Source organism: Triplophysa dalaica, chromosome 4 (assembly GCF_015846415.1).
Source record: "Triplophysa dalaica isolate WHDGS20190420 chromosome 4, ASM1584641v1, whole genome shotgun sequence".
Classification (NCBI taxonomy): Eukaryota; Metazoa; Chordata; class Actinopteri; order Cypriniformes; family Nemacheilidae; genus Triplophysa; species Triplophysa dalaica.
The window spans coordinates 20,491,299-20,552,246 of record NC_079545.1 but is presented as its reverse complement, the minus strand read 5'-3'; the positions used below and the strand labels follow the sequence as shown (position 1 = coordinate 20,552,246).

The window sequence follows — 60,948 nt, the reverse complement described above, 5'->3', positions numbered from 1 at the left end:
TAAAACATATTTATGCTAACTTAAAATAATATTTCTTCCTTAGTAAGCCCGATCAAGAATATTAATTGATTATTTCATCATTTAGTCAAGAAGCAGACGTTTTTATCCAAAGCGACTTACAAGTTGGGTAAACAATGGAAGCAATTGGGTCAAACATTAGGACAACAAAAAGCATAAGAGCAATAAAAAACATGTCTCACAAAGCATACTACAGTGAGTGTACACAGCCAAGTTTAGTTTATCTAAGCTTAAATGAGCATGCATTTTTTTTTTGACAATGTTAAAAAGATATAGAAATCAGAAATGATCAGTCAGGTGCAGACGGAAGAGATGTGTTTTCAGGTGATTCTTTAGATGGCGACAGAATCTGCTGATCTTGTAGCAGCAGGCAGATCATTCCACAATCCATGTGAAACCGATCCAGAAAAGGTTCGTGAGAGTGATTTTTTTCCTTTTTTGGATGGCACCACAAGACGTTGTTCGTTTTGTAGAGCGTAAAGAACTGGAGGGTACATAAGTCTGCATAAGTGAATGAAGATAAGGGGGTGCCAAACCAGTGGTGGTCTTGTATGCCAGGTATAGAGTCTTGAATTGGTTCCATTTGTATATTTTTGCCATTCCAACATTAAATTAATTGTCGTTTTTACAGTTAAATGTTTTAATTTAACATTATATTAATGCATAGGGTTTGATATATGAATATTGAGTGATATTAATTTACTTCTTTACATTGCTCTAAACAAACTTTGCTATAGAAATATGCAAGTGTATATGAAACTTTTTGGAGAAATATGCACATAAACTTACAATTATTGTCATTCTGAATATGTCTTTCAGCGTTTTATATGTCCACTTAAACAAGGCCTTATTTTTAATAATGTAGTTATAATTTTATATAGTTGTAGACTACTTATGCTCTCAAAATACATCTTTCAGAATATAGTTTAGAACAAATGTTGCAAATTACAAGCCTAGTCTCTTGCTTCATTTTGTTTGAGCAACACCGCTACACAAATAGGTGGTGGTAAAGCTCGTGTTCCAATACGCATGCACAAAATGACGTGTTAACATGTATTTTGCAGGTTAACACATCTTCATGGCGTTTGCTTTCCTGTAGCTAAGTAGTTAGAGCATGTCAGTTGCAACGCCAGAGTCACGAGTTCAATCCCAGGGATTGCACATCATCTACATTAAAATGTATAGTATAATGCACTGTAAATCGCTTTGGATAAAAGCGTTTTCCCAATGCATAAATTAAATGAAATGTAAATATTTAAAACTACGCTTTACCACGCAATTAAGGTGTTACCGCGTTAGTTTCATGCGTTTTGTTCCTGTTGGCCTTCCATAAGGCCTGTCATACTGTACTGATGCACCCTTTCAACATCCTTAAAGTTCGGACCGCCTCCTTTACAGTGACGTCAGAAACCAAAACAAAAAATTGGACCAATAGTAAGCTACATGCGTACACAAGAGCTCTGTGTGCAACTGAGCTGATACACGGGGGACGTCTCATTAAAACTGTTGCAGTTCGATTTGTGCGTTGGATTCTTTAAGCTTTGTTTAAACAATATTTAACACAACGTTAACAAACTACTGTTTTTATGTGATTTCAAATCAGCGGATTCATCTGTAAGGTAGGAAAAACCAAGAACTGTGGATTAAATAGTCTTAAGATGCTGCTGCACGTTTTGCCCTCGAGGCAGGAATCAAATTGAATTCGTTTGTTCAACTCGCAATGAGATTTTTCGAAGCAAACTTTTGTGTTAATCAAATGAGTAGTTTTGTCGCTCTATGGATATTCGAGGAATAAATATGTCCACACACCTAAAGTGGTCAACAAAACGGTGGGAAGAGAGCAAAAGCTGAAGAAACGTCGTGTGCCTCAAAGGAACAGCAATACATCATGCGTGTTATTGGACAGACCAACAAATGGAAAACGTTGACCTAAAAAGTTAACTCTTAATTTGTTCCATGTGGGCGCATCAAGGAATGGCAAACTCCACGGTCACTCAATGGCTGCATATGTTGATTTTGTACATAGGCTTTGCATCTGTGTGGTTTATTCGTTCATCCACTGCATCCCCAGCACACAACCAACGTTTGATATGTTGGCAGGCCATCATGAAGTGCCACGGAGAGGTGGAGTGCCACTTCGCGTACAGTCAATATCTACAATCGTGCGGTCCCGTGTTAAACGGCAACAAGAAGAAGTGTCCTAGTCACTGCATTCAGTCCATTATCCAACTTAACCTCACTGCGAACGGCCCAGCGCTGGAAGACTGCGACTGCGCCTCGGACAGTTTTTGCGAGATGACCAAGCGAGCCATCGAGCCGTGCATGCCCAGAACCAGCCACATGGGTTGCACCGAAGCCCGTATGCAGTGCGAGAAGGACACGGAGTGCAGCACCGCCATGCGCGACTATTTGTATCACTGCAGGAAACTGTTTGGAGAAGAGCGATGTTCCGACGATTGCCGGCGGGTCATCACCAACATGCGCTCTATTCCTAAAGCCCAGCTGCTGGATACTTGCGTTTGCGACGGCACGGAGAGAACTATATGCGAGTATATCAAAGTCAGTATGAAAAACCTTTGCTTTAGCGACGGCTATGCCACCGGGAGTGGATTTTCAGACACGGAGGAATATTTAGAGGAGGACTATGTGACTGATTATGACGAAGAGGAGAATGTTGCCGGAGATTTAAGAGCACGATACATTTTTACATTGTCGTTCACTATTTTTGCATTTCTTCTAGGATTGCATTAAAACGAAAGTGGTTTTATGTTGATCATTATATTTAAGGCCTATTACTTGAGAGAGTAAAATTTCCCATTGGAAAATGAAGAAAATTACAAGAATCACTTCGACATTAAAGATTGTGTCAAAAACTGTAGTAAGTTTCCAAAATCTGCACACCATGAAAGGACTATATGTTTGATATTGAGGTGAAATTGTGTCTTACACTATAGTTTAAGTTATTCATTAACTGTCGTAGAAAGTGCTATACTAGGAGAAATAAAAACTGGACGTTTATTTTTGTATAAGATTCGGTTTATGTGAATAATTACATGATTGGCAATCATTGTTAAAGGGATAGTTCACCCAAAAATATATATTCTGTTATCATTTACTGACCAAAATTTCCTCGGGCCATACAACAACAACATTCTAATACGGAACCATAAGTTATACCACATCATATCTAAACCAAACGTGTACATTAATCCACGAAACTGTATACGCTAACATGCACAAATACTTACAGATAACAAACGTTACCCTCATATCGTTTAAAATGTGCTTTTTAAAAGTCTGATTTTTGCAGTAAAAGGTAAACTACAAAAATATACTAGATAAGTATGCCATTATTACTCTGTGACGCTTCAAACCCACTGCCAGATGTTGTCATAACAACTACCAACTACAACGTTAATCGGGTGCGAGGCTAAAATATTGGCCAAATAAAAACATAAAATGAACAGTAAATAGGATTCAATATAAATTTTTTTATCTTGTAGCAGTGCAGTTCATTGCATAGTTGGCGGGGAGTTTGAAGAAGTGCAAAATCTGTGACAGCTTCATACAAAGGACGCACAGATATTTAGTGCATACTTGTGCATGTTTGTGTGTGAATGTCATTTTTACACTTACATTCTTCCGATGCCCATGCTAAAAATGTACAGCATTTAAAAATATTTTGATTATCCCAGTGAGCATCAATAAGCACACTTTGTTTCAACTTTTTTTGTCTGAACTATTTGGCAACGGCCACACTCTGCCATACGCAAACGCTGCCCCCAAATGTAGGACAGCAAACAGTTCTGAGGCACTTTTGAGCACCATTATCATTTTTTTCCTACTATGGTTGTCAATTGAATCCAACAAATGTTTTGTTACAAGCATTTCTCCAAATACCTTTCTCTGTGTTCAACCCAAATACATTTATACAGGTTTTGAACAACTACGAGTAAGTTATTCATGACAGAACTTTCATTTTGGGGTAAACTATCCCTGTGAACAACACTTTTATTGCCAAAGTGTTTATGTAATATAATGTGAACGTGTGAATAATATAAAGAAATACAGTGTAAAATGGTTGCTAAAGATTGTTGACTGGTTCCTTTCTTTTTGATTTGGCTTATTAAATAAACAAAACGTTTTCAGAAAGTGCTTTTTTGTTGCATTTGCAACATTTAGTTTTTTTTAATAACTTATCAGCTACAACTGATCCAGGCCTGTTATTACTTGCTTTTCCTAAATGCAGATTCATTAGGTTTTATACAAAAGTGAAAACATCAAAAAAAGTTAAACGCAGACGGGCATGTGGGCTTTCAAAAAGGCTTTACAAAGAATCCTAGTTACGCAATCACAGTTGACCATCTCTTTGCTGATATTTAATTTCTTAAAACAAGGGATAACACATAATGTGACTTGTTTATCATGATCATTTGTATTATAAACCATATAAGCCAATGTCATTAAGCCTAAATTTTGAACCAGATATTTTCATTATAGGCTACTAGTTACTATGCCCTTAAAAATATATGATACTTTCATAAATATGCTTTCCTGTGATGGAAACCTTTCCTTGCTGAAAGCATTAATTATCACAAATGTAATTCTCAGTAATTGTTTCTAGCTATTAACAACGATTCACTTGTCAAGGTCATCATCGCCAATCTGTGCTAGTTAAATGTTTTAGATCAGTGTGTTCCTGCACTTGACCTTAAATGTTTACAGAGGTGTACGTTTAGGTTCCTTAAGACTCTCAACATCAAAAGTAACAAATTAGGTTGTTTTAAGGGGATCAGACTTGAGGAGCGCCAAGCAAGGCCATGACTGGATTATTTGTTCAAAGCTGAAGTGTTTATTTGAAGTCTTCACTCGAGCTGACATGAAAGAAGCAATGTTACTGTGAATGAAGCATCAAGTAGGCTTCACAATTCACTCAATCTGCCACCGTGTGCGTGTTTAAGTGGGCTTGTCGATTCTTTAAAGTAAGTTTGCATCTCACTTTGAGCACCCAAGTGGTACAAATCTGCTTTTGGAATCATATAACACTTTGTTCTGGAAATTCTAATGACAAAATATAACAACACCAGTTCAGTTAGCATTTAGATTAAAACTTTGCAGAAAGATATTACTACATAAAATATATGGACTGTCCTAGAATGTGTAGAATATGTATTTTCCCCACACAAAAGTATTGTGGAGAAAATTATAATGGTTCTTTTACAGGAGGTCCAAGATGGCCGTGGTGCTTAGTTCATTTCGAGGTAGAAATGGGGTCTCCAGTCTTAATGAATGAAGAAGTCGAGTGGCACTTCTGTCATGCTAATACTAAACACACAAAAGAGACACCACACAATGACCAGGCACTTCATTCTGTCTTCTAGCTGACACCTCTAGAAAGAGGAGAGTGAGCGTTCTTGAGCGTCGAAAATTGCAATGAGTACAATGTAAATTATGTTAATCTGATTTAAATGAATATGTGAAGAAAGTGGCATTTTATTTCTTCATAATTCATAACTCCAAATGTAGAGTAGTAGAAAAATGAATGGACATGGTTTGTGGCAAAATATATATTTTTTGTTCATAGAAATTGTTAACCCATTAATATCTATGAAAATTAGGGGTCAAAGCACGGGTTTATGTACAAGGACTAAACTTAAAACTGGGCAATATGCGTTTGGTTGTCAGGCCATCGGATTGGGGGGATGGTTCCTAAAGAGGCTCCTTAAAGAAGGAATTTGGGGGAAGGGCAGTTATCGTAAAGCCTCTTCACCAAATGACCTACATGGACAATCGGAGGTCCCATTTCCACCACAGCTATACTTATTCTGAAATGGTGTGTAGATGGCTGCTTATGACTTGATTGCACTTCTATGTTTATTTGTAGTAGGTTTAAGGGGGGTAGTTGAAAGGAGTGAGAGAGTAGGAGAGACAATGCTGGAATGACACCATAACTTAATTTTCTCAGTGCTGAGACAGAGAGGAAAGGTTATGTGGACTGCGACCTCCTAGAAACTTCTATGGTTGACCCTTAGAATCTTCCTTTACTGGGACATTGTTTTAGAGACACCTGAAAACTGGGTGACATTGGTTGTGCACTGTTTGGACAGTGGTTTAGTGTTGGAAATATATTTTTGTTCTTTTAACAGATATTTTAAAAAGGCTGTATCAAAATGATTGATCATGTTACACGATTTGACAAGTACCATAAAAGCAGGTGATTTACATCTGAATGTATATTAATAAGGTATGAAATACTATTTTATATTATAGATCTAGGCGTATAGTCCAAAGCCACTGAAAATTACGAAAGCCTGACAGAGGTAGTAAAGCGGGAAGAAGCTTCTAAGAACCTCAATAAAGAGTGCAACTCTATTAACCTGACCTCTAGGCCTTAAGAAGAGTGAATAGTGAGCATTAAGAGTGAGTTTATTTTTTCCCAATAATTTTGTGCCATTATTTTATTTGATTTATATAAACCAAAACTTTCAAAGTTTTAATTTTAGTAAACTAAAATAACCTTGATATGTAACATTATTGAATGTGTATAATGCTCACAAATATTAATCCATTTTATACTTGGATGTTCTTCACTGCTGTTCAATAGTCAGAATGCCGGACAAAATCACTTTGACTTCATAAAAGTGTTTGTACAAAGCTAGGAAGAGAGCCATGTAATTTTGAATTAGTTTTGCACTACCTATATTGACCACAAGCTGGGGGTATTGTTTTAACTATAAGTTTCAACATCTAATGAAAAAAAATCTTTGTGGAATCACTTCCGAATTTACATGTTCCTTTAATGAGTTTATTTCTTTTACATTCATTTGCCCAAACATGTTTGTATAGAATTTTAGCAGTAGTCTTCACTGGCTGTATCTCCTTTGCAAATTGCATTAGTGACACCTTGTGTATTACAGGTACGTGTCCGACTGCGGCGTCCCACAGAGCATCCGGTCCAGGCGGACCAGCAGCCCCAGTTCCCCCGCTGTTGAAATTCTTTACCTAAAACAACAGATAATGGAAAATATATATATATATACAGCCAATCTTAATCCAACAGAAACAGCAAATATCGAAAAACAAACCTTTCGCAAGTTCTTTGTCAATCACCTGACATGCGACTCCCTCAGTCCCCAGTGGGCACAAGCATTTACACTCTCCATCGATCTGGATAACAGTACCGCCGTTCTGGCATGGGTTACACTTACACACACTGTACTCAGCCACATAGTCATCCAGGGCCTTTCTGAGATTGTCTCGTTTTGACTGACCATCGAGAAAATCCAAAGGAATGGAGTTGTAGATGGGTTCAGGCTATCAGTACAATGAAAACAGAGGTTTGTTAAAGCAGCAATCAAAAGTAGCATTAACGTGAAGATGGAGTGAGGTGCATTCTTACATCGCTGTGAATGAGAGCAGGAAGTTGAGAGAGGGTCTCTGCCCATGCTATATAGCGATTAATGTCCAGCACGTTATCTTTAGTGAGCTGTGTCTTCATGGCTATCGCTGTTACTGCACTGCCCCCTTTCACTGAGATCAGCACCTTTTCAACAATCCCCTTTTTAGATTTGTCATCTGGTAAAACAAGTTGTATGAGTTTTCAGAGATAAGCTTTTTTTATATTAGACAGCATGCCCTTAAAGTGTTGGTAAGGTAACACATGCACCTGTGTCCTTGGGTTTTAGGTCAGTACAGTATTTCGGTTTAACTCCCAGGTCTCCTTCCATGTTGGATGTTCCCAACGTTCCTTTAATGTTAACCTCGAAGCAATTCTTCAGCTGGGTTTCCATACTCTCTGTATTGAAATATGAATCATCCAATGAAGTTTGAATGATCAATTAAGTGGAAATTAAATGAAGTAGATTACTCCACATCATGGAGAGAACTTGAAATAGCCTGTAGCATACACATTCGAATTAACAAACTTAATTCAATTAAGGAAAACTTTTCCACGAAATTGAATTACATTTCTCAGACAAAATATAATTAGTGTGAAATGATTCATTATAATATTGTTGTATAACCTACATTTTTTTTTCAGTAGTCTTGATTAAATTAATTTGTGTCTTACTTGCACAAAAAAGTTATATGTTCAATATTTTTTAAATCATACGTATGAAATAACACTTAAGGATACAACTCTCAAAATGCAGTTATACGCAATGCATGCTGGGAAATATAAGTCCTCTGTCCAACTATAACTATTTTATGTTGAGGCAACTTTGTTGTCCCAACAAGAATGGATTCAGGTAAATGACATATCATGCATATGTTTATTTTTTGGTGAAAATATCTGTCTCTTTTAAAGCTACAGCTATTGCTTTCAGTATGGACAAAAAATGTTGATGACATGCCATATGATCCAATTTGTGAAATTAAAGGGATAAAAAATGAAAATTCTGTCATAACACAAATAAAGAGATTGTGAAAAATGTCCAAACAATGGCGGTACCCAATTAATTCTATTGTATGTGCCCAAAAGTCAATAGGTATCGCTATTGTTTGGTTACCAATATTCTTTAAAATATCTTCTTTTTGTGTTCTGCAGTAGAAAGAAAGTCATACAGGTTGAAATGACAAGAGAGTGAGTAAATGATAGCAGATTTTTTTTTTATTGTGAACTAACCCTGTCAGGTAGAATGGTTTATATTTTTGGTATTAACATAATTTGTATTAACTTTACCTTTGTTTTTGACCTCATCGTAATTTAAAATGTAAACAAGCTCATATTCTCCGCCGGACCTTCCATTTTTGGTGTAGTGTGTTCCATAATCCTCCAAGAAAGCGAAATATGGTCCCTTCTCATATTCAAGTGGCAGTGCATCCACATCATTCAGGTACAATTGATCAACCTCCAGTCCCCGCTGCTTCATCCTGTAGGTAGCCAGCTGTACTCTGCCTTTCACTCTCATGAAGACCTTTCTCTGAAAAAGAGCATGTGCTTAGTAGCAGAGGTTATTTTCGTCAGATCTATATTGCAGTAACAAGCTTTAATGCAAGAAGAATTAAAATGTTACTTACCTTGGTTTCTGTGTATTCTGAGATCTGTTTAATCATATTTGTTCTTGAATATCCAAAATCAATCCCTCCTGAGCCCCTGAGATTAAGGCCAGAGCCGGCAGCACTTGCCATGCCACTCCCAGCAGTAGCATTACCAGTAGCCTCACCATTGCTCTCACCAGATTTACTGGAGGACTCAGTGGGTGTATATTTTAAACTCAGCCCCAAATCAACACTTATGGTGGTCTCACTATTTAATTCTTTTATTAAAGAGTGAACATCTTCATACATCTCCTTAGAAGTTGTCTCTTCCACTTTTGTCTGAAGATGAAGAGAAATGCACAGGATTAGGGCTAAAAGCCCTTTTTCTGATTTACTGGTTTCTATATAAAATCATATTACTTAAGGAACATTCGGTGAACTAACTTGATATGTTGAATGTTAATCGAGTAAGGCCATGTCAAAGATTGAAATTATAGTGAAATAAATGATTTAACTCAATGCTTCAGTTCAGGATCACATTGTCTTTGTTATCATGCACTGTATGTTATTTTTTTTCTATTTTTTTGCAATAAACAATCAAACCATACTGTAGGTGAAACAGTAGTTTGCATGGCACATTAAAACCGACCTCATAGTTGAGAACTCCAAGGTTCCATGGTAGTCTGATCATTTCCGATGAGGTTGGTTCCCTGACCCGATTACATTGACCTTTGTAAACTTTGTTATTGAAGGGATTCATTCGAGGTCCAGATCCCAGAATATTTATTCTATTAAAATACAAATAATATCCTAAGACTTCTTACATGAATTAAAATATGCACCTCAGTAATAGTTCATGAATAAAAGAAGTACAGAGGAAACAATCTGATTCAAAAGACGTATCTTAAACAAAATCTTCAGGTGTATGGAACTATACGGGATTCAATATTTCTCAGTAGAAAGATTAAATGTGCTCACCCGTATCCTGCATGCAAGGCAATGTCGGATTCGACAGTTGGCTGTCTACAAGGTTCTTTTACGACATTGCAATCGTCCTCATCAGACCCATCGCCACAGTCGTCATCTCCGTTACACTTTAGATTCTTGTTTATACAGTTCTCTGTGAAGTAAGATTCGTAATCACTGATTATTGCTCCTTGTCTCACACTACGACTAGAAACCTATCAAACAAATAATAATACTGACGTGATTCACACTGCCATTGAGAACTTTTGCAGACAGGTGGAGGGTCCTCATCACATTTAGTAGATGGAACGCAGGGTTCGCGATCTCCAATAGGTTCTATGCACCTACTTCCTTGAAACTGCCCAAAAACCTCAATACCCCTTGAGCGATACTGTGTCACACATACACAAGCACAATATACTTACTTTTTGTACATTAGGAAAATGACAGACAAAGTGAGAGACAAAATATAGAGTCCAGTTGGCATACTTTAATTCTAGTGCATGGGTCACAAGAAGTCCACTGGGACCAAGGACTCATTTTGCATTCAATTGGTGCTGGGGCATTAGCGTCGCGTGTCTTCCGTGAAGACCTTTGCCTTGGAGAGACCAATACCGATCAACTCAATGATAACTTCACTGTAGTAAAAACTGTTGGATTAACACATATTACAAATTTCATGATTTGAGAATGTGGATACATACATGTTATCCTGTACACTCATTCCATCAGCTTGATAAAGAGTGCATGTCAATACAAGCAGAGCAGTAAGAGTCCTCATGGTGAAACACTAATGAAACTGGAACGACTGTTGTGTCTGATGGTCTACCTTTGTATTTAAGCATTGATTCAGTATTAATAATTAACATCAAGCTTGTTGACAGGAGGTCTCGAAAGATTTGAAATATTCTGTTAGTTTGTTTATATCTACGTGCTTTCCCGGACTTCGTCATGTGATGCAACAGTATTTACCATAACTGACTGTCTTATGTTAAACTGTCTGAGCTACCTGCTTCAAGATAGCTGACAGAATCTACAGTATATATATTGTGTAAAAGGGTTTTCTAAAATTGAACAATTCATTCCTGATGAATCCATTGTGCATTTAGGGACACTTACAAACCTTTGAAATAGCAAAACATGTTTAAAGGATGTCAGACAGAGTGCGTAGATACATTTTTCAAGAAGATCATATATTATCTGACCTTCACTTATCATTCACTTGTCCTTTTTGTCAAAAAATATATGACTTTTCCTAATTTTGAACAAAGTTTTTATGAATTTTATATGAGAGATAATGAAAACACAGTTTTATTCTGGCAATTTTATGTTTAGAGTTTTAAACATATTTGGATATTTGCAAGGTAAATAAATACAAAATAAAGCATGAACACTCTTTATTGAACATTTTTTAACATTTTTTAACATGAACACTTTTTAACATTCTTTAAAAAAACAAAGCTTTGCTCATCTTGGTCTGTTTATTAAGAACAAACTCATGCACTGTACTGCTTTTTGTCTGACCCAGCGGGTGTTGACATCACATGTATCTTCCTAAGTTCTTAAACAAATATTATTTTAGAGTCCAAAACTTTTTCCTGACTACAGACTGTTGAGAATACATGTTTATTGGTGATTCCTAAAAAGGATTAATCAAAAAACGAAAATTCTTTCATGATTTACTCACCCTCTTGTCATATCAAACTTGTCTGACTTTCTTCTGCAGTAAGGAAGAAGATATTCTGAAGAAGGTTATGACCTTCTTTTGTGATCTAGAGAAGAAAGAGTCATATACAGGTTTGGAATGACATGAGGGAGAATAAATGATTACAGATTTTTTTAAATCTCTTTATTCAAAGCATGTAAGAATATACACATTTTAACCCCCCTTCCCCCTTCTAGATGTGTATTCTCAAAGTGAATGACCTTTCATCAAAAGCCAACATCCTCTATGCCAAGTCAGCTGAAATTCCCACTTCAAGCCAAAAAAAAAACTTATCAAATTCAACCATGTCCCAGAACAATACAGCTCTGATAGTTTTCTTTGTGCGGGGTCAAAGAGGAATGTTGGCCTGGCAATGTGGGGCTCCGTGGACATAGAACTTTGTACTACAGTTATTTGCTGAGAACACAACTTTTTAATGTTTCAGACACTTCCCTTGACTCGCTCAGGAAGGTGGAGAGGATGTGAACTGCACAAAATACAATCTTCAGTCATTTTCCTGTTGTTAAGACAATATTACTTGTTGAAATGTACTGTCGTGGAAATTTCTCTATAAAACAGTCTTAAATTAAAACAAAACATTGAAGTCTTTACTCATTTTCTCTGCAAATTTGGTAAAACTTTGAAAAGGGGTGTGTGTCTACTTTTGGACTTTAAACTCAAAGGAACGAAACTATTGATTTTTTAAACTATTTAATTATATATACTTTGTATATAGTGAATTTAAGATTTAGAACTTTGCAGTATAAGTTCTCAGGTCTCAAGTTCCCAAATGTGAAGGCGAAATCACATAATTCTTATGAACTGATGCCCAGTACGAAAGAAAAAGGTTTTAAATTAAAATTAGAAATTATTCCGTCTAACTTATGCATAGAGTTTCCATCAGTTCTGTTGTAGTGTTACATACTGTAAAAGCTCTAAAATTTACAGATTTTCCATATATGATATAGAAATTATGATTTTAAGGAATTTTTGTGTTTTTTTTTTACAGATTTTTTATGTATTTTGAAATCATGTAAAAAACGTATAATTAAAGAAAATACTGCAAAATCTACAAGAAAAATGGGGGAAATGTGTAATTTTATAGAAAAAAAATCATGTTACGGTTTATTTCTGTCGCCCCAGCCATAAGTTTGTTGTTGACTTTCTATCATGATAAAATTCCCTCTTTAGTTTCACAAGCATCTTTTTTCCTATCTTACTTTCTCATTACAGCAGTGTCAGCACACCAATGGCACAAAGGAAGGAAGGATGAACAAAAGGCAAATCATTTCTTTCCTGGTTTTCAAACATGTCCTATTGAACACCAGTTCTGTGTAATTATATATTTTTTATATAAAAAAATTATTTAGGAATGTATAATATATCTCTACTGAAAAAACGGACAATTTCTATTTCCTTTACAAATACATCATTAAACATCACCTAGTTACAGTTAAAACTATTCAAAAAAGTGTGTTATGTGTTTTGAGTCACTACGATTTATTGATGTTGTTTTACAAACCTTCAACAAAACCCAACACATTACCAGTTTGCCCCACAGAGTCTATTTTAGTTTCCAATAATTAAACCCAATACAATTCCCATTATAAATAAATGTTTATATATTTCTTAAGGGGTATAAACTCAAGTAGGTATAATGCTTTTCAGTTGTCAAAACTAGCCGCATTTCATCCCGATTAAAAACCCAAGTAGGTGACAACCCAGTCGGGTTTTAAGCCACCAGTTGGAGAGGTTATAAAGGTTGAGTTCAGGTGCGTTCAAGCCGGTACCTGTGGGAGGCGCTCGAGTCTCAGTCAGTTGCCGTTCTGAAGTTCGAGCAGCTCGAGGAGGCTGAGAAGCGCCTGTTTGGAAGCTTGATATCTGAGTTTTACGTTCATTCAAAGTGCTCAGAAGTCTCATCGGCACTTTTCTCAATTGTTATCAGTCTTCCAGACATGGACGTCAAGAATGCATAGTTGCGGTAAGCTTATATCTGGCAACTTACTCCACCAATAGGCAACTGTTTCTCAGGTGGCGACCTGCATGTGTCATATAATTAAACTAAATCATTTATTGTATCTAAGTTGTATCTAACTGCTCGGCATAACTTTGTGCTTGACCTGTTTGCAAAACGAAGTTATAGACGTTTTAAAATGATGAAAAGAGGGTTTTAATTGGCATATAAAACATTGCTGCTTGCATGTGTTGATTGGAATTTGAACTTGACCCCGTGGTTTATTTAAAATAAACATGCTACAAAAAAACGCTACAACCTGTTGATCGTTTCGAACGATTAAGTGGAGTGGAGTTTTATTTAGCCGAATAATGAAATAAATGAAATTCTGAAAGTTGTGCTTTTTAATAGGCTATCGTTTCTACGTGGTCAATTAAAAAAAAGGAACTGTGCCAAGTGTGTGTAAATCTGCCTGTGTAAATAAGACTTTTTAATAGGTTTAATAAGGAGAAGTGAGATTTCCTATCTACGATGTAGTGTATGCTTTGTGTTTAGTAATGAATGCATTCTTTATACCACTTTGTGCCATTCTGCAAGTGCTCATAAGAAATTAGTGATGTATTGAACCTTACAGCAGACTTTTGTTGGCAAATCACATTTTACTCCTAGTTATAATGTAACTTGACTTGCTTTACGTGCTTGAAAGATTGCTGATGTGAAATGACCTACTGAGTTTATGAACACCCTCAAATGTTGCTGAATCCTCTGTTTTAATGAAATTTAACTGGTGTGACTTTCGGCTCCATTTAAGTTACTGAACAGCCAAGATAGTCCGCATCTCAGTACAAACAAGCCATTTCATTGGACATTTTATTATACATATTCAGTTTTGTTTATCTCAAAAGATGAAATCTTTTAAAATAACATGTGTGATCTCAAAACAAACAAACTTAAAGATAGAATTGTACAAGCACCAATTCACCATCCCATGTCTTTTACCTTGTCACTATTGGTTTAATGTGTACTGATGATTGCTGGATGACTTTGTCTGAGAAATTTAGATTATCAAAAAAGGTTTTACAAAAATGTTCTAAAGTGTCTATGAGCGAAGTCCAAATTGAGAATATATTAACATTAGTCACATTATGCATGCTTTGGCGATTAAAAAATGTGAATGGTTTTATCAAGGCCCAGTTAAATATACTCATCCGATCAGCTGTGACTGTAGTATATTTCATCAAATCATATTGTTGTTTGTCGTTTTCTGCGGACAGAATGTATAAAATGTAGTGAGTTATTTCAACCTTCTAAATTCACATTTAAAGGTATTTTTATAAAACCTGCACCGAGCTGCAAAAAAGGGTTTTATGGTTTTGTGAACCTTTCTCAGCCTTTTATATTGTGTAGAAGTGAGCAAGCATGTAGATTACCTTCTTAGGTGCTTGTTAAAGAGAGAACGCAGATGGTTGTGCCAGTATATGTCATGCAGCTGTGTTGTATTGCACAAGAATCTTGTCCTAATCTGTCACCCTTGTTTTATTGATGATGCACTGCGGGTAATTTTGCACTATATGACCCTGGACACAACGTAATGATGACTGTTATCTTTGAGCAATCTTGCAACTGTTTTCCGCTCTTCATTGGTCTTGGTAATAAACATTTACCTGATAAGCCTTGTATATATCTTTGCTAGAATTGCTTAGCATCCGTATCTTTTACATACCGATGTCTCTGTCAGCTGATGAGTGCCATTAAACATTATTCTCCTGACTTCTGATACACTGATAAAATTATGAAATCATGCGTGTAAATAAGACTTTTAATGTCCCATTAATACATTTCTATTCAATTTTTCTGTTCAATTTCATTTCGGTGTTTGCTTTTTGTCATTATATATATAGTCCTTTCCTTGTATTGTCATAGTTTGTTATTGTGAAAGATTAAAAAGGCCTTTAGCTGTCATATGATCTTGCAGAACTGGGTTAATCATGAAACTTTAATGCTGCGAATAAATTGAAGTCTGTCATATAATTGGAATGTTGTATCTCTGTGTCACTGTGAACATTAATAAAAAAACTGATATATTGTAACCTCCACTTTCACTGCTTTTTTTGCAGTTACCCTTTTGTTAACTCATAAGTTGCCTATATATTTATAGGTTCACAAGATATGGCATTGATTTTGCTAGATTTAAATAGCCAGAGGTTCTGACAAAAGACTTACAGGAGTGCGATTGGGTAGGTTTGAGAATCATGGGATTGGATTTGTGTTTTGGGGCTTAATTGTTCAACCTTTGATCATCTCACCTTTGCTCTGTCGCTCTCACTTACTTTCCACTTCATACTGAGAAATGCAAAGCTAAACATCTTAAGGCTGCTGGTAAGCTATGTCTTTCTGACCATTTAAACAAATAATATTTTTTAATCATTCTTAAATTCATTACAGCCATATGTTTAAGTGACTAAAATGTACAAAAGTTATTCATCTGTTGGGTGATCTTGATCAAATTTTTGTTTGAAATTAAGCACTTATGTCATATTTCTTTTTCTTTTATGTATTTGATTACTGGTTTGTATAGAAATGTAAGTTGCGTATGGTTTGTTAGATAATGAATGTGAAAAATAGGCATATAGATTTTGGTATTTCTTCTGCAGAATCATGTTGTGGTTTTCCCTCTTAATGACATTTTCCTATAAATTTTGTGTTTTTGCATTTATGTCATTTGCCTACAAAGAAGGAAGTGTTTTTTTGCTGACACTTTTTCCTCTCCTTCCTCTGACACTGTGTATAACACGTCGGCAAAGTTTTGTGTTTTCCACACAGCAAAGGTCATTGTTAATATACTGTATATAGACATTGGTTGTTTTTGTAAGCCACAATATTTTCAGTATAAACTTACTGTATAAAGAGGTCTTACAATCATGAGTAAAAGATCATTGTCACATTTCTTAATGCTCTAAAGTACTTTTTGTCTCTTCTCTCCATTGTGTAGGCACAGTGCTGAGAATGTGCATTTGCTAAACATCCTACCTGCGTGCGTCACCTCGTCCCTAGTCTCTCTGGCTGGGTTTTGTCTCAAGTTTTGCTTTCATTTACCTGTAACAAAGCACCCACTATGTCACAACCATCTGAGGCCGAGCCTGCTCCCGCGGTACTTGCTACCCCAGCCGAATCTGAACCAACATTATCCATCTCCACATCTGACACCTCAACCGCTGCACCTGTGACTAAGACTTCATTCTGGAAGGATAGAAAAAAAGGTGTCTGTCATCTTCTCTTGTGTATTCTTTGTGTATTCTTTATATCATGCTGATGATGTCCACAGCAAACATTCAGAAATCTATTTGTAGTGTGACCTTGTCTTTTGTTCTCCACAGTCCCAGAGAAGACCGATGGCTTCCTGCTGGCCAGGTTTCAAGGTGATGGAGTGAGGTATAAAGCCAAGCTCATTGGTGTGGATGATGTTGCAGAAGCAAGAGGAGATCAAATGTGTCAGGATTCCATGATGAAGCTAAAGGTAGTGCAAAATGGCTACTTTCACTTGTGTGGTTTTATTTGAACCTTTAGGGGCAGTTTCCCGGACAGGGATTAAGGCTCGTCCTAGGCTAAAAGTAATGTTAGAGCTGTCTAAACTGATTTATTTGAAGGTATTTCAGTGAAGGAAGTTTTCAGTGTCATTGGTTTGTCTCAAAATGCACACAAGTTATGTTTGTTTATAAGGCTTATTCAACGAAGGCTTCGTCCTGGCTTAAAATATTCCCTTTACAGTAAATTAAGTTCTTTGACCTTTTGAACAACCACCCCTTTGTATTTTGGCGGATGAGATTTTTTTTATTGAAGCATTTATACATTTGCATACATATGTAGTTTATAAAAACGTTTACAGGGCATGGCAATAGCTGTTCGTTCTCAAGGCAAACACAAGCAAAGAATCTGGGTGAACATCTCTCTAACAGGAATCAAAATTGTGGATGAGAAAACTGGAGTGAGTACGAAGCAGTAAATGCTATTTTTGAATGTTTGTTAACACCATCATATTTGTAAAATCCATGTATTGTAAACATGGATTTTCATGTATGGAACTTTGTGTTGACGAAACTTCTCTTGACCCTCAGGTGATTGAGCATGAACATGTTGTGAATAAGATCTCGTTCATAGCACGTGATGTCACTGATAACCGGGCTTTTGGATACGTGTGTGGAGCAGAGGGCCAGCATCAGTTCTTTGCCATCAAGACAGCTCAACAGGTTAAAGTGACACAAATGCCAAATATTTCAAATAAAAATAATGTGACGTGGTATTAGAGGTTTAGTTTAGCAATTGAAAAAAAACGTTCAATATTTCGCAATGGTGTTTGTCGGCACTGAAAGTTCAATAGAACTTTGTCATGTACTCTGTTGCTTCTAATCCTCCTACAGGCTGAACCTCTGGTCACTGATTTGAAGGATTTGTTTCAGCTGATCTTTAACTTGCGGAAGAAAGAGCAAGAGGCTGCACAGAAGGTTCTGGACATAGTTTTTATGCATTCTGGCCATTTCTTATATAAAGTAAAGTATAGTCTTAAGTTACCGTTGCCTTTAAATGAAGGAATGGATTTGGTACTATGCACCACAAAAAATGAAATCCCAACTTTTTATTGGGGTTATTAAGTACTGTCTGTTGAAATTGAGTGTAAAATAAGATAAAGGATTAGCAAAAAGTCAATTTTGTCAAACTTAATGGCAGCTCCAATTATTAATTCATATTATTTTGGCTTTAATGATATAACATGTAATAAAAAGGATTTGATCCAAAATGCTTATCATGCAATTGGACTTGCTTCCTTTTATTGAATTTGGCATTAAAGCTTGCTATTGTTCCAGCAGTGATCTCAATCTAGAAAAGGTCCTGCATTTTTTATAATTTACTTTTATGTAGTTGGTATCTCTTAAGATAATATCACTGTGGCAAGATGCTAAATTTATTATCTTTATTTTTTTGCAGGGTGAAGCCAATAACCCATTGATTGAGGTGGGTAGTGCTTTAGTAGTCATTCAATTATTTTGTCTGTTCCTTAGTTCATTTCCGTAAAGTTTTCATTTTTGGTCAATAGAATGGTGGTGATGCTTTACTCACTTTGGATTGCAAAGACAATGCTGTAAAGGTAGGTGGACATAACTGTAAAATCATATTTATACACACATACTGTAGACATGCATATACACCCACACACACACACACACACCATCTCATCTCAAATACTGAACCCTTTTTTCAGACTGTGGAACAGATGGACCTGTTTGGAGATATGTCCACCCCACCTGACATTCACTCTCCTACGGTAACCTTGATTATTCAATGAAACCCAATTAAGAATGTTTAGGATAAAATGTACATTATATGCTAGTTTTTTATTTATTGGACTAACAATTATACTATTTTTTTTTGTTGAGGTTTTGGTTCTAAACATAACACTTGGTCTTCAATTAACATTTAGATAAAGCAGCCCTTGCTTCTAGTTTATGGGTCTCAAGTAGGATGTTGTTGTTGTTGCTAATCCTGCATTCATGACACCTCAGAAGTGGGATATTTCCCACCACAAACGTGGATGTAATGGTTAAAAAGTGTTGAAGTATTTAGTTACATTAATGTTACTGATTATTTAGTAGCATTAAAACATTACAAGTATGTTTACATTATAAGGGGAGTGTTCCATAATTTATTTCCGGGTTCAAGTGAATATTGTTGTTTATTGATTTTAACCATCTGGCCAGTAGATGGCCCCCAAACCTAAGGAATTAGAATTTAAGAACTCATTACATCCTATCACTTGTACTCTTCATGTCCTGCTTGCCTCTTAATTCCTTATTACAGAAAGTATTTTAAATTTTCTTTCTTTTGTTTCAATGTGATTAACAGATTCTGCGTCTCACCTCATCTGTCTTTTTCATCTAATATTTTTCTTTTTCTTTGAAAATCAGCCTGACAGTGTCCTGCTGCTTAGCTTTTCTGTTGCCGTGGATGACAATCATTTCATCTCGTACCCATCTACCCTCTCCAATACACCAGCAGATGGACCCCTCACACCAACATCTGATTTTTTCCTTACTACCAATCCAGATCCCATCTGTGATGATCCATTTACTGTCTTCAGTGATCAGTCAAATTCTTTGTTTTCCTTTGATAAAGATTCTGGTCTTTCTAGTTTCATTTTGAATGGACCAGAATCAATTTTCGCTAATGATTGCACTTCAGACACTAAGCACATTAATGGATTATGTGATGCCCAGTTGACACGTATTACTCTAAGTGCACAAGAACACAAAACCAATCCCAACTTTAACCTGAATCCTTTTTGCAGTACCTCATTAAACAACCCAACCATTTTAAATGGGTTATACAAATCCGATCCTTCGGTCCTTTACAGTCCCTTTTTGTGTAATGGAGAAAGCGAAGCCATACCGTTGTTTAAAACCTCGCCCATCAGTAAAGATGCTCAAAATGGAGGGTTGGTTATCCTTTGCCCTCCCCCTCAAAGCTTGAAGTGTGGAAGCATTCGAAGGAGAGAGAAGGTGAATATTTTAAAATGGAAACACCTAAGTAATACTGCAAAGCCAAACGTCAAGGGAGACTACAAGGACTGTCCTGTGCAACAAAAATGACTAAAACCAGAACTTGATCATTCTTCTGGGTTCGTATATTTAAATTCAATAATAAAAAAGACATTTAAAGTAAATCTTGTACTTCAGTGTGAAGCTGTTTCAGGAATATTAATTGTTTTATTGCATTGATAATATAAGAGAAGTACTTGAAGTAAAGATGGAGTGTAATGATGTGATTTAATCAACATTTTGATTCAAACGGACCTTGTAGTCTGTCTTCTCAGGCTGAATGTAGTTGGTTTTGGCATCAGGTGTTGGGTTTTTCATCACATAAGATAGAAACTCACATTGTATATGTGTGGTTAGGGCAGGGGTTTTCAAATTTTTCTGAAGAACCCCGTTGACCTAATTTATTTCCTTGAAGTACCCCCTGAGATGAGGTATGTTTTTAATAATTTACGAGCACATGTACGTGTTTAACTTTAATAGCATTTTTATCTGTTTTAAAGTTTGAGTAGTGTTTTTCACATGTATACTAATATATCGATGATAATAATAATAATAATAGTTATTATAATATATAATTATATTATAATATAACATTTGTATATATTATAAAATATATTTGCAATTGTACTTTTTCAAAGCAATGGAAACAACTTGTATATACGCTGGTAGACAATACATTCAGAACTTAAGAACCTATGCAATTCTGTCACGAACGTCGAGGGGATCGCAAACTCCAGTTTGGGAAAACCTGGTTAAGAGAAATGTTTTGCTCTTTTCGCTGCAAACACAAACTGCATCTTTATCTGCTTTATACTAAAAGGTCTGAATTTCTGTTTTTTTGTTTTAATATTTTATAGGAAATTCAATATATTTTTACTTTCATTGATTGGCATGAGTAACCGCATGCTGCCCTGTGTACAGTCACATTTTTCTTTGAACATTCACATCTTCATAATCCTTTTGAACTATTAACGTTCACACTATTACTATACTATATATCTTTTGTTGTCTTCATGTGCCTCCATTTTAATGTGAATGGCAAGTATTTAGTGAAGTAGCTTCTATTTATATATTATTTTTTCATGAGATTACTGAAAATCTAAAATAACACTGTGCCTCCGCAGTCACCTGGAAATGACCTGTTTGGAGCGGAGCTCTTTGCTCCGCCTACCCAAAATGAGTCTCTGCCCTCAAACAAAAACTCGCCTGTTCCACCTGACCTATTCAACTCTACATCGATCTCCAACATCTCTGGTCTTGGTAAAACCGACAAGCTCATTCAGTACAGTTACAAATTTTGATCTGCCCTCATGTCATTCAAACCTAAATATTACTCTTTATTCTGTGAAACACAAAAGATATGTTCATAGATGTCTCATTTGTTTTGTGTCCATACAGCAGATGTCAATGGCGCCCAATGTTGTTTGGTCACCGGTGTTCTTTAAAATACTTAGTTTTGTGTTCTTTAGGAGAATAAAAGTCTTATTGGTTAGAAATAACATGATGGTGTGTAAATAAATAAAAATTCTTTGTGAAATATCCCACTTCAAACTGGAGTTCAACTATTTTAGTTTTTGATGTGGTATTCATTTTTTGTGGTATTCTGTAGGTTCGTTGTCTCTCGGCCCTGCTTCTGTCACTCAGACTCGTGGACCAACCTCGTCTCCATGGGGTCAGACACCCATGATGTTTCCTCCTCAGGGGGGCGTTCCTCATACAACAGTTCCAGGGGCACAACCTTACTCCCAGCTGCCTGCCTTTGGGGGCCTGCCTGCACCAGCTTGGGGGCAACAGGCAGCTTCACCTTTTGGTGCACCAGCTGCCACACAAGCTTGGGGTCAACCAGGAACCACAGGACCAGCTGGAACATGGCCTAACTCTGGGCCTATGGTCAACCCATTCCCATCAAACCAGTTTCCTCCCATGATGCCTCCTAGTGCGATGATGAGCGGCCAGCAAGGTACACTTATTCCCCCTCGTCCTCCACCACGTCCTCCTGTGAAAGAAGAACCGGCACCAGTTAAAAGTGCCTTCATGGCTTTAGACCCTTTTGGGGAGAAGGAAAAGAAGACTGGGAAAGACATGTTCAAAGATTTCCTGATGGTCAAGCCCCATAAAATTGAACAAGGAAATGGAGCAAGCACCACCAATGGTTCCTTTGACCAGTACTTTTCCAGTAAGGTTGGCTTGGCTCAGGAGGTGGCAGACCATGATGACTTTGACATTAACCAAATCCCAGTTAGCTCAAATGGTAAACTTTTAATTCTAAAATGCAATGTATGCTGTGTGGCGTACAATTTTGATAACTACATTTAAAATCTATCATCTTGTCTCCAGGGCCCTCCAAACCGGTTCCTCTAGAGTCCTTTCCTTATGTTGCTGTAGTTTCAGGTCTAACGCCAGCTCCAGCAGTAGGTCTTTTGGATGCTGCCTTCACTCCTAATCTGGCCCCTGCACCCACAAACCCACCTCCTGCAGCAGGCTCAAACATTTTTGATGACACTTTTGGAAACGACCCATTTGGAGCACCACCCCCGAAGACAGTACGTGCAAATACCTTTTTTTAAACTCACTTGGTTAAGCGTTGGATCTGCATCACGAAGTGCATAGGTTCGTTTCGAGTGAACACCTATACCGATGAATTTTACTGATGTAAAAGAATAAAGTAAAACCAATTGTTTGATTGTCATCATTATTTTGTAAAATGTTATGCATTCCTATGCTTTTATCTGTCACAGAGCACTCCCGCCACTCAAGCTGGTGCCCCTGCAAGTGTTTTTGGAGACCCTTTTGGAGGAAATCCTTTCGCTTGAGAAACTTCGGCTCCTATGGTGAGAAATCACAGATACTTCTCTCTCGCTGTAGGGATGTATTCTATATGCCTTCTTTTATGCATTAAATTTTGTTAAAGTAATTCTTCTGTCCAATATTTCTCAGTTTCCAGTACACTCCCATTTATCTGATGCATCTGAGCCAGAGTACCACAGAAACGCTATGGAGATGTCAGCATTCCACTTCATAGAAAACAATGTGCACTCAAACCTTTTGCCTGTATACTTTGCTTTACGATTCTCATTCCCACTGTATATCTGCTGAAATCTCTCTGTGTGCTTTTATAACTGATCCCAAATCAGCCCTTCTTTTCCATTCATTGCATATCATCCTTTTAAACCAAAGTCATTTATCAAGATGCACAGTAAGGTGAAAGGTTCTGTTAAAGCGTCTCAAAGAAAGGAAAACAAAAGAATGTGGTATGATTTTTTTGTATATGAATATCCTAAGCATTTATGATGAAGTCAAATGTTTTGCCATAATGATTTGTCATTAAAAAAACTGACCGATTCTGTGACCCCTTGTGTGAGTTTGTATTTACAGAAACCTTCATATGGTTTTGTTGAATTTAGTAAATTTTGAAGTTGTTTTTAAGCAGATGAACTTTCTAAGCAGACATATAGGTTGTAAGTACATATTGTTCTTCAACAAAGTTTGTTACCATGGTAAACAAAAGAGTTCCAAGATGTGACCACACTACAGAGGCCACGAATGAAACGACACCGTTGCCAGTGTACCTATTGTCATTCAACAAGAATTTGCCATTACCCCTTCAGCTCTATACAGACCGGATGACGTCAGACTGTGTAACACTGTGGTGAAAATCTTCTGCAGTGTTTGTTGATGTTTGAGAAGAAGGCTAAATAGAGTCACAGTATAAAAGATAGTGAGTGATGTGTTTCTGTAGCTTTCCATGGGTTGGCAAATCCTGTTTCTGTTGCTGCATACAGGAGATACTTGTGATTTCTAAACCTAAAATCCCGAAATATTTGAGTTGGCTGTAATCATGCCTCGTCCTTTATTTTGCCGGAATGGTTGCTGGGACCCATTCGAGGAGAAGAGGCAAATTAATCTTTTTGACCAAAACACAGGTCTCCCGTGTTTTCTTGAACCAGATGAGGTTAGCTGGATAGATTCAGCCAGGAAAAGATTAACTGCATTCTCCTGGACTGCATCTTTGAGCTTGCCTCTCTTTAACTCTTTGCGCATGGAGATTCTACCTACATGCATTGGACCCCAAGAACATATTTCTGATGCTGCTTGTAAACGGACCGAACAAAACTGGAAAGTTTGTCTCAATGTCAATCCATATTCTCTAGAGGATATTAGCATGAAAACCAAGGAGGGATTTTTGGAGATAACGGGTAAGAGATCTTTTGATCAAGATTGCCAGAGATTACATAGATTTTTAATGCATTTCTTTTTTCTTTTTAAAGGTAATCGTGACGAAAGGCAAAAAAACAACAGCTTAATCTCCAGAAGCTTTTCAAGAAAATACAAGTAAGGGAAGCCTGTGTTCAATATTTTTGCAATAGCTTTTCATAAATTTAATGTAAATGTGAAATGGAAAATGAGCCAAACGACACAACTTTAACCTTCCAATTCACTTATATTGATTCGATACCACCAATTTTCTTGTATAATTTATTAGGCTTCCATTCGACTTGGACCTAAAACAGATCAACACTGTGCTGTCACCAGATGGTATTCTCTCAGTGGAGGCGCCATTAACCGGATCTGAAGTTGCTCTCGCTGACGAGACTGTCATCCCTATTCAAATGATGGACAAACCTGGGTTCCACTATTAACAACCATTTTCTAACCTTGTCGCATAGTCAGTTTTCTTAAATGACTCATGTTCATAGTAATGTGTTTTTAAGATGCAAGAACACATTTCTTACAATAACATCAAATGTGTGAATCAATACTGGCTTTGAGAGAATATTGTATATCATAAATAATAAATGTTTTGAAGTGAGCTCTGTTACTCTGGTTTCATTATTTTGCCTATTAAAAAATACATAACTTGTGGTTAAGATTTGTTTATGGTCTATTGTTTAACAAATGTTAGTTTTTCAAATCAATTAATCATTTCAGGAGTGAACGGGTGATAATGTCTTATGCAATAAAGCAAGAAAAAGAGAATTATTGGTTTCTGTGAGACTTTCAGTATTTTGTTTAAATTGCTGATATATAATTTCAATGAACATCAAATATCGAACACAAAGTGTGAAAAATAACTAAGTTTAAAAGTATTTTTAAAAATTCTTCTAAGAAAATCTAATCTAACAAAATGGAGAGCATCGGGTGACATCCTGTAGGTGGTGGTGCTGGTACACAGCAGTGGAGTGGATAGACGCTCTGTACTCTCAAAGTATACCAAAGCTGTTGTAAGGCAAATCTCCAATCACAGCAAAAAGGCATGAGGAAGTAAATTAATCGACAGCATGTTCGGTTCTCTTCAACATTTTACACTTAAGTACTTTTGTTGGAAACCTTATGTGGTTTTACTCTAATGAATTTACTTGATTTACTTCTTTACTACCACTAATTTAATATTATCTTTAAAGAACTGTAAAGAAACTGTACAAAGTTAGATTTTGAATCCACTGCCAATATTGATTTCTCCCATAACCATTAAACTTTCTTTAATGACAGATCCGAAGAACTAGGTTTCCTCTCATGATAGAACATTTCTTGCTTGTGTGGCAGGGTTTTTATCTTTGGTTTCATTCTTGGGGCGATCAAATGATACGTTTTCCCTTACATCCACAGTGACACCTTAACTATTTTTGAACATGTTCCATATTTCATCTTCACTTTCATCACCTCACTTAAGTACAGTCATCAGATAACAGACAGTTTCAGTTACACTATTCTTGGTAAAGATACGCTATTCCTGGAAAAGAAGAAGAAGAGCATGCTGTACAGTACTGTGATTAGCTCTTTGTCACTGCTTTTGCCATTGTATGCTTCAATTATAAAAGTCCTCTATTTCACAAAGACAATGTACTGTATGTAAAATGTATGATACTGTATATCTATATGTGTATTTTTAATTGATTCTTATAAATTCTTTAAAATGTAATCGCATGTGTTATCAGAAGGATGATTGAGGATCATCATGTGTCATTAGAAAACGAACTACATGAAGGGCATACAATTTTACATCTAGATGTAAATCTATTTGCTTTCTTAAAGTCAATTGGACCACGCTCTGGGGGTTCCACTAGAAATTATTAATAGTTGCACATAACAAAACAACAATCTGATACAGTTAAATAGTGCAAGCAGCTAAGCCATAACTATTTAAATTATTTTTATTTTAATATCAATGAGTTAGTCGTGGTAGGTATTTTCAGTCACCAGCGATGGCCTGACCAATGAGTAAAATGTATTTCCCAAAGCCAGATCTATAAAAACACTTTAATTATATCTGTCAGTTCATGCAAGATTAAGCTGGAACTGGATCGTTAAATTTACACCATATAGTGTTACACTGAGAAGCGCCACTTGTGCACACATGTCAGACATGACAAAATATGGCATGGGGGAATCTCTAATTACATTGCAACTCTGAAGCTGTTCAGGAAGAATGGGGCATGTTGAAATAGTGAGAATGCCTCAAAGCAGCAGGTGGGAAGGGGGGCCTCTCTCCACCATCTGTGGTATGAGCAAGTGAAATGAGCAATTAAATATTTACAGCACAGTAAAATTCAGTCCAGAGTTTTTCAACTGTCAACAAGTTCGATTCAATGTTAATTATGGAGAAGATAATGGGACAGTGTTGCTCTGGAATTCATATTATTCATATTTGGAATACCAATTAAGTGTAACACACGCACAAGGCATACATCTCAGTTGATTCTCAAGTTATTATCTTACAAACAGAGGCTTATAGCCTTGAATACATCCTTTTGAACTGCCATTAGGAGGTTTAATGAAGAACAGAAAATTTCAATACTGCAATCGTTAGAGCCATGAGTGTGTTTCATCTTGTTTTGGCTTTGAATTTTATGTAATGCACATGTTTACCAGGCTTTGCATTCAGTCAATGTAGGTCAAATGTCACTAATCAGTTCTCTTTTATGTTCATTATCCCCTGAACTTTTATAAATGAAATATATTGGATAGTTGTATTGTGTAAATTGATTTAAAAAATAGACCAATGTTAAGTGTCTTTTAGTTACTGTTTTTTTGTGAAGTTCCTTTTAATTTGAATAAGTCTAACTTCAACACCTTTATTATTTTTACAGCCCTTACCAACTAAAGGCTACGCGATGTCTGACTACTTATAGTATTTATGGCAAAAAAATCATGAAATATGGAGATATGAGGATTCAGAAGGACAGGAGTGATATGCATCTGCGGAAAAACAAAAGACATCAGTTTTTCAGAATGGTCATTTTTGTTTCAATCTGTGAACTGCTAACAATATTTCAAATAAAAATGTAGATTCTATTTGCATTTATTTGCAGAAAATGAACAAAGGAGAAACATGTCAAAATAACAGAAATTATGCTCTGTAAGACAATAAGGTCATATTCACTTATATGCAATACATAAGTTATATTTGTATATGTATTTAGGAAAAGTTCACAAATATTTGTATGTAATAACCTTGAAGATGTTTATCACAGTTTTCATCTTGTCATGCTGTCAGTCTTTTACATTGCTGTTGGATGACTTTGTCGCTCCTGAGGCTTGCTTTTGTTGATATTCATCAGACACTGGACTGAAATTGCAACAATACATTAGGAATGCTGATTTGGAATGGTCCCTTAATTTTTTCAGCAGCTTTGTTTACATTCAGGCATTTAGCAGATGCTTTTATCCAAAGTGACTTACATGAAAGAAGCAATATGATGTGATTTTGCAATACTGTTGACAGAATTTATTTGATTGTTTACCAGGGGAGCTGCTTAAGAATGAAAAACATTCTGAACAGTTGATGTTACATGGCCCAGGAATGTTGTCTGGCCTAATAAAATCTGTAGACCAAAATTTGACACCACCAATTGTTAACACACTGTCGTCACCATCTTCAGCTCTCTCCAAATCTAGGTCGACACAACATTGATTATTCATGTACTGTATTCTGTACGATTTATTTGTGTCAAAACAAATAGAAAGAAATGTATGAGTGTACCAGAAACCTGGTACTGGGGACTAATACCGGCTCTCCTGTTTTTGCCAAGTGGTTGATATCCTAATGTCAACATCATGTTGACCCTGGGACAACATTTAAATCAACCAATCAGATTTCAGAAATATGTTCACAGTTTAATTTAATCTTCCAACCAGGATTAGGTGCTTCTAGACCATTTTTTTTCAGTCATCATTTCCCTCTAATTTTAGTGGTAAGTCATGGTTAGGGATGGGGTTTGGTGTGGGTTTAGGTTTTATTTATAAAAAAATGTCCTTAGGTCAACAAAGTATGTTGTCCTGAGGACATCAACCACTTGGCAAAATCAGGTTGAGCACAAATATCTCCTTGACATTTAAAGGTTAGATTCAATCAGAACTAATCCTTGTGGGATCAATCCAGTGTCCGTTTCAGATTCGCTTTACAATATCAGAATACATCTGTTGACATGTTCAAAGAGAGTGTCAAGTCATCATAACGAATCAGCAAAACTCGAATTAAAACACTTCATCAATGACATTGAGATGGATGACATTGAGATTCAATGAACCGAAGAGTTCATTGATAGAACATGATCTTCTTTAAGATTCATTGGCTCACTATAGTCGCTCGCATCAATTTCAAGGCACTGCTCTTGGACTACAAGACCACCACTGGTGCGACACCCCCATACTTCACTCACTTACAGTATACAGTCTTATGTACCTGCCAGATTCCTACACTCTGTGATAGATAGGGCATCTTGTAGTGCCATCCCAAAAAGGGAAAAATCACTGACAAATACAGTAGATCCTTCTCTCAATCTGTTCCACATTTGTGGAATGATCTGCCCGCTGCATGCTACAAGATCAGCAGATACTGTAGCCATCTTGAAGAATTGGCTGAAAACACATCTCATCTGTCAATGCCTGACCGATTAGTTCTGGCTTCTATATATTTTCTACTCTTTCCATCCTTTCTATCCTTTGCTTTGTGTACAGTGGTAGGCTATATGAGACTTTTTAGTGCACTTATGCTTTTTGTTGTCCTTATGTTGTTCAAATTTCTTGCATTGTTTATCTCATTTGTATTTCGCTTTGGATAAAAGCATCTGCTAAATGACTAAATGTAAATGAGATAGATGTAAAAAGAAAAGTGTCTACATTGTAGCACCATGTCTTAGTAAAATAAAACACAAAGATACTGTGTCACCATCTTTAAATTGGCACATTTAATTAGATTATGTGTACCTTCATGTTTCCCTTTCAGACTAATTTTGGAGGAAAAGTACATCTTCCAAATGATTGCCAGCACCAAGTGTTACAAGTCAAGTGATCGATCCATGACTTACATTTGAGCTTTAAAGACAATATTTTGCCATTTTTTACTTTGTCAAAAATAAGCGAACAGCACTGGAGAAGTGCACAGCTAAGTCATTTTTGTGAGAATTTCGATTTTTTTTTAGATAATCTTTATTTCCTGGGAGGTTAAGAAAGGTAATATTTTATTGTTTACAACTGTGTATTGTTTAATATCTATTTAAGCATGTTGTGTTTACAATGAATTCATTAAACTAAATAAACAATTTGTAAAAAGAAGATACTCAATATGTGATCCTCTCATCGCCACAGTAAGCCTCCACCACGAGTACAGACGCAGAGATGGCCATTTATGGCAAACTGCCATTTACCTCCGTAAGCCTGAAAAGGATAGAATTGAGGTGCAGAGCAATGCTTTTGATGCTAAAAGTACCTGCTTTGATGAAATAGAGCTATACGTCACAGAAACAATCAAGAGCAAAGATGGTGGCAAAGTCACTATTATTGTGAATGATACTAAGGAGCTAAAATATCCACATTTCTCAAAGATTATCATTAAAATAAAGTATGAATCTAATGTTTGCTGAATCACTTTAATAGGAGAGAGTTGCTAAGAAAGGGGGATGTCCACCCAATGAATCCTCCCAAGTATGACAAGATTGAGGACATGGCCATGATGACCCATCTCAATGAGGCCTCTGTGCTGTATAACCTCAAAGAGCGTTACGCAGCATGGATGATCTATGTAAGGGAAGCATAAAGTAAAACATCATTCAAGTTCATTATAACTGTGATACTGCAATCGGATGGTTTCACTGTTCGTTTCAGACCTACTCAGGACTCTTCTGTGCTACTGTGAACCCCTACAAGTGCTCATAGAGGCAAAAAGCGTATGGCGGCCCCACCCCACATCTTCTCTGTCTCTGACAATGCCTCTCAGTCTAGTCTTTCAAGTAAGAGTTTAATTTTGATTTTGATTAGTAAAAGTATGTTTTAGGGATTAGTTGAAAACCTTTTATAAACAAAATCACCATTCAATTTACAGACAGATAGAACCAGTCTGTCCTGATCACGTATGTATTTACTTTTATAAAATGTTGAATACAGTTATATATTATTTTTACATGTCTTATCATGTTCTGTCGGATCATCTCTTATAAATCAGTGCAGAATCTGGTGCTGGAAAGACTGTGAACACCAAACGTGTCATTCATATTATCATCATTAACTTTAGCTAATTAGTCAATATATTAAAGTACTTTCTTAACTTAACAGGGATCTCTTGAGGAGCAGATCATTGCCCCTAACCCTCTGCTTGAGTCTTATGGTAATGGCAAGACCATTTTGTAAGTTTTTTTATTTTCAAAGTACAATTAGTTTAGTTTTATTATGAAGCACTTTGTGACTGCACAACAGAATCTTAAATGTTATTTTGTATTTTGAACAGGGAAAATTCATCAGAATTCACTTTGGCACAACTGGGAAACTGGCTAGAGCTGATATTGAGACATGTTGATGGACTGACATTTAATTCACACATCCTTTGCATTTGTCTTTGTATGTCACTTTTTAGAAGTTTGTGACTTACTATAAGTACTTTTTTAACAGATCTCCAAGTCTGACATTTCAACTTCCAGATGAGAAGGCCACCACATATTTTGCCAGATGATGACCAACCACAAATGAGCTGAGTGGTAGGTGCACATGTACAATATCACTTTGTATTGAAAAATAACTTTTTCTAAAATGCATTTTCAATTTTACAGAAATGAAGCTTAACACGACAAACCCCTATGACTTCCCCATGTGCAGTCAGGGTCACATAAAGAGGAACTGGTTGCCACTGATTTGAGTCATTATTATTGATTTTAGGCAGCAGTATTGTTCATACAGTAAATATGCCAGATTCTATGTTTCATCCCTCTCTGTAAACTTCCAGACTGCTATTGATATTCTGGGCTTCGGTGCTGCGTAGAAGGTTTGTGTTTACAAGTCTACTGGAGCTGTGCTGCATCATGGTAACATGAAGTTCAAGCAGAAGCAGCTCGAGGAACAGGCTGAGCCAGATGGCACAGGGTAAAACTTAGTTGTTTTAATTAGGGTTATCACATATAAGAAGTCCCTTAGTTAACTTTAACATGTATTCATATGCAAATGAAATGTACACTTTATTACATCTACAGGTGTAAGACTCTGTTAGTGCTCTGGCCAATTCTATTCACGAGATGATGTTCTTGTGGATGGTTGTTCGTATTAACCAGATGTCTTCATTGGTGTGCTGGATATCACTTGATTTGAGATCTTTGATATGAGAATAATTAACTAATGTCCATTCAATGTTGACTGATTCATAACACGTTTTCAGTAAATGTCTCTTTGTCTCCAGTACAACAGCATGGAGCATCTTTGTATCAACTTCACCAAAGAGAAACTGCAACAGTTTTTCAACCACACCATGTCTTTGCAAGAGGAGTACAAGAAGGAGGGCATATTTTGGGATTTCAATGACATTGGTATGGACTTGACTGCTTGCGTTGAGCTGAGAAGGTTTGTAAAGGTTTATAACTATCTTTAAGTGAATCATATTCAACTTGTTAACCCTGTGGTATTACTAATTCTCTGCATATATTATCAGCACCTTGGCAAGTTTCAAACTTTCCAGAAACCAAAGCCTGCCAGGCAAACCTGAGGCCAACTTCTCCCTGAGTCACTATGCTGGACCTGTGGACCACAACATCGCTGGCTGGCTGGACGACAAGAATAAGGATCCACTGAATGAGTCTGTTTTGCAGCTGTACCAGAAGTCTTCTGTCAAACTGCTGTCTACTCTCTTCCCACCTGTTGTTGAGGTTAATGAAAAAAATATTATTTTGTTAATAGAATTGTTCATACATATGTTCATAAGTTTAACTCAATTATAATTCAACTTTATGAAACTTGTTATTTTAACAAATGTTTACTTTCACAGAGAGTAGTGGTTGTGGCTGCTGCTGCAAGAAGGGAGGCAAGATGAAGAGTGGTTCCATGCAGACTGTGTCTTTTTAGTTCATTGTATGCACTGTTAAACCTTGCCGTAAATTACAGGGTATATAACTTTAAAATAGGCAGTGTTTAGCAGTAACATTGGGAAACAGTGTTTTACTGAAACATTAGATGCATTTCTGTAGAGCAAATAATATATTACAGTTAATTACTATATAAACACATTACAGATAACAGCTGTAAAATTCAGCTGTAAAATACAGCCTTTTTTACTATACTGCACTGACTGCTTAATTCTTAACGCAAAGGAGTTGCCCCTTTAAGGGCAACCAGGTGTGTGTGATCTCTGAGTTTGTGTTCTTTTGCTTGTGCTGTGTTAATTATCTTACTGACTGGATTAAAATTTAAAATGGAATCCCCAACAATGAGTGAGTAAACATTTCAAATATTTAGAAGTTTTTTTTAATATATACTGCAAATGTAGGTAAAGTTAATAATTTCTTATTATGTGCTCCGTATCTTTTGGTTCCAAAAAGCTACCTGTTAGCTAGCTTTTAGCATCTCACAACTTTCAGTATCCCATAGTGTTGAACTTTTTTGTTATTAGCAGCTGACCCCACTGCTTGTTTCTTTATTTTTCCTGTTTATTTTTTATCGTGTAGTCACATTACCCACAATGTAAGGTGCAAACTGTGCGATTTGCCTTTCCGCCAACTAGGCCTTGTTTATACAAATGTTGAAAAACTCCAACACAGAGCAAATTTTGCCTGTGGCAGGCAGCAGTGCCCTTGTATGTTTAAGGTTAGTTTTAAGACTAGGCATCGGGATTCGTTTGGATTCGCATCCCAAGTCGCTGTATGAGTAAACATGAATGTTGGCGCTAGACGGGTTATGTAATGTTAAACATTATGTTTAACGTTACATTTGTGCTAATTATATACACATAAACAGTGCAGTGCCAATACATTACACTATTTGCCTGTTTACTTAATCTAGGCTAACGTCAGCTACAGCCACCACCAGTGTTTAAATGTTAAGATAACTTTGAAATTCTTAAACTATTTATCTGGTCGTTGTCTTGTGATCAAATCATGAAGAGGCGTTTGATAGGTACTATAGTTTTATTAGACTCCTGGAACTCCGTTTCAGATATACAACATGAACTTTTCACCATCATGTCATGTTTATTCTTGGTCTGGTGGAGGCATGGCATTGCCTTGGGTTTTGAGTAAGAAAGTCATTGCTTGGTTGACGTGTCATGCTCTTTTTCGTGTCTCGTCAGTGTTTCCCGCCATCTCGTTTCCTTGTAACCTTCCCATTAGTGTTTCATTACCCAAACCTGTCCCTTGCCGATTATCCTGTGTTTGTTGCCCTTTAAAACAAGAAATTCTCAGATCTAACTGAAGACATCTCTACATTATACTCATTTAAGCTTTCATTCCAAGCTTGGTGGTGTACACACAAACCTGAAAGACGCCACCCACGTTCCATTTTTCATGGAACATAGCAAACATAAGACACCGCCGGAGATTTCAAAGGTGCAATTGAGTCCAAACCCGACAACAGAGCCCTGTTTAACAAGGAGACTTTGCAAAAGGTCCACTGTTGAAAAACATGACTTGAAATTAAAGAGGAGCCAACAAAGGCAGAGAAGTCAGAAAATCCATGGATTTTCCACTCCTATGTAGTAAGCAGGGGTTAAATTCCGTGGGGGGGAGGGGAACATGTCCCCCTCACTTTTTTAAATGTAATGCTTTATTTTTATAAGACACTCAGTGCAAATAATATGCATCAATCTCGAGTGCCTCTCCCAGCACCTTTCTTTCAAAAATTTATTTATTGTATTTTAAATGTATTTAAATGTATTATTAAGTGAATTGAAAAGCAAAACAAGATGGTATTATCAAAAAACTGTATTTGATTGAATCTTCAACATTAAAAGTTTCTGGAAAAATTCAAATACAACAAACATTAAATTATATTCACAATTTAAAAAATACATCCTTAAAAACACCCATATTAACAAATGATAGCTCTAAGATTAAATTATAACTAAGTAACTCGAGTTCATTATGTGCTATGAATCATCATAAACTTAAAATGTATAATCACATTTAGGTCAAAACTATAATGTGTGAACTTTAATTTTAATTTTTATATTTTATTAATTACATTTATTCAGTAATCTCAATAATGATAATATGATTATATTGTTGTAGTGCCTGAGACCAATCAGACAAAGCAATAACTAGTTATATTTCTTAAATATAACAACAACACCCCTCACCCAACCAGCAAGCTACCCACCTGCCCCCAATCTGCAACTAACAAAAAGGTGCAGGTCCAGATCTCTGGTGACCATAGCAACCCACACCAAACCATCAAGAGTATTTTACGACCGAATCATATGTAGGTAGATTAGATGAACCCTCTTAACTCACTTTGGGGACAAACATACAATCCTTAGAAAATCTATATAGAAATGCACATATATTCATTTATAACCTTTCCATGTATTGATGTTCTTGTTGTTATGTCTGTCTTAAACATTAATCCAAAATTGTTTTGTTGAATTGTTCTCTTTAAGGAGAGTTGTACATCTATCTTTCCAGGGCCATCAGGAGAGGAAATAATTTATGCTCTTCCGGACAGTGAGACTGCATAGAGAGCTTCCGGTCGGACGTCCTTCGGCGTTACTCTCTGTCCACTGTCCCAGCGGTCGCAAGCATTTGGAGTGCTCTGCTTTTTCTGTTATCCTTTTGTTTTGTTCTTATAATAAATTATTTTTTGCTCTATCCTGCGTCTGAGTCTTTCTGTCCCGTGACAGCCAGGCTGCGGCCTCGTCTTTCCAGATACAGATCCTCTCCATAAAACTGGTTCTCACTGATCCCTTCCAGCCAAGATCAACTGGAGCCTCAACAAACTGCATCAGGACACTTTTGATGGGCAAGACATGCAAGTATCAAACTTAGTCTTATTAATGGATGCATAGAGCATCAGTAATCCATTAACAAAGGTGCTTTACAAAAAGAAACTGATGTTTTGTTCAGGCTATTGATCTTCTGAATATCAAATACTTCCATAAATTAATGCTCTGTTATTTTCTCTGCTTCAACTTTAACCTTCTTCCAATGCTAAACTGTATGTGAGCGTATGTTAGATTAGTATGTGTCTAGTCTAGGAAATGAAGTCGTGTTTTATTTCACATTCGACATTGTTTGTTGTTCATCCTCATAATCCGGAATCCCTACACATGCAGATTCTTGCTACCTGCTCTTAATGGTAAGTGATTTCCCCAAATTTCATCCCAATGTAGGTTGATATTTGATTCTCTTACAAAGGGTGGTGGAGAATATATTGTTTATAATTGCGATCAAAGCTCATGGTAATTTTAGAAATTTTGTGAAGAATAGTGTTTAAATATTACTGTTCCTCATCGAATCCTCTACATAATATTATAATTATATTAACTGGTCATATTCTTAACTGGTTAAAACGTATATTAACTAAGATGGTTAGTAATTAATTATAATTATATTATACATAAAATTATATTATTATTATTATTATAGTGTATTTATAAGTCAATACAAAATATTATATTTGTACATCTTTTATAAGGTATCGTGTCCACATTTAAAAGTTACTTTTGTAATGCATTATAAATACATATTGTTACCAAAGATTTTTTTGTGATGCTATAAGAGCTGGATAGTATATGCTCTATGGGGATGCATTAAATCAACAATAACTTCATGTTGCATGGATTACTCTGAATAAACTAAACAGTTTGGCAAATGTTGTGATTTCTTACTCAACATTTAAGTAAAAATAAGATTAGAAAATGAGCTGAAATGGATAAGACCTCTAATAATTATTTACAGTATAAATTAGTATACTGAAGAGAAAATGATATGACTATTTGGGCATTTATACTGTAGTGAAAATACTATTACATAAAGTGTTATGATTAATTCCTCAAAATCCAAAAGAAGAAATTTCAAGAAATCCAAAGAAGAAAGTTTTATTTGAGGGTTCTTTTAAAGACACAACGTTTTAGGATGTGAAGGCTTTCACTCAGCTGCCTCTTTGCCCTGTAAAAAAAGGTGACAAACATGTTTAGAGTGAAAACTGAACATTTAATTGAATTTAGTATTTAATTAAAGTATAAACATGATTTATCCCTTATATATAGGCTAAAAATAAATACTTGTTTAATGGAAATGGCTTTTATGATATTGAAATTAATTTGTCTCATTATACTTAAACTTACCTTTCCAGCATCGCGGGTCTTGGCTCTGAGTTTGTTGACCTGAGACTCAGAAATGTCAGCACGCTCCTCAGCCTCCTCCAGCTCATGCTGCACCTTCCTTAACTTGGAAAGGTGAGTGTTTGCTTGTTCATCCTGCAGAGTCAAAAATCAATATTCAGGTTACAAAAATATTATCGAGGTCTTTATAATTCTCAAACGAAATACTTACAGCCTCCTCAGCCTGTCTCTTGTAAGCCTTGACCTTCAACTGAAGCTTATCAACTAGATCCTGCAGTCTGGTAATGTTCTTCTTATCCTCCTCAGTCTACAGGAAACACACACAAATTAGAATGAAATATAACCAAAATAAATTGAAATGAAATTTTAATCAACTGCATACCTGGTAGGTGAGCTCCTTTACTCTCCTCTCATATTTGCGGACACCTTTAACTGCATCAACTCCACGTCTCTGTTCAGCCTCAACTTCAGCCTCAAGCTCACGAACCTGAAGATGAGATATTATGTAAATAATTTCACTCAAAGGATATACGCTAATCCATGACATAATATACATGAATAAAATAGGATGACATTTACTTCAAAATGGCCTTATCATGACCGTGTATATTCAACTAAAATAAATCTTACTCTGGACTCCAGTTTCTGGAGTTGTTTTTTTCCTCCCTTCATGGCCAGATTCTCAGCCTCATCCAGACGGTGCTGCAGATCCTTCACTGTGACCTCCAGATTCTTCTTCATCCTCTCCAGATGAGAGCTGGTGTCCTGCTCCTTCTTGAGCTCTTCAGCCATCATTGCAGCCTTTTAGATGAATAAAGAAAAACATTAATTTATACGCTTGATTAAAACCCTTTGTGGTCAGCAGTTATTCTTCTCACATCTGTGATGGCTTTCTTGGCCTTCTCTTCTGCATTTCTTGCTTCCTGTACAGTGTCATCGACTTCACCCTGGACCTGAACAAAGTCTGCCTCAAGTTTCTTCTTGGTGTTCAGGAGACTTGTGTTCTACAGAATGGGAAAGATATTGAAATGTATAGCACTGTTCAAAATTAAATAATTAAATACGAGAAAATTTGTTGGTACCTGAGAGTGCAGCAGTCCAACACGCTCACTGATATCCACCAGCTCTTGTTCAGCCACTTTGCGGCCTCTCTCTGTCTGCTCCAGTGCAACTCTCAGCTCCTCAATCTCAGCCTGCATCAAAGTGTTTCTGCGCTCCACCATGGCCACCTGCTCCTTCATGTCTTCCTGTCCTCTCACGGCATCATCAAGGTGGAGTTGGGCATCCTAAACATATCAAAACTTTTCCTATAAATTTGTGTCTAAACATTTACCTAAGATACTTTAATAATATCCTTCAGAGTCTAAGAGCTTTGTATGTGATGAGGTCAAGTGGGAAGTCACATACCTTGAGTTGTCCCTGAACATTCCTCAGCTGTTTCTGGGCCTCAGCAGCCTGGCGATTGGCATGGCTCAGCTGAATCTCCATCTCATTAAGGTCTCCCTCCATCTTCTTCTTGATTCTCAGGGCATCATTTCGGCTCCTGACCTCAGAGTCCAGTGTGCTCTGCATGGACTCAGTGACTCTCTGGCTGTTTCTCTTGATCTGCTCCATCTCCTCATCCTTCTCTGCAAGCTTCCTGTCAATCTCACCCTTCACCTGATTCAGCTCAAGCTGGACACGGAGAATCTTGGACTCCTCATGCTCCAGGGTGCCCTGTAAAAAGTAAAAAAAAAACTTTAAGAACCCGTTATTGAAGAATTCAAGTAAAATGTTAATCTTGTGATACTCACTTCAGCCTCTTCCAGGGCGGTTTGAATCTCAGACTTCTCAGTCTCTACTGCTTTCTTGGCCTTTTCCAGCTCATGAATGCTCTTGCCGGTCTCACCCAACTGCTCAGTCAGATCTGAGATCTCCTCTACAGGTGAGAAAGAAAACATTATCAATATGAAGTGACGTACATGTCAAAACATTAAAACTAAACATTTATTCAAAATTTCATTCTTACGCTGCAGATTCTTGTTTTCTCTCTTGAGTGTCTCCAGCTGATCCAGAGACTCCTCATAGGAGTTCTTCATCTTGAAAAGTTCAGTGCTGAGCGAGCGAGCCTCTTTCTGGGCACCTTCCAGCTCTGCCTGACCCTCCTCATATTTCTGTTTCCATTCAGCCAGAATCTTTGGGACGGAGTAAATATTTTTTTGTTGTAGAGTGTTAAAAATATTGTTAGTTTAACAAAAAATGTAATTTCAAAAATGCTTTACCTTGTCGAAGTTCCTCTGTTTCTTGTCAAGGTTTGCAGCCAATCCATTTGCTCTCTCCACATCAATCATGAGGTCCTCCACTTCACCCTGTAGTCTCTGCTTGGTCTTCTCCAGAGAGGCACATTTGGAGTTCACTGCCTCAATTTGTTCTTCTGCCTCTTGCAGACGCTGAGCCAGCTTCTTCCTGTTGTGCATTTTGTTACCATCAGTCAGAACATATATGTCATTTAAAAAAACATATCATATTTTTCAGAAATTCGTACTTGGCCTCTTCAAGCTCCTCTGTGCGCTGGATGGCATCAGTTTCATATTTGCTTCTCCACTGAGCAACCTCACTGTTTGCTTTAGACATTCCCCTCTGGAGCTCAGCCTTTGCCTCCTGCTCTTCCTCAAACTGCTCACGGAGCAGGTCACAGTCATGACGGGCTGACTGCACTGCATGGGCCAGAGCATTCTTAGCCTAGAAGAACAAGTCAGATGCTACTATCCTTGTTTTGTTGTTATTGGCAAATGTGTAGGATCAATGCTTCTGTTATATTACCTTAACCTCTTCTTCAATCTGCCTCTTAATCTCTTCAATTTGTTGGGTGAAAGCTTGTTTGCCTCTGCTGAGCTGAGAAACAAGAGCTTCCTTCTCTTCCAGCTGACGGCCAAACTCACCTTGTGAGATTTAGATTCGTTATGTCACATTCTGCCAATGTTTATCCAGTTTAATTCACTACTGTAGCACTAATTTTAATACACAATTAAGTTACATTTCTCAAAACTAAATCTGGCAATTACAAATATGTGTTCATTAGATGAAATTTGTTAAATAAAATAAAGTAATATTGTTTAAATAGAAACAATTTGAATAGGATAAAAATATTTTGAAATCAATAACAAAATGAACAGTATTTTACCATTTTCAGTTTGAAGTCTTGCTCTTTGAGCACTGAAGTCATTCAGCTGGCGGAGGTTCTCATCATTCTTGGACTTGATTTCACTGAGTTGGTCCTCAAGTGTGCGGCACATCTTCTCAAGATTGCCCTGAAAACAGCAAAACCATTAATACTTTGAGCATCTAAATCACGTTTTATTTGTCCCTCAAGAAAATAAATTCTCAACCTTTGCTTTGGCGACAGCCTCCATGTTGCTGGAGAGATCATCAATCTCCATTTTGTATTCACTCTTCTCTTTCTCAAGCTTCTGCTTGACACGCTGGAGGTTGTCGATTTGCTCTCCCAACTCGGCCACACTGTCTGCTTGTTTCTTGCGTAGGGCAGCAGCGGTAGCTTCATGCTGAAGAGTGGACTCTTCCAGATCACGACGAAGCTTCTGAAATTCAGCTTCACGCTTCTTGTTCATCTCGATCTGAGCAGCAGTTGCTCCTCCAGCTTCCTCAAGCCTCTCACTGATCTCCTCAAGTTCCCTAGAGAGATCAGCTCTCTGCTTCTCAACCTTGGCACGAGCAGCACGCTCAGCCTCAATCTCTTCCTCCAGTTCCTCAATGCGTGCCTACAGGAGCAGGTAATTTGACACACTTTCGGAATCTTGGATTCACTTTTTAAAGTGTCGCAAAAAGTTCAAATTAATACCTGCAGCTCCTTGATCTTCTTCTGAAGTTGAGCTCCAAGAGATTGTTCATCTTCAATCTTGCTGAGCAGCTGGCTTGTTTCAAAGTCTTTCCTGTTGAAAAAAAAAAAAAAAACATGTATAAAACATCACAATACAACAAAACAGTTTTAATGGAAGTATGTTTTTAAAATTACTTCTTCAACTTCTCATCAGATTGCTGCTTGTCATTTTCCAGGTCCATGATGGATTCCTGGGCCAGTTTCAGATCTCCTTCAAGCTTTCTCTTTGCTCTCTCAAGGTCCATACGGAGCTTCTTCTCTTGCTCAAGGGAACCCTCAAGCTATGAGACATCAACATAGACAATGTTTTCAAAATAAATGGACGCATAACAACGCTTTGAAAAACAAGTTATAAAGAGATCAATAACTCACATCATCAACTTGTTGCTCAAGCTTTGTCTTGGACTTGGTCAGGGTGTTAACTTTGTCTTCCTCTGCCTGGAGATCATCCAGAGTCTGCTGATGTGCCTCTTGGAGAGCTTTCTTTTCCTTTGAGAGCTTGCCAATGCTCTCATCCTGAGCTGCCATTTCCTCAGTCAGGTTCTTGACCTGTGTGATTTTTAATACCATATTATTTTATCCAATTCATATTCCATAAAAAAATAGTAGATTTAATAAGGAATAAGATTTGAAGCACTTTTTACTGTTAAGAAACAACTGTCTCAAACCTTATTCTCAGTGGCATGTTTCTCCTTCTCAACTTTAGCCAAGGTGAGCTCCAGGTCGTCAATGTCTTTCTTCAGTTCAGAACACTCATCCTCCAGTTTTCTCTTCTTGGCTGTAAGTTCAGCATTGATTTCTTCTTCATCTTCCAGTCTCTCAGTCGTCTCTTTGAGTTTAGCTTCAAGCTGGATTTTGTTCTTGATCAGACCCTCACACCTCTCCTCAGCATCTGAGAGATTATCAGTTTCCTGAAGAAAAAAAAATGTCCCTTTTAAAAACATGAAAACCTCAATTTCGAATAAATTGGCATTAAATAAAGTATACTTACAGAGGCTACTTGCAGCTGCAGATCATTTTTCTCTTGGAGCAGAGCAACCATCTTTTCTTCAAGCTCCTTCTTTTTAGCTTCAGCCTTGACAAGATCTTCTTTGCATTTTGCAAAATCCTCTTTCATAGATGACAGCTCCTTCTCAGTCTCAGCACTCTTTAGCAGAGGCTTAATCTTGTAGTAAACCTTCATCCATGGCCAGTGTTTGACATTCATGAATGAGCGGATGTTGTATTGAATGGTGTAAATGGCATCCCTGACAAAAAAAGAAAAATGATGGTTTAAATGACCCTTCGAGTGGAGTTTGAGTGATCAGGTGACCGGACCGATCATAACTCCGAGATTATTATTATTATCCAAGGCTATTCGCCATTTTGCCCTACAATCAAACCATAGTTAAACTGACTGAAGTTATTATGCAGTTTGAAAAGTCCTTCACGGTTGTTGCTGCCCGTCACACTTTATGAAAATGATCCCAGTTAAAAGTTTTGTCACTTTGGATGCAAGAAGTATAAAAGAAGCCTTTTCTGGCGTTTTGGCTTAAATACTTATGTCCTATGATCTGCGCTAAATGCCTGCATCTCACCAAACTGCCATAATTTTGTTTTCGGAGGAAAAATTTGATCTTCATGGTCGTTGCCTCAACATTTTTGAGTTTTAGAGGTTCTTGGTTTAAATAAGCAGAACTTTATAATTTTGATTACTGTTGAGTTAAAGTTCTCACCAATTCTTAGCAAGTGCGACTTTAATATAAATTTTATCCTTTTTATGAAATAAAGTAGACAAACTTAAACAAATAAGTACACCAGAATTGCATATTTAAGATAACTTAATTAAATTATTTAAGTTACTTTATTTTATATATTTCTTCGTCTTAATGCGCATTAATTAAACACCTTGATTTATGCAACCCAGAAATGAACAAAAAGAGACTGATCTCAAAACTGGCATAAGCACAGAAATTGCTCACTGGCAACGAAACCATGTCAATTGTTGTTTCAGGGATTGATGTCCTTTAATATTTATGTTACCAGAACTTTTTATGAAATTATGTTTACATTACTAAATCTGTTAGATTTTTTAACATTTGTGTTTAAAATGTGAAAGTACAGATATTTTTTTGCCAAACTGATTATTTAACAATAAATATTCTTAAGTGTAGCGGGTTTGCGTTGGCTGATGTCAGACACAAGGGAGCGGGCTCTGCGAAGGGTCAATTGCATTTGATACATGTGGTGTGTGTCAGAATAATTTACTTTACAGGTCCTGCATATTTACTACAGGATGTTTCTTTGAATATCAAGAAGATATTGTTATAGGTTATGAAATCTTCGTTGAGTTATTATAAGGGCCAGAGCGTGTTGAATCTCTCATGACATTACTCACCTCCTCGCCGTCATCTTCACAAACTCTCTCCTCATGAGGAAACCACGGAAGAGAGCCTGAGTCATTGTGACCAGATTAGCCAGTTTCTCATCACGCATCTCCTCAAGAGTACCCAGAAGACCAGCTTTGAAGAACACCTGCATTTAGGCAAAAAATATAGAGATTAATATAATTTCGCGATGGTTTCGCGGACAGGGATCATCTTAATCCAGGACTAGGCTTTTGCTTAATTAGGACATTTAGTAGTTTTTACAAACATGCCTAACAACACAATGGCACTGACCAACCCTTTTGGTCAAAATTCAAGCTTTTAATGTTGTTTATAATGTTTGAGGTTTTTAATATGCTTCAAAGCCCCAGTAAAATCAAAATGAAAGTTTTTTTCCTTTTATTAAAAATAAACTAGCCTTAAGGACGTCAATAAGCTGATATGCTCCTACGCGCTGACAAAACTCCAATTTAGAAGAAATAATCTATTAAACTTATAGCCTTAACTTGGGCTCAAAAAAATCTAGAAACTCCATGACATCACACTACAGTTCAGCCTCGCTTCAAAGTTCTTGTCCAATCAAATCTGCTTTAGAATCTGAAGAGTCCTGCCCCGTCACTAGGAGATCATCGAAAGTAGCGCCTCAAATCAGTCACTTGTTTTTACATTTATTATGTCCTACATGGTGAATGACGCATAATGCACTAGATGGGATATGTTCCCAGAAATGATAGATCCTCCTCAATTTTGAACTGATCTCTGACACTAGGATACGTGCCTAAAGCATTTGAGGTGGGTGTTATAAGGCCTCTTTTAAAAAAAATTGATAGCCCATATCGAAGTTCCCTTTCAGTTCTAGAGTTGGCTACTTGAAAAAATAGTTTTAACTCAATTTTGTTCCTTCCTCCAAAGGAATGATTTCATTGAAGAATTCTAGTCTGGATTTAAATGACATCACAGTACAGAGACTGCGTTGATCAGAGTTACAAATGATCTGTTTTTGGCGTCTGACCGTGACTGTATCTCGTTATTGGTGGCTTGAAGATTTTTGTGCTGCATTCGAAACCATTGACCACATTACACTCTTACATAGATCTCACGTCTGCTTTAATGGAATAGCTTTGAAATGGTTTTCAATCTTACCTATCCGTTTTCTTTTTTTTTGTAAAAAAAAAACATTTGTAGCAATAAACAATGAGGTGACCATTTTAAGAATATATCCAAACTGCCTCATATGCGTCTATAATACAAATCCTCTACGGGTTTAGGCTGCATTAGTAATACATGTACTTGTTGCACCAAAGGTAGAAAAGTGCTCTACTCTCAGCTGTCTTTTCTCATTGCTCCGAGGTTACCACAGCAAGCAGGATGCAGTCTATGCCCAGACCAGATGGTAGAGCTGAGACAAGGAAGCAGCAACCCGACAAGTCTACATTACAACATGTCAACTGCTTTAAGAATATTAATGATCATATTAAACCTTTATCTACCTTTTTACTATGTGTAATTTCTTTTTATTTAGCCTAGTTGTGAAACATTGTCGAGCTTGTAGAGATGCTGCAGTTTTTGCCAGATGGGAACTGGTTCCCCTGGAGATTTTCTTTTCTCCATTGGAGTTTTGGGTTCCTAGACAACGCTTGCATACTGGTTTGCACGTTTTTTTCTGACCAGGGGGGCTGATGACATCAGCTTTAGAATGTAAAGTTTTTATATGTATTAATATAATTTCGGAATTTACAGTCCGCATAATATTTGACCGCTGTTTCTCTCCTTTATGTGACTTTAAGATATGTCAGCGGAAACTGGTTTCAGTTTGGACCGCTCTGACATTTATTTTAGTCTAGGACTAGAAAGATTCCCTGTCCTGAAAACTGCCACTTAGAGTTTACAGTAAACATTATTTTTGAAAGACAGATAATTGTAAAGCAGAATGTGAACCTTTGTGTGTCCAAATCTGTACTCTTCATGATCAACATCGATGGATCCCAGGAGTTTCTCAGAAGCTTTCTTGTTGTCCATGAAAGTTCCCTCAGGGATAACACTGGCATTCAGTACCTTGTATCTGTGGATGAATCAAACTGCTTTACATCTTTGATATAATGAAGATTTGCCTCAAACAAGAATCAACATTTTCATGGTCCCAGTTACCTCTGTTTGAAGTCAGCATAGGGGATTCTGCTTGGGAAGCCCTTTCTGCAGATTCTGATACCTTCCAGGACACCGTTACACCTCAGCTGGTGGATAACCAGGAAGTTCTCCATGAGACCTATGAAAACAGTGGATGGCATTAGTTTGGTAGATGAACAACACCTCTCATTAACATAACTTTAATATCTTTTTAATATCAGAATTAATGTGAGTGCTTTATTATTTTACCTGGAGTCTTTGACTCATTGGGAATTAGACAACGTACAAAGTGGGGGTGAGTGCTCCTCAAGTTGCTCATTAGCTTGCCCAGATTCTCCTGTAACATCGCTCACAGTTTCAGTGTTATCATTCATCATTAATTCAATCATTATTTGGTTTGTAATTTTGGACAATGACATACTCTGAACTGAGAAGACACGGTCTGCATGGAACCACCCTTCTTCTTGCCTCCCTTTCCTCCCTTCTCTGTTTAAAAAGGACAGATACAGATAATATAATGACAAGAAATATGTGCAACACAAATTTGGAGTGAAATTAACTGGAAAAATCATTACATTAACAATGTGGGTTTTTTAATTACCTTCAACAACAGGTGGGTAGAAAGTACTCAGCAATTTGACAGAAGACTTCTGGTACAGCTGTATAACAGACTCATTCAGTGGATCCTTGTTCTTGTCCAGCCAGCCAGTAACGTTGTAGTCCACAGTTCCAGCATAGTGAACCAGGGAGAAGTGAGCCTCAGCCTTGCCTTTGGCAGGCTTTGGTTTCTGGAAAGCACTACACTTGCCAAGATGATGATCATACAGCTTGTTCTTGAACGTTGTGTCTGAGGCCTTGGGGAACATGCACTCTTCTTCAAGGACGGAGAAGATACCCATGGGCTGTTTTAAAAAAGGGGAGTTATACTTGTGTCACAGAGATTGAAAATCTAAAATTATTTGCATGAAGAGTTTTATAAACCAGTCAAAACCTTCTCAATGAGCTCGATGCAAGCAGCCAAGTCCATGCCAAAGTCAATGAATGCCCAAACAATGCCCTCCTTCTTGTACTCCTCTTGTTCCAGCACAAACATGGTGTGGTTGAAAAACTGTTGCAGTTTCTCGTTGGTGAAGTTGATGCACAGCTGCTCCATACTGTTGTACTGGAGAGAGAGATAAAGAAACATTTTCTGAAAACTGGATATGAACACAGATTTTAATATTACAAAAACAATTTTCTGGGGCGGGGCTCTTATGAGGCCCTTGTCAGCCTGCGCATAGAGGAAGTAGAGAAGGCGACATAGAAAAAGCTTATTTTTTGCCACAAGGTAGGCTTTTCAAACAAATTTATGATACAGTCCATGTCCTTTTTAATCATTGATCTGAAATATGCTGTTTAATCAGGATTTTTGCCAGTGATTTTAGAAATATGTGCCTTCCCCCATTTAAATAGATAGATTTAATAATTAATATATTGCTTTGACTCAAATTGCTGCTCAGAGCCATTGCAAACATGGCCACGGAGTGGCACGACTTCCGTAAATGGACTTTGATATGAATCAGAATGGAGAAAAGAGAATAATTCTTACATCAAAGATCTCAAAGCCAGCGATATCCAGCACACCAATGTAGGATGATCTGGCTTGTTTTGTGTCCAACTGCTGGTTGATACGAACAACCATCCACAAGAACATCCTCTCATAGATAGATTTGGCCAGAGCGCTAACGGAGTTGTAGACCTGTAGATATAATAAAGTGTACATTTCATTTGAAGCTATGCTTTTGTAATTATTAGGCAGATTTATAATTGTCATGTTTAAATTGTAGCTGTTTGCATGTTAATACATACCTGTGGCACAGTCTGACCTTTGGTCACAAACTCATTTCCGACCTTCACTCTTGGGTAGCATAAACCCTTCAGCATATCAGCAGAGTTCAAGCCCAAAAGGTATGCAACTTTGTCAGCATCTGGAATTTTGTGGTTGAAAACTCAAATTTATTAAATTTATTCCCATGACCATTATTCAACATGCAAATAGAATCACAAAGTCTCACCCTCTGTGCCATCAGGCTCAGCCTGTTCCTCACGCTGCTTCTGCTTGAACTTCATGTTACCATGATGCAGCACTGCTCCAGTGAACTTATAGATGCTCATCTTCTCCTCACCATTGAAGCCCAGAATGTCAATAGCAGTCTGGAAATCCCAGGTAGGTATAAGTCAAAGCACCTGCCATATATATGTAGAATATCATTGCCATTTTCAAAAAATAATGACTCACATCAGTGGCAACCAGCTCCTCTTTATCATCAATGCTTGCCACTGTGATGTGACCCTGACTGCACATGGGGAAGTCATAGGGGTTGGTGGTGAGGAGCGTCATTTCTGTAACATACAAAGTGCAATGTTGAGTATTATACAACATTATCTGACATTTTAAAGTTCTGAATGACCTACCAATCAGCTCAGGCTTGTGGTTGGTCATCATCTGGTAGAAGATGTGGTAGCCTCTCTCATCTGAAAGCTGGAATGTCACTCTAGACTTCTCCAGCAGGTCTGGTCAAGAAATTAAGTATTTAGTGGTAATCAAACAGTTGCCTAAGTTTCAGATTGGAAATTCTCATTAACTGTCACTTACATGTCTCAATATCAGCACTAGCCAGTTTTCCAGAGGTACCAAAGTGAATTCTGATGAATTTACCCTGTTCAAATAAAATACATGTAAATTGCTTTTGTGGCAACAAGGCTTTCACAATAAATATTTATATATAAAAATAACTTATTGTACTCTTTGAAACTGAAAACTTACAAAACGAGAGGAGTTGTCATTTCTCACGGTCTTGGCATTACCATAAGCCTCAAGCAAAGGGTTAGCAGCAATGATCTGGTCCTCAAGAGATCCCTGTGAAGTTAGGAGGGTAATGTATTAACTTAAATTAATAATAATAATATTAATAGAGAGTTTTATTTTTATGTATTAAGAACATTGCTTTTTGTATCACACCTTGATTTGGCTGACACCTTCTTTCTTCTTGTCAGTATGCACTGCAACTGTGGCAAAGTACTGAATGACACGTTTAGTGTTTACAGTCTTTCCAGCTCCGGATTCTCCACTGGTTTACAAGAGGTGATTATCAGACAGAATATGACAATACAAATAAAAATCTCATGAGAGTAATATATAACAGTTTTTAACATCTCATAAAAGTAAATACATACGTGATCAGGACAGACTGGTTCTCTCTGTCTGTAAATTGAATGGTAATTTTGTTTAGATAATTGATTCATTAATAACAGAAACCATAATTTAGCAAATCAATATCAAAATTCAGCACTTACCAATGAGCATGAACTGATAGGCGTTGTCAGAGACAGAGAAGATGTGGGGTGGGGCCTCCATACGCTTTTTGCCTCTGTAGGCAGACACCACTTCTGCATCATACACTGGGAGCCACTTGTAGGGGTTCACAGTAGCACAGAAGAGTCCTGAGTAGGTCTGAAATGAACAGTGAAACCATCTGATTGCAGCATCACAGTCATAATGAACTTGAATGATGTTTTACTTTCTGCTAAACTTACATAGATCATCCATGCTGCGTAACGCTCTTTGAGGTTATACAGCACAGAGGCTTCATTGAGATGGGTCATCATGGCCATGTCCTCAATCTTGTCATACTTGGGAGGATTCATTGGGCTAACATCCTCCTCCTTAACAACTCTCTCCTATTAAAGTGATTCAGCAAACATCAGATTTGTACGTTCTTTTTAATGATGATCTTTGAGAAATGTGGATATTTTACCTCCTTAGTATCATTCACAATAACAGTGACTTTGCCACCATCTTTGCTCTTGATTGTTCCTTTGAGGTACAGCTCTTTGACATCAGTCACATAGCAGGCAGCCTTAGCATCAAAGGGTGCGCTCTGAGCCTCAATTCTCTCCTTCTCAGGCTTACGGAGATAAATGGCAGCTTTGCCATAAATGGCCATCTCCGCGTCCGTACTCATGGTGGCGGCTTACTGTTGAAATATTTTCCCTCCAGTTTTAACAAAATATTAAAAGGATCTTTTAAAATCTATTGACTGTTCTTACTATTTCTTACTGTGGTTCTGAACTTTAGACACATTTTATTTGTCACCAGCATTTTTGGTACAACTAAACAGTTTTTTGTACAAATAGAAACAAACGACAATAAAATATATACGACACAGCCTCTGTCACCACGTTGTTTAAACTGATGAAGTGATTTTAACCAGTGTGAAGAATATATTGTAAAATATTACCTTTACCTTTTCGCACTGCCACAGATGCCGATAAAATTCCTTACTCTGCAATAAACAAAGGAATAGGGAGGTCACATTCTACATAAACATTGTGCTTTCTACAAAAACATAGGTATGAAATCTAGTAATTTACTGTGTTTGTATTAAGGAAATCAAAGCTTGTCTTACCACAACAAACTTGGTTTGTCTTCTGGATGCAAATGTCTCCAGGTCTGCCTCTGCCCTTTATACTGTACTGGCTCTGCCAGCAATGCAAAAGTTAAATATGGTTAACACCACATATGGCTAATATGTTAGTTAAGAAAGTGATCAGGTGGACCAACCGTTGCTAGCCAAGTTGAAATAGCAAAAAGTCAACATGCAGCTGTTTAGCATTTCACACTTGAAATGCAAGCCTATTTGTCACATTTTATGTATAATGTAAGATAATAAAATTCTTGATTATTAAGTTGTTTTGCTTAGGTTTGAAAGCTTTTGACAATTATACTAAGGTTTTTAGATAAAACATTGTTCAATATTTGATGATATTTAAACATTAAATTGAGACAACACTTAATAATGCTGTACTTTCTTCTCATATGCAAAGAAAATATGAAAATATTTTTTAACAAGAAAATTACTACTTTATTAAATCTTTGGATGCTAAAATCACCAGCAGTATAGTGGTAACTTTAATTCATTTGTTTGTTTATTATCTAAAAACTTGGGGAATCAATCTCATACTGTCATCCAAACAACACTTCTCATAAATACCTATGTATATGTTTATTTTACATTCTATTGCATCAATTGATTGGTTTGCATTACATGGACAAGCAGTCTCAGGGATCAGATTTCTTGAACTGCCTCACATGCAAAATAACTTGTGTCTGTATATGGCGGTTGGATTGTTCTAATTTTGGCTCAACCACAACTGCATGGTTGTCTTGGCTGACTAGTCATACACTGTAAATTCTGAACAATCATACATCCTCAGACTATTGTGCGTGGTTGTGTGTCCGTGCGTGTGGGGGGTACAAATAAAGGTAGACTTTTTTAGGAACACATCTTGACAAATCTAAACTTGATAATTAAAATTAGGTCTACCCTTTAAACGTCTTCTGGAACCAACACACCCCGAGTAAGCACGGTTCAGGGTAATCAACACAGAGTTCAGGGTTTAACTGGTGTTAAGTTAACCCTACTTTCAGGAATCCCCCCATGTATCCTATTTAACAAAAAACAAATATATATGTATATAACTAGGGATGCTGCAATATTATCGTGCTCACATGACTGTATGAAATGATAGATCTTCCATAGATAATGTAAGAACAAATTATAGATGTTACCTTTGGCAAGGTACATCTGGTGCTATCATTTGATTTTATGAAAGCGATTTTTAGGTCATTTGACCCACCTCATACTATAACTCATACCTCTAAGCAAGAGTTATGATTAGAGGATAAAGAGAAGAGGATGCTTATAGCATGTTTCCAAGTCATCATTCGCAGTGTTGTGCAAGTTACATCCAAACAGTAATACATTACAGATTACAGATTACTTGTTACTGTTATTTAAAAGTAATCCCTTACTTTACCAGATTACTGTATCAGAATTGTAATACGTTACATGACCTCTATAATACTTTTGAGTTACTTTCACCAAAATAACTACAGAAGTAGAACTTTACATTCTTAAAAATGTCTTTGTATTTTCGTATTTTCATAATACAAAATACTTTTTGCCAATCAACCTCTTTATAAGACTGCAGTTTCTTTTTTTTTTTATTATTAAAAAAATTAAATGCATTTACATACAAAATTAATAGTATTTTGTATTTCAAATGGATGTATTTGAAACACTGCAATCTAATAAGGAGGGTGATGGCAAAAAGTATTTTAGTTTGAATATACAAAAATACTAAGATTAAACACATTTAAATACAAAAAATCAAAGGTATTTAAATACAAAATAGTCCCATCCCATCACTGAACTAGATGAAATAGAATTCTAGCTAGTCATCATGTAAAAGTTAGCTTACCTTGTCATTGCTGCACTATAAAATATTTTTTTATATATACAATAGTTTTTATTATTGATTCTCTTTTTTGGCCAAATGTGTCACGGTAAATATGTGGCACATATTGTTACCCCAATTAAATAATTTAAAAAAATCTAACTTAATTGTTTAAATTTGTTAGACACCATTAAGTAAAGTGTGTCTTTTATTTTTAAGTTATGCTGTACATATTTTAGTGTACTTTATCAAATGTCTGTATTTAAGAAACACACAGAATTTTCTGAAATCATTGAATATATTTATTTTATACATGTGCTCTTTCTCTTCTTAAGTCATTCATTCACTCACTACCTCCCTCCATCCCTGCCTCCCTGAGTCTCACTCACTCATCTATTCATTGATGATTGATAAGAATGGCATTGACCTTTAGGCATTGTTTATTTATACAGTATGCCAAAAAAAATCTATCTGTCCTTCTGGTTTTCTTCCCACCTTTGCCTTCCTTTTCGATTTTCAACACGGAAGTGGAGTGAAGTCAGTATATTGTGGACATATATGAAGCAGTTGCTTGCATGCTGAATATGTGCCTACATAAAGGCATTAACATAAATATACATGAATAAAACATGTGTGTCTTTACCAGGTGTTGCAGAAACCTACATTAAGCATGGTACCGAGTACAAAGTCACAGAGACTTATTCCGTGGAGAGGTTACAGAGCCTGTATTTTTGCGGATGCACCGGTATGATCAACAAAATGTCCTCTGAAAGGTCCTGAGGGATCAATTATCCAAGGCGAAGGATGACTTTTTGTTGTTATTTCAGTTTTAAGAAGACAAGGAAACATTTTTGGCATACTGTATTGATAAACAAGGCTCAATGCCATTCTCATCAATCAGCAATTTAAGTATATGAATAGATGAGTGAGTGTGTGACTAAAGCCTATAGCTCGGATTACAGGATTCTCGGCCAGATTTTACCCCCATTTCCCTCGATCGGGACCGAGTTCGGCCCAGATTATCACGTTATGTGAGGCGTTCACAGATCGAATCTTACACCTTCGATCTGCTCCGAGCGAAATCTGAGCCGCCCGATCATATCAAACATGTTTGACATTTAGGATTTTAAATCGGGGTGATGAAGTTTGTACTTTCACTACAGCCAATGAGAGACACATCTGCAAGGTGACGGAGATGACTGACAGACGTTTAAAAATGTCGGCCGCAAAAGCTCCAGCAAGGGTACGTTGGACAGCGGGGATGGAGGAACAATTTGTGGCAACAACATGCTCGTCATTATAATGTATCCTCTAAAACATACCACAACCGCACAGATAAGGAAAGAGATGGGGAGAAGATGCGTCGGTTTTAAATGTACCGGGTAAGTTAACTGCTAAAGGGCTGGTTATACTCGACGCATTCGCTAGTTCGCCTGGGTGCGCGCCCCAAATATGACTTCATCTCCGTGTTCGCTTTGGGTGAGCGTGGCGGCGTGCACAACATTTGACAACATGAAAGCTTTGAAGAGATTTTGTCTGAACAGGTAGTACGCCTCGCTAGTTCGCAGTCGTCGCCTGGGTGCAAAAAGTTTGATATAAAAATGTATTAAATCAACAAACAATAGTTCGAAATGTATTTCCCCGTCCATCACACGCATCTGCTTCACAAGAGCGATTTATTCAACATCTCCACGTTTTAGCCCTTTTTTGATAGTAGCAACAACACAAAATCTCCTACGTTTCCTTGTCGAGCAGCTGCTCGCAAGACGCCATTCTGAATGATCTGACGTAATTCCGGTAAAATTGCTACATTTCTTCTACCTTCTGAGGATTTACAGTTTCTTATTATTCAGTTTCAGTTATTTCGTTCTTGCGCCCCCTGTCGTTTCAAAGAATAATCTCAACGGCGAACGCGTCAAGTATAAACGTCTCGTCCGTTTGGGGAGTTGCGCGCGCGGACAGCGGAGGCTCGCGAAGCGGAGCCAGGCTCGTGAATAAACAGGCCGTTAACGCGCAGTTTGTTGTTTCGTTTAACAGATTGCTATTTGGCTATAGGTACACATATAACAGGCGTTTATGTGTTTGTTTTCTATGCTGTATCTTATAATCACATTCATCTTTATTCTCGGCAGCGACAATTGTTTTCTTGCGTTATTTATTAACATTAAACTTAAGCTGCTCGCCCAAAGCACAGTCATAACTTCAGCCCTAGTAAAAAAACATTATAGCAACCCCTGCTCAAAATACGTTCCCGCGGCTTTGGACTGACAGACGGAGAATCATTCCGAGCGCGACAAAAACACAGCATTCCAGGATTGAATGTTACACATCTTGCTACAGTTTTGCTCATGGGCGCCGTATAGGGGGGAAAAGTTAGGACAATTCCAAGGGCCCATGAATGCCAGGGGCCCCAAAAATATGTATAAACTAATATAAAATTATCAAACCATCATCATTCATTATAAATTATTATATAATACAATTAATGATCTCTTTGTTTTTGGAAGTTAAAGTAAAAAATCCCCATTGACCAAAAAGTAACCATCCATATTGACCGACAACCCCCCTGTATCTGAATGAAATGGTTTGGTCTTGCCTTAGCGCTCTCAGCGACAGTGTTTAGTTGCAGTAGATGCGCTAGAACGACAGTGACCACAATGTTGCCTAGTAACGTTAAATCAAAATCTGGTTTTAAAAAAAGGAAAGAGCGGAAAGAGAGAGAGGAAATGGTGTCAAACTGTAATGATGATAGATTTGCGCAGCGATGCATGAAGTTGAACGCATCTATCGTAAAGACGCTGATTAGCTTGTTCAGGTGTTTTATATCCGAGTTTGGGATAACCTCTGTAGGAAAATGGATCTCGCGGGCCAGAGTTGAGAACCACCGGCCTATAGTGTGTGAGTGGTATTAACCTGTTGACTTAGTGTCGATAGTGAAATAAGCTTGCTAGCAACAGACTAATGTTAGCCTACATTTGATCACCATTTAATCAGTGCAGGGAAACGTTTATCACTATAATAACCCTGGTTTGGAAATTCCATTTTATCCACTTTATTTTCTTGTTGGCATATATGTGCAGCTAAGTAAAGAAATCTGCTGTTTTCAGTGTTTTGAGGGATGATGTCAATTTTTAAGTTTGTTTGTTATTCTTTTTTTAAATCTTTCATTAATAATTATAATAATAATTAATTATAATTTTGTTAAGAGGATTTTCCATTTTGTCAAATTTTACAATAAAAATACATTGTGACTGCAAAAGCCAGCATCGGCGCATTTTTATGGTCTGTTTTAATCTTTCATCAAATTGTGAACTGCTTACTAGACTTGCATGCATGTACAAACCACCAGCAGTAAATATTGTGCTAGTACTAGTATTGAACTACAAGAAGCAAGACGGTGTCATTTCTTTATTTAGAGTTATGTAACGCTTTTGATGGGACTGTTTGGTCCTAGAGATGTAATGACAACAGCTGCGCAGAGGGGGCCCAATTTGATTTTTTGTCATGGGGCCCAAAATTCCTGGCGGCGCCCCTGGTTTTGCTACAGTAACGTATAAGGAATTCCGCCAGGAATTTTCGGCCCCATGACAAAAAGTCAAATTGGGCCCCCTCTGCGCAGTTGCTGTCACTACATCTCTAGGACCTAACTGTCCCATCAATAGCTTTACATAACTCTAATTAAAGGCTTTCAACTGTCTTGCTTCTTGTAGTTCAATACTAGTACTAGCACAATATTTACTGCTGGTGATTTGTACATGCATGAAAATCTAGTATGTAGTTCCCTTTTTGAAGCTAGATTAAAAGCAATCATAAAAAATGTGCTGAAGGCTATCTTTTACAGTCTCAATGTATTTGTATTGTAAAATTTGACAAAAAGGAAAATTCTCTTATCAGGATTATTATTATTAATTATTTTTATAATTATTAATGAAAGATTTAAAAACGAATAAACTTAAAGGTTAACATCATTATCTCAAAACAATGAAAGCGGCAGATATTTTTTTAATTAGCTGCTCATATATGCCAACAAGAAAATAAAGTGGACATGTAAAATGGAATTTCCACACCAGGGTTATTATAGTGATAAACGTTTCCCTGCACTGATTAAATGGTAATTAAATGTAGGCTAACACTTCTGTTGCTAGCTAGCTTATTTCACTATGGACATTGAGCCATCAGGTTAATACCACTTACAGACTCTTGGCAAGTGGTTCTCAACTCTGGCCCGCGAGATCCATTTTCCTGCAGAGTTTGTGCTAAACTCGACAGGAAAGTGGATTTTGCGGCCCTGATCTGAGAAACAATGCTAAAGGCTGATTTTGATTAGGCAACATTGTGGTAACTGTAGTTATGGCACATCTACTGACTGCAACTAAACACCGTCACTGAGAACGCTAAGGTAGGACCAAACCATTTCATGCAGATACAGGGGGGTGGTCGGTCAATATGGATGTTTACTTTTTAGTCAATGGGGTTTATTTACTTTTACTGGCAAAAACAAAGATATCATTAATTGTATTAATATATAAATATATATTATGAATGATGATGGTTTGATAATGTTATATTAGTTTTTACCTATTTTGGGCCCCCTGTCAGTCATGGGCCCTTGGAATTGTCCTAACTTTCCCCCCCTATACGGCGCCCGTGTCCCTTGCTATATTTGCTACAGAATCATTTGTTTTTCACCGCGGATACGCCGTAGTACAGTCAATACGGTACAGTTACACACTCTAGAGACCATATATGAATTATCTGTATCTGTACTCGGACTGGGCGGGGCCTAACCCTGAAGTGGGCGGGATTTAACCCGGAAATTGGGTCGGGTTGTCTTGAGATGGGCGGGGCTTTAACCGTTATGTTATTTTAAGCATGCAATTGATATGGGTTGATCAGAAATTGTTATATTTATTGCTGATTAGAATTTTTTTACATGGCAGCATCAGCATTGAGCTTCAGATCAATGGTTTTGATCACGAAAACAAACGAACTATATACAGAACAAGTTTTGCAACAATGAATACAACACATGCGGTTGCAATTATGAAGTAAAATGTAATGTACAAGAGTTTACGTGAAGTAAAAAAACTGGTTAGAGCCAGCTGACGTTTTAAAAAAGAAAATAAAACTCCGACAGGCAGAGACGCAACACGAGTCGCATTCTACCATGCACCGCGTCTGAACAAACCACACGTTTATCAAAACTCTACTGGTTAATAAGTACTACAAACCGAAGTAAAAATAAACCTGAAGCTGAAGAGACCTAAACGTTAACGGAAAACACGCGCGAACCTGACTGACTGAGGGAGAGACAGAGAGAGAGAGCTGCGGACACAGTCAGCAACACAATGAGGATTTTTATTCAATCCGAGCACATATATTGACTCGTATTACTCGTATGATACTCGTACTCGGCAAAAGTGCTTTATCCGTACCGGATACTCGTTTCAGCCGAGTACCTGGCTCAACTCTACTCTAGACCTGATGCATGGCCGCTCCATTTCCTTCATCTATGGTGGAAATACGCCTTTTTTCAAATAGGACAAATAGATCACGTGAAATGAACTGCGATGTCCCTTTGTTTACTTCTGTTTCCCGGTGAGATGACGTAAGAGGCGTCCTCTGGTATGATAATATTAATATTATCCTGTATTTGGTTGTCTTAGAATGTCTTTTCATGTGCAATTATGAAATAAAAAAACTTCCAATCAATTATTTTTTATTTTCGCACTTGCTATCTTTAGTCTTATTTAAAAACACAACTTTACCCCCCAAAGGTTTTCAGAAATGCAAGTTTACAAAGGGCAAACCTATTTTTGTAGTGTTATAAAAAATATTCAAATGTAGATGTGTTGTCAACATCTAAAAATATTAAACCCATGTAAACGGTAACTATTAGCTCCTTTTACAAAACTGCATTGTATGATCCTATGGATATGTAAATATGTGTGGTATATATTTAGTTGTCCACTGATGAGTTTGAGCTTGTTTAAGATTTTAAATAAGATCGAGAATCTGTCAAGATTCTCCTTATGTGTGTGCTGCAACCAGAATTTAAAATCTGTCAGGATTTTAAAACTCCTGTAGTCTGAGCCAGGTTTAAGGGAGTCAGGTATGGAGGGAGGTAGTGAGTGAATGAATGACTCTAGAAGAGAAGAAACAAATGTATAAAATAAAAGATTGAATGGTTTGAATAAAACAAAATATATAGTTCTTTCATATAAAATAAGTTTGTGAGTCTTTCAGCATTTTATAGCCATTACATTTCCGAATAAAAAAGTTTGTTCTGATCTTAGAGTCTGATTGACCGAGCTGCCATTCCAAAGAGCTGATATACAAACTAAAAAAAAGATTTTTTATAAATACACCTATAATCCATTGTATGACTTGAATGAAACAAACTGACACACATTTTAGTGGTTGTGGTAGATTTTATGTTTTATGCCAGTATGCAACAGTTTAGTTTAGTTTATTTTTGAACAACGTAAAATGATATATAAATATATTCAAGTTTTTTTTTAAATAAAAGTAACTATTGACTATTAAAGTGAAAATAAAATGATGCCTAATTACATAAGTTTGATTATATCAAAACCCCAAAACAATACACCAAAAAAAACAAAAAAAAACTATTTTACAAAACATACATAAATTACACTTTAAACATTTTACTCACCAAAACCCCAAAAACTTTTTTTGACGGAGCATCCAAACAATTATCCTTTAAATACATATTTTAACGTGATAAAGAACATTTTTTTAGCCAAACAGGATAAACCATTCCATAATTTAATACCCCTAAATCTAATAGAGTATTGTCCTCTACAAGTAACATATTATAGAACATGAAAATATGAAAATTGACGAGTAAAATGACCGTGAGCCTCTGAGTTTACTTAAAATTAATCTTAAATTGTTCAGGAATATATCATTAAATTCAATATATCTTATGAATGAAAATACATGTTTGATAAACATAAATTGTAAGTACATGACGATTCTAAAATAGAAATAGAAAAGGAGGTATATGCATTTGAATGGGTTGCCATCCTAACAAAACGTTTCTGGAAAATTTAAGGGAAAGTTTTTGGACAAACAATGTAAGAGAGGCTAAATTAATGGCTAAATTAAACTATAATAAAGTGTAAGAAGACACTCTGTAGTAACTAGTTACCTAACCCTCCATATTATACCTTTGGATTTATTTATTTTTCTGCTAACATTATCTATATGTTCCTTCCATCTCAACCACTCATAAATAAAAACTCTCAGGAATAGTGTGGATGAAACTTAAGGCACCTCGGTAGACTTAATTGTAATTTTTGATAAATCTTTAGAGTTTCTTTTTTTCCCACCAAAAATAATAAAATTATATATTTTTTATATTTAATGATAACTTATTTAAATTAATCCAATCAGCATAAGCAATTAAATGAAATATGTACTGATGTTTGTAAAGAATTGAATTTGAATTTGAGTGAGAAAGAATCTTCTTATATACAAGATCTTTGAGAAACAGGGCAAAATAGATATAGGTCTTTAATTATTAAATGATTGAGGATCATCTGCTTTAAATAGTGGAATAACCTTAGCCAATTTTAAATACTCTGGAACTATGCCTGCCCAGTTTTTAGAGAGAGTCCGGTGGCTTGAAACTAGAAACAATATAAAAAGTTCCTGATATATAATTCATACTTTTGATACTTTAACTCTGTTAACCCTAATAACAGAATAATGAAATAAAAGAAAATGATCAGACAAATCTGGAAATAAAACATCAGATTTAGTTTCTTGACCTAAAAATTGTGTTAGAATAGGGTTGCTGAATGTTCTGTTTGTGAATAAGAGGAAAGTAGAAACTGGAATAAAGAATATTAAGAACATTTGATATAGAGGTATCAAGTTTCTTCTTTAAGAGATTTATATTTAAGTGTCCCAAAATATAACAGTATTCATCCTCATTATGAGTAAATTCCAATAAATTAGCCAGACTTTCATAAAAAATCTTAAATACTAGAATCAGGGGATCAATAAATAGCACCAATTATAACATTCTTTCCTTCAGAAGCACCAAAGAGCTCAATAAATAAGGATTCCACTAAGCCCTAGTTGGTTTTAAACAAAGATCATCCCTAATTTTAAATGTATAATCTTCATGAATGAACAGAGATATCCACCTCCCACCCTATTCTTTCTTACACAATGAACTGAATAATATTTAGGTAATTTATAATTTTCTTTAGATTTCTCTGTAAGACAAGTTTCATATAAAGCAATAATAGAAAATGATTATTTAAGTGAAAATAAGTATTTAATAAATTTATCATAATTTCTAAACATTAGATGGCAGATCTCTACACAAGTCACTAAACTGTGTTTCAGTATACCAACTGCAAAGATCTGAAGCATATAAAGATAAAAAGAAGTTAAAGTGTGGAGAAACCTCAGAATTATAAGAATCAGTTGTTGAAAAATCCTAAGGCAATTCAGAATCAAATTTGTTGAAATCAATTGTCATGATTCCACCTCACCTTGTCAGGTATTTCTTGTTCTAGAGGTGGAATCATACAGGATCCTCTGTTTCATGTGAGAGAGAGACGATTTCTTCTCTCTCTGGTCTGCGTCATCGTTCCTACCCTCCTGTTTCCTAGTTTGTGTTAATTAGCTTTCCTTGATTGTTTATCCCTTGCACCTGTTCCCTCTTGGTTTCTCTCCCTATAAAGAATCCTCATGTTCATTGTCCTGTGTGCGTTCATTGTAAGCTGTCCCTTGTCTGTACCTGTGTGAGATGTTGATCCTACCTGGTCATTGTATCAAGTACTTCGTCTGTTCGTGTAGCTGTATCCTGTTACCTGGTCTACCAAGTCCTGTTCCCTCTGTGTAGTAAGTCTAGTTTAGTTAATGTTAGTGTTGTTCAAGTGTTTGTTTTCTTAGTTTTAGTTAGTCATTGTCCTTGTTAGAATTATTGTTTATCCTGTCTTGTTTTCCCCCTCGTGGGTTTTGTTTTGGCTTTTTTGTTCCTGTTCTTTGTCAAATATCTGTTACCCATATTATCATCTCGTCCTGCCTCTGCCTGCAATTGGGTTCTCTCCCTAGAGTTTCATAACATCAATAATGTAAGGAGTGGGTTTATGGTAGAAAAGTAATTAACAAAACCAAATAAGTAGAGCTTCCTGCGCTTAAAATCCACAAAGGCAAGTTCGAAACATTTGCCTTTTTTGTAGATTTTAAGCAGGTGAATGTTGGTCATTACTCAGATATGCTATGTCACCTCTTTCTCGTGCTTCCTTCATTGCTGGAAGTAGCTCTCATCCTTTCTGATGAATTATATCTGGAAAGTCCTTATTATACCTGAGCCCTTTAGATTCTTTACTTTATCCAACACGGTAAATTTGTCCTTCAGAAGCAAGAATTTAAGGACAATAGGTGGGGCTTCTCTGATTCTGTTGGCTCACTGACTCTAAGAGCCCATTCCGACCCTAGCTAAGAATGGTCCAGCTTTAATTTTTTACTGAAAAGATTCCTCACTTTTTTCTCCAAGTCAACCGCTTTTTCT

At 36.6% G+C, this 60,948-nt stretch overlaps 5 protein-coding genes and 1 pseudogene across 7 annotated transcripts; 4 read left to right on the top strand and 2 right to left on the bottom strand.

Annotated features, from left to right (window-relative positions):
- Nucleotides 1–906: 906 nt before the first annotated feature.
- Nucleotides 907–4,147, top strand: gas1b (growth arrest-specific 1b). The gene has a single exon (XM_056746452.1). It carries the CDS (start codon nucleotides 1,975–1,977, stop codon nucleotides 2,767–2,769), a length of 795 nt encoding a protein of 264 aa, XP_056602430.1. The 5' UTR covers nucleotides 907–1,974; the 3' UTR covers nucleotides 2,770–4,147.
- Nucleotides 4,148–6,794: 2,647 nt separating this feature from the next.
- Nucleotides 6,795–10,828, bottom strand: c9 (complement component 9). The gene is made up of 11 exons (XM_056746451.1): nucleotides 10,671–10,828; nucleotides 10,456–10,564; nucleotides 10,207–10,357; nucleotides 9,979–10,120; nucleotides 9,650–9,788; nucleotides 9,040–9,339; nucleotides 8,702–8,942; nucleotides 7,685–7,813; nucleotides 7,418–7,593; nucleotides 7,104–7,332; nucleotides 6,795–7,020 (listed from the first exon to the last, which is right to left on the bottom strand). Exons 1-11 carry the CDS (start codon nucleotides 10,745–10,747, stop codon nucleotides 6,869–6,871), a joined length of 1,845 nt encoding a protein of 614 aa, XP_056602429.1. The 5' UTR covers nucleotides 10,748–10,828; the 3' UTR covers nucleotides 6,795–6,868.
- A 2,646-nt stretch (nucleotides 10,829–13,474) lies between these two features.
- Nucleotides 13,475–23,557, top strand: dab2 (DAB adaptor protein 2). 3 transcript variants are annotated; one of them, XM_056746986.1, is made up of 14 exons: nucleotides 13,475–13,652; nucleotides 16,618–16,885; nucleotides 17,003–17,142; nucleotides 17,512–17,610; nucleotides 17,741–17,872; nucleotides 18,044–18,127; nucleotides 18,609–18,635; nucleotides 18,718–18,768; nucleotides 18,883–18,945; nucleotides 21,340–21,475; nucleotides 21,825–22,466; nucleotides 22,601–22,758; nucleotides 22,954–23,046; nucleotides 23,153–23,557. In XM_056746986.1, exons 2-13 carry the CDS (start codon nucleotides 16,741–16,743, stop codon nucleotides 23,026–23,028), a joined length of 1,752 nt encoding a protein of 583 aa, XP_056602964.1. In that variant the 5' UTR covers nucleotides 13,475–13,652; nucleotides 16,618–16,740; the 3' UTR covers nucleotides 23,029–23,046; nucleotides 23,153–23,557. The 3 variants fall into 3 exon arrangements, with proteins under 3 accessions (XP_056602964.1, XP_056602962.1, XP_056602963.1); XM_056746984.1 differs by having other exon boundaries at nucleotides 22,553–22,758; XM_056746985.1 differs by lacking the exon at nucleotides 13,475–13,652 and adding an exon at nucleotides 15,875–16,004 and having other exon boundaries at nucleotides 22,553–22,758.
- A 289-nt stretch (nucleotides 23,558–23,846) lies between these two features.
- On the top strand, nucleotides 23,847–25,034 carry hspb15 (heat shock protein, alpha-crystallin-related, b15). The gene is made up of 3 exons (XM_056746810.1): nucleotides 23,847–24,411; nucleotides 24,484–24,547; nucleotides 24,699–25,034. The coding sequence occupies exons 1-3, from the start codon at nucleotides 24,054–24,056 to the stop codon at nucleotides 24,853–24,855; spliced, it is 579 nt and encodes a 192-aa protein (XP_056602788.1). The 5' UTR covers nucleotides 23,847–24,053; the 3' UTR covers nucleotides 24,856–25,034.
- A 3,730-nt stretch (nucleotides 25,035–28,764) lies between these two features.
- On the top strand, nucleotides 28,765–32,504 carry LOC130418742 (myosin-13-like; annotated as a pseudogene).
- A 4,008-nt stretch (nucleotides 32,505–36,512) lies between these two features.
- Nucleotides 36,513–49,697, bottom strand: LOC130419809 (myosin heavy chain, fast skeletal muscle-like). The gene is made up of 41 exons (XM_056746787.1): nucleotides 49,562–49,697; nucleotides 49,394–49,438; nucleotides 48,911–49,129; nucleotides 48,690–48,833; nucleotides 48,450–48,606; nucleotides 48,330–48,357; nucleotides 48,115–48,223; nucleotides 47,920–48,012; nucleotides 47,749–47,812; nucleotides 47,568–47,666; nucleotides 47,392–47,495; nucleotides 47,168–47,306; nucleotides 46,962–47,080; nucleotides 46,702–46,851; nucleotides 46,105–46,275; nucleotides 45,715–46,015; nucleotides 45,535–45,599; nucleotides 45,363–45,450; nucleotides 45,135–45,252; nucleotides 44,925–45,048; nucleotides 42,998–43,134; nucleotides 41,612–41,867; nucleotides 41,289–41,531; nucleotides 40,993–41,169; nucleotides 40,756–40,901; nucleotides 40,582–40,672; nucleotides 40,112–40,501; nucleotides 39,907–40,033; nucleotides 39,546–39,664; nucleotides 39,268–39,464; nucleotides 39,005–39,188; nucleotides 38,752–38,917; nucleotides 38,537–38,661; nucleotides 38,151–38,459; nucleotides 37,826–38,029; nucleotides 37,622–37,747; nucleotides 37,374–37,544; nucleotides 37,126–37,230; nucleotides 36,955–37,050; nucleotides 36,747–36,878; nucleotides 36,513–36,567 (listed from the first exon to the last, which is right to left on the bottom strand). Exons 3-41 carry the CDS (start codon nucleotides 49,115–49,117, stop codon nucleotides 36,547–36,549), a joined length of 5,802 nt encoding a protein of 1,933 aa, XP_056602765.1. The 5' UTR covers nucleotides 49,118–49,129; nucleotides 49,394–49,438; nucleotides 49,562–49,697; the 3' UTR covers nucleotides 36,513–36,546.
- Nucleotides 49,698–60,948: the final 11,251 nt, after the last annotated feature.

Coding starts and splice junctions, on each gene's coding strand:
- gas1b (XM_056746452.1), top strand. CDS start 1,975: ATGTGGGCGCATCAAGGAATGGCAAACTCCACGGTCACTCAATGGCTG.
- c9 (XM_056746451.1), bottom strand. CDS start 10,747: ATGAGGACTCTTACTGCTCTGCTTGTATTGACATGCACTCTTTATCAA. Junction 10,358..10,455: donor ACCCATGCACTAGAATTAAA/GTATGCCAACTG, acceptor TGTGTGACACAG/TATCGCTCAAGGGGTATTGA. Junction 7,333..7,417: donor CTGCTCTCATTCACAGCGAT/GTAAGAATGCAC, acceptor TTGTACTGATAG/CCTGAACCCATCTACAACTC.
- dab2 (XM_056746984.1), top strand. CDS start 16,741: ATGTCACAACCATCTGAGGCCGAGCCTGCTCCCGCGGTACTTGCTACC. Junction 16,886..17,002: donor CTGGAAGGATAGAAAAAAAG/GTGTCTGTCATC, acceptor TGTTCTCCACAG/TCCCAGAGAAGACCGATGGC. Junction 18,769..18,882: donor GCAAAGACAATGCTGTAAAG/GTAGGTGGACAT, acceptor CCCTTTTTTCAG/ACTGTGGAACAGATGGACCT.
- hspb15 (XM_056746810.1), top strand. CDS start 24,054: ATGCCTCGTCCTTTATTTTGCCGGAATGGTTGCTGGGACCCATTCGAG. Junction 24,412..24,483: donor GGGATTTTTGGAGATAACGG/GTAAGAGATCTT, acceptor TTCTTTTTAAAG/GTAATCGTGACGAAAGGCAA. Junction 24,548..24,698: donor AGCTTTTCAAGAAAATACAA/GTAAGGGAAGCC, acceptor ATAATTTATTAG/GCTTCCATTCGACTTGGACC.
- LOC130419809 (XM_056746787.1), bottom strand. CDS start 49,117: ATGAGTACGGACGCGGAGATGGCCATTTATGGCAAAGCTGCCATTTAT. Junction 39,665..39,906: donor AAGACTTCAAACTGAAAATG/GTAAAATACTGT, acceptor AAATCTCACAAG/GTGAGTTTGGCCGTCAGCTG. Junction 37,545..37,621: donor CCAAGAAAGCCATCACAGAT/GTGAGAAGAATA, acceptor TTCATCTAAAAG/GCTGCAATGATGGCTGAAGA.